Source organism: Lolium rigidum, chromosome 3, assembly GCF_022539505.1.
Source record: "Lolium rigidum isolate FL_2022 chromosome 3, APGP_CSIRO_Lrig_0.1, whole genome shotgun sequence".
Classification (NCBI taxonomy): Eukaryota; Viridiplantae; Streptophyta; class Magnoliopsida; order Poales; family Poaceae; genus Lolium; species Lolium rigidum.
The window spans coordinates 17,081,874-17,144,219 of record NC_061510.1 but is presented as its reverse complement, the minus strand read 5'-3'; the positions used below and the strand labels follow the sequence as shown (position 1 = coordinate 17,144,219).

Genomic DNA, 62,346 nt, shown 5'->3' with positions numbered 1-62,346 from the left:
AGGTTATCATGCATTTGGAAGATGACTTGCTGACACAACATGTCCTTTTTAGTGGTTCGTATTGCAGTATCTAGCGGTGATCCGGCCGGGGAGGCTGGACGTGCACATCCGGTTCACGCTCTGCGACTTCGAGGCCTTCAAGGCGCTGGCCAGCAGCTACCTGGGGCTCAAGGACCACAAGCTGTACCCGCAGGTGGAGGAGGGCTTCCACGCCGCCGGCGACCGCCGCTTCAGCCCCGCCGAGCTGGGCGAGATCATGCTCGCCAACCGCGGCTCCCCGAGCCGCGCGCTCCGCACCGTCATCACCAAGCTCCAGCGCGCGTCCGTGTCGGGCGTGCCGCCGCGGCTGCCGCACAGGCGGATGACCAGCTGGTCCGGGGCCGCGCAGTTGGATGTTCCTGCCGGAACGGAGGCCGAGGCGACGGAGGAGACGGGTGGGGGGCTGTTCGGGAAGGACGCGCCGATGAGGGAGTTCAAGAAGCTGTACGGGCTGATCAGGGTCAAGAGCCGGAGGGAGGGCGCCGGCGTCGTGCCCTTGGATGACGAGGCGCCAACGCCAACGGCGTTCAACGGGCGCGGATCGGGCAGCAACCACGACAAGGAGCGCTGATTTTGGTTAGGCGGTTGTAGGCAAGAACAGAACTGTAGTACCGGTGTTACCTTGCCTGCAGCCGGAAGAACAGCTCGTGGACAACGGCGACCCCAACAGTCTTCCGGACACGCAGCCATGGACGTCGACGGCGTCGATGACGCAGAATGACGGCCTCTTCTCCTCTCCTCGCCGTGGGCAGGGCCTCTTCTCCTCTCCTCAAGGACGACGACTCCAGCAGCCTTCCAGATGTAGGCATCTTCACCGTGGGCAGGGCCTCCTCTCCTCTCCTCTCGTCTCGCCGAGCAAGAGTCAAAGTCTAAGTCACAAAAGTCACGCGCAACCGACACGCGGTATGTGGCTAGAGGCTTGTACTTATAGGGGGGAAAGACTAAGGTCAGCAGGGCGGGAAGAAGGAAGATGAAATTTCGGTTCAATCCGTGAGGCCTCTCTAGTCTGTTCGTTGCCTGTGTTTAGGAGATAGAGGGAAAAAAGCAAGGCGGGAAGGAGGAGGAGGAAGATGAAATTTCGGTTCCATCCACGAGGCCTCGCTAATCTCTTCGTTACCGGTTAGGAGTACGATGAAACGTTTGCACTGCCTTATTTAATTACGTCCTGGCCGGTGGCATCCGTGCATGCGATGGTCTCTGAGTTATTGCCGTGTCTGTTCAGTTTTCAATGCGTATCCCTGTAGGTATGCTGTGTGGGAGGTTGGTTTAGCACCCATGGACCTATTCCCATGTGATTTCAGGTTTGTTGTCAGTTATTCCAAAATCAGCCACCCTCTCACAAAATAAAACTAGCATTTTCTAATCATCCATTGTGAATGTTTCCTCTAAAAAATCTGGAACGTGATAAATTCTATTCCTAAAATTTGATGGTTAATTTCCGCAGCACTAGTGACCCCGTAACTAGCTAGCGCAAATTTGGACGCACGGCACATAGTTCAATCTGATTTTGTAGGATGGAAAATTATGACTCCTTGCTTGTTTTCCAAGATGTATCGCATGCTTGAAGATGGAAAGACTGAGATACATGATCCCACGGATAGGTGACCCGTTCCCGAGAACCAACCTCAACCGGTGTGTATTTCATCGGATCTGAGTCTACCTTCTTTCTATTGTTTATTTTCTACTGATGCAGCTAGATTTGTTTTCTGCAGGTACTTTTCCTTATACGTTGAATTATACTCACCATCAGGTTCATACATACAAACCATCAACTCAAGATATTTTCGTTTCCAACAATAGACTGTAGAGAGAAGGAAGGGTAGGTTTGACTATAACGATTAATTGTCATCTACTTCAAACTCTTATGCATTTTTTTTTTGCTTCAAACCATTGAAATATCTATTGTTACATCACCCTTAGTGAACCAAATAAGCATTGCTGAAAGCTTTCAGCATAACAGAAGCATTTATTTGATTTTACACACGCACACACGCTATCTACATGTACGTAGTAGATCGCCACACACCAGCTACATGGTGGAAACCTAAGTAAGGCACTATGCATACATAGCCCCAGCCACAGCAAAAACACATAAATCATAACATTTTCGCAGTCAACTATATTACACAGGACACTAGCTAGTAGCAAGAACTCATGACCGGGAAGACAGACAAATGACTAAAACTCATCCTTCTCTTCAAACTCCAGCTAATCTTCTTCCTCCACGCCCTCATCCGAGCTCAGATACTTCACCGAATTGTATGACTATGCAGGGGGTGTAGTGCAGCCAACTGCTCATCATCTACGAGTCTATGCCCTCACTGTCCACCACTCCGTCAGTGCCTTCAAGGATTTCTGGAGGTCCTTGACGGAAAATTAAATTGGATAGATATACTCCAGCTGAACATCAAACTGCCTTTACCCATAACCTTCAACACCAATGAGAAACAAAGGGCACCTGGAAACATCACATGCCATCAGCGGTATCATTATTCAAGCAAGAAATACATTCCAATTTTTGTACCAAAACAGATCCAATCCATTCATATTCACGCAAAGGGAGCTATGAAAAATGCATATTTCCTTCCCCATCAAATAAGATAACATCAAATCGATTTGGCCAAAAGTCCAAGACACATGCATGCAGATGAAAAATAAAATTGAGCAAAACTTAATCTGCTCCCAGATATAGGGCCTCAGTTTTAAATAAGATATCATCAAGTTGGGTTTGATTGATCTTGGAGCTACCTCTACTAGTACACACTAGCAGCAACAGCTAGTAGGACAGGCAAGAAAATTAGCTCAGTTTTAGCAAAAGCGGAAGGCAATCTAACAGCTTGATTATGGAGCTACCTCTACGGTAACATCTGCTGCTAGCTCATAGCACTTTGGCAGGAGAGTTGCCAGCTAGTGGTAATTATAAGCTAAGCGTTTTTTAAGGCAAGGAGATTAATAAGATGCAGCTTGCTAGCCTAGCTTTGAGCTGGTCATTTCAGGCCCCCAAAACAACACGACAAGTCCAGACCCAAGATGTAAATACAGCCACAGTATCAAGATGTAAATACAGCCACATTATCACAGAGCTCGTAGAGGAAAAAAGAAGAGATACCCGAGATCTTACCTAAACCTCGAAGACAATGCAGAGGCCATTTAAAAAGTTTCCCATGCTTTGTATTCTTGAAGCCAAATAGTTGCCAAGATTCACCTGAGGAAAGACACTACTTAACTTCCAGATAATAAAAGAAAATCAGTAAGATGTCGAAGCAAAACTAGGCATGGTGACTGGTGAATTACTGTCTGCGAACGGCATAATTTCAGAAGGAAAACTTGTCATAGTAGTAATAATACTTAAAAATTGGTACATGTAGTGCTACTGCTGCCTATAAATGTAGTGCTACTAGTATTCATCATTTCAAAAGATAAATCTTGTAAAAGAACAAAAAATAGTAACCAAAATAAGAAAGGGGCAGCCGGTATATTTGAATGAATGAATTGATCACAGAACATGAACTGTGAAACATCATTACCAATAATTTTACAAGAAAAAATTCCAATAATTTTACATGAAAAATTTCCGATAATTTGGACAAAAATAATTGGCTAGAAAGAAGTCACAGAAAGGCATGTATGCATCAAGTATGCTTGATACTCCATCAATAAGAGACAGAAAAGCTAACTTGTGATCGTGTGTTGCCAACAAGTAATGGCAGTGTATCTACCTAAAGTGAACATTTCAAGCATGAAGAATTTTCAATGAAAGCAAGACGACCTAGAGCTTTTCAGCTGCCACATTGCTACAACATGCTTGTTGGCAGCCTTCCCAGAGTTGGGCTGCACCTAGATAATTTGTGGTGGGAAGATGTCAATCTCGCGCTGCTACTGCTGCTACAGCTGCATGCGTTGCTGCTGCAAGAAGTCCACGCTGAGTCCACGGGTCCCATCAATTGAAAATTAGTTGCAGGATAAAGCTTTTTTATGTTTGTGCAGCTCAAGGAATGAAACTAGGATGATAATTAGTTGGTACCCACTAAACAAAATGATAGTACTAGCAATAAATATAAATGGGTATGTGTAGCTTCCTATATACATAATGTTATTGCTGCCTATGAGTGTACTAACACTCAACAATTCAAAAAAAAGAAAGATCTTGCCAAACAAAACCAAGTTGTAAACCAATATAAGAAAGGCGCACTGACCGCCAAGCCCAGCTAGTGCAATAGTGCATCAAGGTAATAATGAGCCAGCTAGCGCCGCATTGCCCCAGAAAATAGCTATGAATTAACAATATATTCAACATACAAGGTCTGGTAGAAATAGGTCAGCAAAATGGCAACAACCATATTCCATCTGTCTGATTCAGTAACACACAACTAAGCAGTACCAACACTCTAAATAAAATAGCATGCTCAAACTACTGGTCGAATCTTCCCCCGCACTTACTGCAAATGAGCTAGCTAGTTGGCCCATGGAATTGTTTATTTTAGCTAGTGAAGTTCAACAATTCTCAATAAAAAACAAAAGTACTAGTTAGCCTAGATAACCAATTGAACTTCACTAAATTTTGGCATGAGCTTTTGGTGGTTTTTGGACATCCTGATGACACATCAAATATATATATTTTGAAAACTACCAAGGTGTAGAGAACACGCCATGCTATAAAACAGATCTTTCTGTCTAAGCATTTCAGCCAACATTCTCTTTCTGTCTAAACATTTCACTGAACATTCAGCAAACAGCCTAAGCAGGACAACATACCAGGTCGCATACCAACAATAAAAAGGATAATACTGCTGGCGCATTGTTATCATTGGGGACACCCAGTAGACATCCTTAGCCGTGTCAACACCAAGTTACAAACAAGTGACAGCAAGTAAATCAACACCTAGTAAATGAGATACAACATGTGTTCAAAGTGGCTTTCATAAGCTAGAGAAAACTTACCATTGTGCAACTGATCATTATCATCAAAAAGGGAGAAGCATCTGCCAGATGAGGAGACTAAGGCATGCCTCTGTTGACCCTAGGACCTCCAGTTCCAAGTAGTGTAGCTATTGGTCACAACTTGCTTGCTATTTAGTCCTCGTTTTTAGCACAACAACAAAGAAGAAAACACACATTCATCTATCTAAAACAGGATAGGAAAGAACTGGAAAAGACTTGTGTGTGGCAGAGGTTGTTGGTGAGGGACTGCAGCACATATCAACTCTGAATATTAAAAACTTTTGTAAGATTCAGAAGATCACGACAACTAATAAGTGAATATATCAACAAATATCAAATCAATAAATGGTACCAAAATAACTCGATGATGCATAAGTCGCTTTGTAAAAAAAACAGTAGCTACTATAAATTCAAAAAAGTAACTGATTCCTACAAATATGATGAAACCACTAAGTATCGTTTCAAGAAGTTCATTGTCAAAGAATATTTCTATGCCAATGTAAATATTATCACGAGAAACTGATAAGAACATGACCTGTAAGCTAGTGCCATACTCGATGAACACAGGGAGCAGCAGCATGCTGGGGTTACCAACTATGTCCAAGCAAGAGGACACCATCCAGCATCGACAACAACAAGAGGGCTGCTGCGGTCACCACAGGCCGGTGAGATGCAATGCCCCTGCTGCTCCAATCGGCCTAGCTGGCCAGTGTGCTACTTGCACATCCCACATCAGACGGTGGACGTAGCAATCAGAATCTGTAGTTGCAGAACTATGAATATTAAGAAAACCGGAGTATTTGTTAAGCATATATTATAGCAAACCAAGTTATCTACGGAAGCAAGAATTCTATGTGCAACAGGATAAAATACATTAAGTGCACAAGAAGAAAATAGACTGATTTTCCATGCAATAAAACTGACAAAAGAAAGCAGTACAAAATACAAACAATAGTTTGCAATCTTTTGTAGAAACTAGGAAGTTTATATGCTTTAAGAGATTACTTCATTGAAAGCTTATTTTTCTCACAATATCGAAAGATATAAGAACATTCCTAGATTAAAGCTAATAAGACATTGATTTTGTCTAGTAGCAGTTTTCAAAGATGCATGCAGACCATCTAGTACTAGTACCTTGCCGTGAAATTAGACAGACTAATATGTGAAATTAGAGTATCGGCTGACTATTGAGTGCTGACTAGATCTAATGTATCAAGCGTTAAAAAATCGAACACCCATCCATTGTCCAACCACGGATAGTGATTAGGTGCAGCACAACAATCATGTAACAAGCTCAAAAATAAACATATTCCTCAAAACCAACATAAATATATCCCTAACTACTAACTAGGTGACATTTGTGGATTAAAAAAATGAAATACCAGTCCATTGTTCGTGAGTATGTGCAGCAAGAAGAGACATATAGCAAACCCAAAACACAATGATAAGATAGTATTAGAAAGTACTAGAGAAGTGCAACACGGTCCAGTTACAAGGATAAGTAGATACATTCAGGAAGCTTGACATCATGGTGAGGAAAAAGCAACGGGTCATCACTCAGGAGCAAATGAACATTGTCCACCAAAAAGGCATGACATTGTGATCCCCTCTAGTCTGAAATAGTAAAAGGATACACGTAAAGTAAGTGGCTGAAGCGGAGCAATAATACAACTACTGTACCCACAATTGCAGAATTCAGTAGTTACAAAATATATATGGCACCCAGCCACTTAAGACAATTACTCCCTCCCTCCAAAAATTAGTGACTCAACTTTTTCTAGATACGGATGTATCTACACACTAACAACACGTCTATATATAACCACATATAGACATAGTTGAGTCGCTTACTTTTTTACGGAGGGAGTAGTCAACAAGAGAAAACAGATTTATGTCACCAGTACCAATTAAATACCACAAATATTTAATGTGTCAAGATGGTACAAAAAATTCTGAGGGTTGATAGTACAGATCTCGATATAACCGCTAGATTTATAAGACCTTGCACATAATCAACATCAAAACAAGCAGAGAGGTGGCAAGAAGGAAATCAAACAAACAAAGTGTTGTTCTAATGTATCGCTGTATGATGTTGTATGGTTCCAAACTTGCACATACACTGTCAATGTCATGCGGTTCCTCCAACTCAATAGACCCACGCAAAAAAATGAAGCAAATAAGACTCCCACTTGAGAATGGATTTCAGTAAATTCAACCTAGACGAATGAAGGACAAATTCCTCCTAAGTTTGTGGTGCCTAATGTTTTGCAATATGTAAGATGAATAAAACAATATAAATGCTGACCCGAGTCTGCTCATAGGTAAAAGGAGGTTGTTGCCAATTCGTTTAAATGCGTAACATTATTTTGCCACAAATGGTGTGAACATTTCTATTTCGTTTCAGAAAAAGTTTGAAACACAGATGGTGTGCATATACATCCCGAGGACAAGCAAACTGCAAGAACGACATTAGCTAATGTATATTGTTCATAACTATATACATGTAGCAGTCTTATGAATTCATCACAAACATTAAGTGAAAGGACTTATAATATAAACTAGATACAAGTAAAAAAAATCAACTCGGGTAAGGAACAACTTGCGTGTCTGCCTAGAAAGTACAAGTAGTCTATACCAGAACAGAGTTGAGATCACACATACAGTTGTGATACACAAACTGTATACTCTGTTATGCAGACTGCATCCTGCTTCCTTAACCAGCAGGACAAGATGAGGATGACAAATTCAAGATGAGCATACTACATAGACTAGCAGCAAAACAAAGTGTCGCGCCAGAAAACAGTACAAATCCACATCGCAGTGACTTAATCGAATCCAGCCTTGTCAGAAGAGAACGGGCTTACCGATGTGCCTTGGATGTTGCCTCGTTCTTACGTATCCAGCCTAGATATGCCCAACCACACTACCCCGATACTACAGCGGCCAGATATTTCTATAGAAGCATACGAACCAGATCAGGTTGATATGCAGTTACAAGGAACACAATTTGAAGAAACAAGAGAAAGAGATAGGTCTTATTACCGACAACCAAGGCATCGATCAGGAGAGTCGGGTCTTATCTTGGACGACCATCAACGGGGAAAAGGAAGAAGGGCTGGTTGATTCATACAGTGAACAATGGTCTTGATGTTCATGTTCATGCAGGGGCTTCTCCTTGGCACCAGTGTTGAGCAGGTAGATGGGGCCTGGTTCAACCTTGCTAGGGAGGAGATATACACATCATCCTCGCGTAGCCCGCTGCAATCAGGATAACAAACAGAGATCAAACCGAGTAAACAAACATAAACATTGGGAGAAACTAGAATTCATGAAAATGCATTACTGTTAGTCAATTATGAATCAAAAACATGGACCACCCACACACCTAAATGAATAGAACATAGACCAACTCAATGTGTAAGAAAACACATCTTTCGTAAATTTAAATACTGCACTACATATGCACTGTGGAATTTAAATCTCAAACAAGTATATATCCTTATCAGATTTAAATAAACATCACAAGAACACAACAATACCTACACATGCTATAGAAAAAATCCACCAACAAACCAGAGGTAATGAATAATCAACAACTAGACAACAAGACAGTACTGTCATTGTGGAATTCTAATTTCCCATAAAAATAACGATCATTTGCTTTTGAATTGACTCACCACAATTAATTATTGTGTTTATCTTGCACAACTAATATTATGATTCCAATACTTGGTATCATAACGTGAAACACAAAAACTAAATAGATACTATGCATGCTTGGTTCATAGGCATTGATTTCTATTTAGGTTAATAATAGCATCCACTAAGAGAAAGTACAACAATAAAACCTGTACATTTGGCTCAGTGTTAAACTAAAAAAGCACTTTCAGTTCCATCAAGTCTGCTATTATCAACACAAATCAGAAAGCACGAAGGACAAGGATGTGGCACTCTTCCTTGCCAAACTGTGACAGGGGAATCTTCCCTGACAATGTAAACCTGAAACTCATTTTAGCTTTGGCTATTTCAACGGTTTGAGCTGATACCTATGGTAATAATCTCTACAAATAAAAGAACCAAAGAAACTAACTAGATCACCTCTATATTTATCTTACAGTGCGAAGTAGTCATTTACTCTTCATTTAGTTAGATTAGATGAGATTAGAGCCAACTATGCTACACACGTACCAATGTACAGATTAGCACAACATATAAAATTATAATTGTTCACAGAATTTCAATATTTTCAAACGCCGGAGATAATAATTTCCACGTACATAAAACGCAGGAGAAAATGCACCTGAACCCAGGTCACTACCTCAACTCTTAACCTGATCCAAAACAGCACAAGTGCACACCACATTCTGAATCTTTCCAGGTTTCAGCATGCCGGAGCCAACAACAATGGATCAGCTTTGCACAAAATGGATGTATGACTCTTAACACTAGTAATCTTGATCGGCACATATTCACATCAGAGAAGCATCTCAGGTCATCAAAGACCAAGCACATGCTCAAAAAAAGCATGTTCGGCCTGATCTGGTGGACAAGCCACCCTCAATGCCATGTCACGGGCAAACTGCTCCAGTTCCACTACCTTAGACACATGCAGAATGCAGCCTCAGTAAGAGCTAAGGACTCATAATAGGACCATAAAAAAGATTACTTTTGACGCTTTTACTGTTTCTTGAAATACTCACATCTATTAGTTTTGCACACTTGACAAAAATCAACACCAGTAAAATATATGATAAGAAGCTAGACAAAATGATCAACTGCACAACTAATTAGCATGGTCAACAAGAGATATATAATTGGCAATGTGATCCAATAGAGTAGAGATAACTGACAACAAACATAATAAGCATTCTATGCTATAATGCAAATACGGAATCAACCATCACATCATACTGTACAATATCCTTCTTTTTCTCTCTTGTTCTGAGTGCTCTTGCAAAAATAATTGAGTGCTTTCCCCAGTAGGTTGGTTGACTAATCCACTTAATCATCAGACCATGCAAGCATTAGCACTAAGCCCTAACACTATCACAACATAGATACAACATACCAACATCCATAAAACTGCTGGAATTTTTTCTTGTTGTGAGAGTATAAGATCCAAAGCTATTTATCTGGACATGTCCGTAGTTAGAGAACTAAAATGGTAACCAAAATTAAAAACTAGGTGTTGCATAAGAGCTGAAGTGCATTTTATTCAATCAGGTTCATTCATTCAGTAGCAACCCCTTTCCATTTTCTATACAACAATCAGAAGCAAGCCATGATCATAAATTCATCGAAAATGGCCCGCAGCGAAGAAATGACATGCACAGCCATTGCACATCGTACTGCCTCGCAGCTAGCAATGGCCAGTTGAATGCATCAACATGACAAATAAAAAGAAACGGAATTTACAAGGAATGCATGGAGGGGGGAGGAGGAGGAGAAGGAGGAGGAGAGGGAGATCACCTAGCAGCTGCAAGTTCGGGATGTGGCCAACATCGGACGGAAGGAGTGGTCGCAAGGCAGCAGCAGGCCGCGGACGTCGCTGGCGGCCACAGCTCGGGGAGGTTTTTCAGACGTCCGCCGATGCCGTGAAGGAGGTCCTCCACATCCAGTGCCAGTCTCGACTACTGCTTATGTCGCTACTCACGACTGGTGCATTAGGGCAGGGAGGAAGGCAAAGGGGCACCGGCAGCCCAGGTCAACAGGAGCGCCCAGCCCAGGTCATTCCAGGACGGGGCGCCCAGCTTCAAGCGCTCTGTATGGCGAGGACCAACACCAAGTGAAGGTTCTTGACGCTGACATCTAGGCATGGCAGGCGCACAGGAATCATGGCGATTAGAGGATTGAGTGGGTGGGGTGTCCGGTGGCAAGGGAGTTGGGTCGGTGGGGTGGGGTGGCCGGCCGCAGAGCGGCAAGGTGAGGTGAGCAGCGGGGAGCAACAACGAGCGGTTGCTTCTTTGTTGGCAAATTGAGTGGAGAAAAGGGATTGAGGGAGAGATGCGGTGAGAGCGATCTGCAAAGGATGCAAAAACAAATTGTCAGAAAACAACAATCCAGAGTCAAGGAATTGCATGCTATTTGTTTACAGTAGTAATTTGCATCAAACGCATAGTGTAGAACTAAAAAAAAGGAGGAGCCATGCCTTACCTACGAGAAGGCCGTCGTCATATTGGTGGATACCATTTCAACTATCAGCGTGTCACTGAGGACACCGCTGCCTGCTGCTCTTTCAGCTGTGTTAACTAAACTGTTAGGAAGCTATAGTGCACAGATACACTCAATTCACACAGATCTACCAACAATGGTGTCTTCAATCTTGTACATGACAGCTCCAGCGGCTTGCAACTGCACTTCACATTCTCAAAGTCCTCATCCCGCCGTCGCCACTGTTGATGGCCGAGCTGGCCACATGTGCCGACCAACTCAGCGGCATCAGCAGCAACACCGTCTTGTACCGCCATTGGACTCTTGCTTCTCAGCAACCGGCATGCAAAGCTTTGTTCAGTTTGAACTTACAATAGGATCCTGCAACAAAACTATAAATTTTAGTACTCAAAACTTCAAAAATGTTGTAATAAAGGGAATAGAGAGAGCAGTAACTTCCATGGACATAGTGGACGATGATGCATCTAACAAATTAAGGTCCTCAATGTGTTCCTCCTCCAAGTCCTGCAATGGAAAGTATTAGTTAACAAAATTCAGACCTTCAAACTAGAAAGGCCTTCAGAAATTTGTAAACTTTACATTTTTTTATTATGGTATATTAAAATAGAAGAAAAAAGGTGTGAATGGATATATTTCAAAACAAAAGAAAATAAAGGTCATGGAACAGATTCAAACTTCCTAAGCCTTGTACTCGCACTCATTAACATTTTCTTTATCACGAATTAATTGTTCAACTGGGCACCTTGCAACTCTTGTCATTCAATGTTAACGAACAAGGAAAACACTCTAAACTTCCAATCCAATGTAAGATGCAAGAAAGATAGGAAGATGTACTACATGAATTCAGTCACTGTCTTTCTGTAAGGAAGTCTTCATGTATATTGCCAAATTTCCTCAATGTTCATAAGAAAGTGAGAAACGTAGCAGAAATGATGAACAGATACATGCGACTAAACATTACTCGGCAAAATAGCATGGGGTTTATGAATAGCAACTATACCTTTGTAGAAGCTGCTTCACTCCAAGAGTGAACGTGCGGAGAGGGCGGGTCTCAATGGCTTCCTTCTTAGATGGCCAATGGTGGTCGACTTGCCAGAGTCAACATGGCAAATGGCCACGTTGTTAATGTGAGTCTTCTCCTTGCACATGGCTGATATATTTAGTTGCGAGACTGCTGGAACAAAGTAAAGCTGTTAGAAAACAACAGATGAACATAATCAAAAAATGAGCACCTAAGAAAAGACATTCACTGTATACCAACCATACTCAAATTGAATCGGTTCCAAGATTTAAATTCTGAAATCTGGTCTAATCACACCTACACAGTACACCAATCATACATTTTTTGCAAGTTACTAGTTCATATACCCCAAGGTGCGCATCTATAGTGCGAGCACTCTCACGAGTTGATAACAATTGGTAAAGAAAAGTAACTGATGGGTCCACACTATCAGTCATGTAAAGGTTTCAGGTTTGAAATTATAATGTGGAGCTCTAGATATACCTATAGTGTTTGAAAAGTATCCAAAGCCACAAGAAGGAATATGGGGCAGTCGACCAAGGGTTAGAGAGAAAACTCATTATTTTACTGTTCCTTGAAATACTCAAGTTGATTAGTTTTGAACACTTGACAAAAATCAACAACAGTAAAATATATGCCAAGAAGCTAGACAAAATGATCAACTGCACTAATTAGCACGATAAAGATATATAATTGGCAATATGATCTGACGGAGTAGAGAGCAACTGACAACAAACACAATTTGCATTCTAAGCTGTAATGCAAATACAGAATCAGCCATCACATCATATTGTACAACATCCTTCATTTCCCTCTTGTTCCGAGCTCTTGCAAAAATAATTGAGTGGTTTCCCTGTACATTGGTGGACTAATCCACTTAATCATCAGAACGTGCAACCATTAGCACCAACTCCTAACACTATCACAACATAGATACAGCATACCGACATCCATACAACTACTGTAATGTTTTCTTCCGGTGGGAGTATAAGCTCCAAAACTATTTACCTAGACATGTCCGTAATTAGGGAACTGAAATGGTAACAAAATTAAAAACTAGGTATTGCATAAGAGCTGAAGTGCATTTTGTTCAATCAGGTTAATTCATATAGTAGAAACGCATTTTCATTTTCTATACAACAATCAGAAGCAAATAGTATCATAAATCCATCGACAATTGGACACATTCACTAGCCAGCAGGGAAGAAACGCCATGCACGACCATTGTACATCGCACTGCCTCGCAAGCTAGCAGTGGCCAGTTGATTGCATCAACTTGATAAATAAAAAGAAACAAAATTTACAAGGAATGCTTGGAGGGGTAGGGGGAGGAGGAGAGGGAGATCACCTAGCAGCTGCAAGTTTGGGATGTGGCCAATGGCAGCGGGAAGGAGTGGTATCAAGGCAGTAAAAGGGTGTGGACGTCGCTGGCGGCCGCAACTCGTGGAAGTTTTCTAGAAGGTCGCCAACAACGGCTGCAGCTACATGAAGGCAGGACGCGGACGGCGTAGAGGAGGTCCTCCACATGCAGTGCCGGTCTAGACTGCTGCTTGTGTTGTTGCCCGCGACTGGTGCATTGAGGCAGGGAGGGAGGCGAAGGGGCACTGGCAGCCCGGGTCAACAGGAGGCAACATGGCGGGCGTGACGGGGGCGCCCATCTCCAGGTGCTCCGGATGGCGAGGACCAACAACGGGCATAGGTATTTGATGCCGATGTCTAGGGCATGGCGGGCGCGTGTGACTCAGGGGGCTTAGAGGATTGGGTGGGTGTGGGTGTCTGGTGGCGAGGGAGTTGGGTGGGTGTGATGGGGTGGGGTGAGCTGCGGGGAGCAGCAACAAGCGGCTGCAGCCGTCTCAGCAAATTGAGTGGAGATAGGGGATTGAGGGAGAGATGCGGTGAGAGGGATCTGCAAAAGATGCAAAATTGTTTTGTGAGAAAACAACAATCCAAAGTCAAGGAAATTGCAAGCTATTTGTCTACAGTACTAAAAAAAGATGAGACATGCCTTACCTACGAGAAAGTCGTCGTCATATTGGTGGATACCATTTCAAATATCAGCGTGTCGCCGAGGACACCGCTGCCTGCTGCTCTTTCGGCTGCGTTAACTAAACTGCTAGGAAGCTACAGTGCAGAGATACACTCAACTCACACAGATCTACCAACAATGGTGTCTTGTATCTTGTACATGCCAGTGTTGATGGCCGAGCTGGCTGCGTATGTCGACCAACACGGCAGCAGCAGCAGCAGCAACCCCGTCTTGAACCGCCGTTGGACTCTTGCTTCTCAGCACCCGGCATGCAATGATTTGTTCAGTTTGAACTTTCAGTAAGATCTCCTGCAACAAAACTATAATATTTAGTACCTAGAACTTGAAAAATATTGCATGAGTGCTCACAACAGAATAAAGGGAATAGAGAGAGCAATTACTTCCATGGATGTATCCTCAATGTGTTCCTCCTCCAAGTCCTGCAATGGAAAGTGTTAGTTGACAATATTCTGAATTTCAAAACTACAAAGGCCTTCAGAATTTGTAAACATTACAAATTTTTCTATGATGGTATATTAAAACAGAAGCAAAAAAAGGAATTAGATGTAAATCATATGAGCCTAAACGGATATATTTCAAAACAAAAGAAAGTAAAGGTCGCAGATCAGATTCTGTTTTCCTAAGCCTTGTACTCGCACTCATTATCATGAGACCGTGAGTTATTTGTTTGCTTTGAAACAGCTGAGAGATAGTACATGTATATGCTTCAAATCAGAAGAAATGAAAGATAAGCAGATTTTTACAAGATGCAACGGTTCTGCATTTTCCGCACTCCTGTACTAGCACTGATTGTTTGCTTGCTTCAAACAAGTGAGAGATGGTAAAACTTGGTAAGCACATCGATTCAGCAACCTTAAACAGCGGAGAGACTTGTTTTCATTCAGAGGCGCTATTAAGTTAAGTGAGAAACAACACATGTAAAAAGTCAGTATTTAGCTAGACATGCCTGGGAGGGATTCAGGCCTTATTAGTATTTAACTAGAGTGAAGGAACTTGAAAAATGTTGCATGAGTGCTCATAACAAAATAAAGGGAATAGAAAGAGCAATTACTTCCATGGAGTTAGCGGACGATGATGGATCTAACAAAGCAAGGTCCACAATGTGTTCCTCCTCCAAGTCCTGCAATGGAAAGTGTTAGTTGACAACATTCAGAATCTCAATACTAGAAAGGCCTTTTGTGAACACTACAAAAAAAAATCTATTATGGTATATTAAAACAGAAGGAAAAAAGGCATTCGATGTAAATCATGTGAGCCCAAACAGATATATTTCAAAACAATAGAAAGTAAAGGTCGCATAACAGATTGCGGCTTCATAAGCCTTGTACTCGTGCTCATTATCATAAGACCATGAGTTCTTTTTTTGCATTGAAACAGGTGAGAGTTAGTACTAAAACTACGATCCTACAAAGATAGTATTGAATTGTGTTTAACTTTGTATTATACAAACTTACATGTATATATGCGGCAAGTCAGAAGGAAATAAAGATAAGCAGAATTTTACAAGATGCAACAGTTCTGCATTTCCGCACCCATGTATTAGCACTGCTTGTTTGCTTGCTTCGAAACAAGTGAGAGATGGTAAAATTTGGTAAGCACATCAATTCAGCAACCATGAAATGCACAGAGACTTATTTGCTTCAGAGATGCTATTAAGTGGGAAACAACACAATCGATGTAAAAGGTCAGTATTTAGCTTGACAAGCATAGGAGGGATTCGAGACTTATTATTATTTTCCTAAGACTGGAATGGAGCATCTATATGCGTATTATATAGAGGCTATGCTTCAAATCATAAGAAACTAAAGATAAGCAGATCTTTACAAGATGCAACAGTTTTGTATTTTCCGCACTCCTGTATTGCTTGTTTACTTGCTTGTTTCGAAACAAGTGAGAGATGGTAAAACTTGGTAAACCCATCGGTTCAGCAACCTTGAACAGCGCAGAGACTTATTTTCTTCAGAGACGCTATTAAGTGAGAAACAATACAGTCGATGTAAAAAAGTCAGTATTTAGCTTCACATCCATAGGAGGCATTTAGGCGTTATTATTATTTTCCTAATACTGCAATCGAGCATCATCTATATGCGTATTATATAGAGGCAACCCATCAAACTGCAAGATCACTACATATGTTGCCAACTTGGCTCCTCCTTAAAGAATCATTACCTAGAAAACATCTACAGACGAGTTATCCCTCGAATGCAAATGCACGCCTCTTTTGAAGATCAATACGCAAATATCTCCCCTGGCTATTCATATCATGTATACTACAAGTACGCATTGGAATGAAATTGCAACACCAGCTCTGAATTAATATTTTCCTATCATATTCACACGAAAGAACTACACATGGGACCATGCATACACATCAGCGCTTTCTAGACCACTGACATCTCACACATTTTCTAGAATCAGGACATGGTCGACTAATACTACAAACAAAACATGTTCAATCGATGGTTTCTGGCTGCAGTGCTAGTCAATCAGGATATGATCCATTGGGTGCTTTGCCAGAACAAACATCGAGACACGCATGACAACACTTGACACATGAGAGATTTATACCTCCCTCCCTATGGCAGAAACACCACAGCGAAGACAACGAACCAGCGTCATCCTTGGGCAATTGGCTAGTCGGCATGGGCAACCGGCAGGCTTGAGCAGGAGGGCTGCACACTGTTGGTGCCGGCAAGATCACGGAACAATTGCCCAAGGATGTTATCCAAAAAACGTTTGTCTACAAGTGTGCAGGGACAAAACAATGCTGTTACCATCACACACGCGCGCGGTACCCAAATCTGAAGGTAAAATGGCAAGTGAAGCAGGAAAAAATTGGTGATAGACCTTCAGTGGGCAGCTGCGAGCTGGGGAGGTGGCCGACGGCAGAGGGACGACGGAGTGGTCTCCGGCAGCAGGGGATCGGGGACGTCGCCGGCGGCCGCAGATCGGGGCGGTCGTACGGGAGGTCGCCGGCGGCCGCGCGCGTCTCCGGGAAGGTTACCGCCATCTCTGCGCCTCCTTGTGTCCCCGGGGCGAGCTGCGCGGTGGCTGGAGACGGACGCTATGGAGGAGGTCCTCCACCTCATGCGCCGGCCTCTGCTGCTTGGGCCGTCGCCCACGACTGCTGCGTCGAGGCAGGGAGTGAGGGCGGCGGAGAGGGACCGGAATACCAGGTCGACGGGAGGCGCCACGACATCAGGTTGTGGCTGGACGGGGGCGCGGCGCCCAGCTCCAGGCGCTCCGGATGGCGAGGAGCATCATTGGGCGGAGGTTCTTGATGCCGACGTCTACGGCACGGCGGCCGCGCGAGAATCTGGGGGCGGAGAGGATTGGGTGGGAGAGGGTTTCCGGCGGCGGAGAGGAGTTGGGTGGGTGAGGGTTTCCGGCAGCGAGGGAGTTGGGAGGGTGAGGGTTTCCGGCGGCGAGGGAGCTGGGAGGGTGAGGGTTGCCGGCGGCGTGGGAGCTGGGTGGTGTGGCCGGCAGGCGGCCGCAGAGCAGCGAGGTTGGGTGAGCGGCGGCAAATCGATGGCGTGCTATGCGTGAGTGCGTTTTGCCTTCTCAATGTTGCGATGAAGATGATTGGTTAGTAGCCAATCTGATACGTAATTGACTTTTAATTGCCTTCCCTCTTAAAATAATTATTACTCTTCCTTGTTTATAGAGACTATTATTACTCCGTAAAACTAGGAGCTGCCTCGGCATCATCACAAATTTAATAATTGGTGAGGTTTATTGCCGCGATTTTCGGGTACTACCTCCATACCGGATTAATGGGCAATTACGCACATCGAGAAACAAATTTGACTACTAATTTGATCAATAAAATATAATATATATATATCACAAAATTTATATTATGGAAGACATTTTTTCAATACGAATCCAACGGTATAATTTTTGTGGCATATATCTCATATTTTGTTGATCAAATTGATAGTTAAACTTGTTTCTTGAAATGTGTATTTGCCTATTAATCCGGTATAGAGGTAGTAGACAAAATGTCCAAAAAAACCACGCTTGGATCAATTTCAGGGTGGACCCGTGTGAGCATGCTGCTTGATCGTTCCCAAAGAACAGAAAATAATGATGATGATTAAAGGAACACCTCCCTATGTGATGCTTCAAATTCATGCTTGGTTGATTTTCCCCGGTTGCAAACTAAACTTCTTGCTCAACAACACTATCTATGAGAGCATCTCCAGCCGTACTCCATATATGGCGTCCGGTGAAGCCTCTTTGCCGACCGTATGGGGAGGGTCGGTTACAGCTAGAGAAGAAAAAAAAGGAGGAATATTGAACATATATAAACATTTCATGTTATTCAATAACATGGGAGCTAACTCTAAGCCTAGAATGGCAGCCACCACAGTCAAATCCCCTCGCCGCAGCCAGAAAAGGCCACCGGACGGCTACCATCGGTGGTGGGGCACTCTCTCTTCCCTCATTAACCTCCCCCCATGGTGAGGCCAGAGGGAGTGCGCGCATTCGAGAAGGGAGAAGTTTGACGTGCCTGGGAGGAGGCAGGGGTGACACATATGGGGAATGAGGTCGGGATAGTTTTTTCCATAGCGGAGAGATTGGGTCGGCGAGGGAGCTCAGGGTGGAGTGTGTTGATGCAAAGAGACACGGGCGACGATGAAGGGGAGAGGATATTTTCCATTTTGTTGCCCCCATGGTGTTCAAAGAGGAGAATTTGACTGAACGTGTTGAATCTATGTGGACATGTTTACTATTTTTTACTGAATTGTTGTTCGTATATAGCTGCAGAATTGCTTAATCTTGGTGGTGGACATGTACTACTACAGTACTACTGCATATACTAAATTATTATGCATTTTGTGGATATTATTAGTACTGAATTGCTTTGACCCATTTTTTATACTATCATATATAAGGACAACTCACAACTCATAGATGGACAACTAAAATGAGATCAACTCATGGTTGGAAAACTCCTCATTTATGCACATGTCGAACGTGGGATTCAGTGACATAAATTATCGGAGAACAAATGATGATGCCAACTCAGATGAAGGACGGTGAATTCATGAGAATACCCGAAGATTAAATGTTTCCACTCATTGTGTTGTGTGAGAGAGAACTGCATAATTTTGGATGAGAGGAGGCATAACCAATGCTAGATCAGAGGTGGGAGGGGGTGGTATATGTAGAACTGCAAACTAGCCGTTGGAAATGCATCTGTCGGGTGGTAGTTATAAGATATTGTTACATTGTAGTAGAGAGAATATAGATATCATGAATATATACCATCCACTTCTTTTTAAACCATTGTCTATATGGACATATAGACAACCAAATTTAGATCATCCACTAGATGCTCTAACAATCCGCTAGATATCCTCATAGCGCACAATAGTGGGTTGAGCCAGAAATAGACAAACCTCACTTGGAATAGAATTTCACATGGAATAACCAATTTAAACGGAAAAAGATAGGGGTAGACGTTGCAGGTCCCTTAGAATATATGATTTCTCTTAAAACTCCACAAGGAAGGGTAAACGAACCTCTCCCCCTCTTGCATGGTAAAGGGTGGTGTAAACAAAATATCACATGGATCACCTATTTTGACAAAAAGAAGTTGGGGCGCAAACATCGATGGGCACACTTCATATGGTTTATCTTTGAATGACGCGACGAAGGGTCGAAATCTCCCTACTTTTGCATGCGGTCCTAATCACTCGTGGGATGTTCGAAAACTTTCCTATTTGGCATGGGTCCTACAAGGGAGATTTACGTGCAATGCTGTTTTTTGAAGTTATGGATGCTACTTTATTATACTTATTATATTATGAGAAAATTGGTAATATACATTATTTTATGTCATTTTGTTGATAATAAATATACTATGGGGAAACATGCAAGCTAGTTGTTTGAATTGATTAGTAACCGATAGGAGGGTGTAATGGGCCACATGGTGCAAAAGTACATGCACTAGGCCGATCAAAATTGGCCCACCGAGCCTGCTATGGGAAAGGGTTTACCCCCAACCGCAGTCCCCTCCTTTCTCATGTGCCTCCCGCTCTCCAACGACACCATTCACCCTGATGCAAATCGAGCCGTTCCCACCTAGCCCCATTATCGTTGGCCACCCAAGCTCCTTCAGCATTGGCCACCCTAATCTCCCCAACCACTAAACTCCCATCCTCATCTCATGCTTCCAACATCCCCCTCTCCCTCGCTTCCCTCTCTTGTGTGACCCTCCTCCACTTCCAACGCTGCCTCTTGTCGGCATGTCACCTTAGCCGGCACCGCTTCGTCTCCACGACCTTGCATGACATGAGCTATGGTCTTCAGCAATCTCACGAGGGAAGTATACGGGTGCACGACACGGGCACACTGCATGGCGCGAGGCTGACGACAAAGACCGAAAGCCTGATGAATTTTATGGACGCAAGTATGCGCCTTGTAGCATGGTGCGGGTCTCATGTTACCCCGCTAGGGTTCCTGTCTACATGCACGAGTGAGTAGGGTGACGTGTCGTTTATGGGAGAAAAACACAGATGCATGCATGAAATCTAAGCGTGTGTGTTCGTATAGATACGTACATGCACAATCATTTGATTCGTTGGTCTACACACACATCACACACATCACATGTAGTTCCTCCGATTCGTAACAAGTGACACTTTAGTTTATTTTAGTTAAATCTAAACTAGAACCGCAACAATTATTGTATATTGGAGGGAGTACCTTTTTCAAACTCCAAATGAGCGGCAAATGCGTATTTCAACATGTACGATGAGCGGTAAACAAAAATTACGACATCAAGTTACTTTATTATTGAACTACATACACGTTAAGATGAATCTAGCTACGGAGTACTATATTAATTTTACGTTATAAATGCTGCGGTATTTTTAGGAATGTGATCAAATTTAATAAACGTCACTATTGTAGTAATTACACTGCGGGCGGCGCAATTTTCATGTTAACTCCCAAAGATTTTGAGTAGCCAAAATCGCTGCCCATTTTCCTCACGAGAAAAGGAAAAACAAAAAGGAAAAAAGAAAGGAGACCACCCAAACCCACCACGATCCACATCTAATCCCGCCGCCGGCCCGCCCCTGCCCAGCCTCGCCGGCCGCCCCAGTCCCTCCGGCACGGCCGCCTGTCCTCCCTGTTGCCGGACCGTCCTTCCCCGCGCCTCCGTTCGTGTATCGATGAAGCCCACCTACCTGCAACGCCTCGAGGTCGATGAGGCTCCGGCGGAACGGCTACGGCTCGGCCTCGCCGGCGCTGCCGAGGCTGTGCGGGTGTCTGCACGCCGGCGGGTGGCCGAGGCTGTGCGGGTGTCTGCACGCCGGCGACCCACCAGGACGCCGCTGCGAGCAACGGAGTTTGGCTGGGGCGTATCGACGATGCGGAGCTTCTCGCCCCCAAGCATAGCAACGTCGACGCCATAGTATATTGTTCTGCACCCAAAGGTTGCTTCTTGATCCCCCTCCATGAGCTGATTCGATTTTGAGGCAGCACATCAGCTAGAACCACACTTTAGTACAGTGCAGATACAGATGCCAATGCTGCAGATGTTTTTGCTGCTGCAAATCTTACTGTATAGCGGGATTACTACTGTGTACTAGGTGATTACTGCTGCTCACTTAGTGTGGTATAGCTTGGAGGTGTGCACAGATTTCACACGATTTGGTCCATGATAGAAATTCTCTTTTGTGTTGCCAAATTAAGACTCCATGACAGCAGCGATTCAATTACTTGTAGTCTGCCACCGGTAGTAATCTGGTTATGTTGCCAGGTTCAAATTTGGTGGTGTTGTTCAGCGAAGCAAAGCTAGTTTATGTGGTTTGTGTGATTTAGAGCAGATCTTGTTTAGATAAAGTAGGTCTTATCTTTGTTGTTGTGCTAATCGTGGTTATTGAATAGATAGACAAGAACAGAATTCGTTGTACTGACCATGAATTGTTGTTTCTTCAAAGGCAAAGGAGGAGGACTACATGACAGACAAGCTGGAGTACCCAGAGACAACTGAGACATGTCTCGGAGCATAAGTTGCGCAGTGGTAAACGTCCTTTAGCTTCTGAAACGGCCTTTACTTTCTTCTAGAGCATGCCAATTTCTTGTGCTGAACACCTAGGAGTCTATAACTGTTGTTGATTGTGTTGTATTATATGTATCTCTTGCAGGATTTCCTATCACTGGACTATTGAAAACAAGTTTGAGAGCGTCTTTTGTAGCTGTTAAGTGTGCTGTATGGTGCGGTGGCGGCGATGCTTGGGACCTCTCCGGTGAGCTCCTGGTTCTCCTTTCGATCTCTGCTCCCTTGTGATCTGCTGATACTAGGACATCTAGCCGCCATGGTTGTTACGTGCTTCCTTGAATGAGCCGATGACCTGATTATATTGGGAGCATGAAGTTGCTTCTTTGGTTTGCGTTTGTTCAATATCAAGTGCAATTTTTTTTTTAAAAAAAATCTTGACTAGCAATCTTCTTACCTCTTAAAGATCCTTGCATTCTTTTGTTTCTATTATACATGCTGAATTGGCTGTCTAATGACTGGAGTCGAGAAAATTGTGGCTTTCTTTTACTGCCCAGGTAGGTTTGTTAGTTGGGACGATTTTCATAACTGAACAATGTGTAGCCTCTGCCTACATTTTTTTTTGTGTTCCTGCACATGGGTGTCAAAGCTGACGCAGTAGAATCCAAGTATTGCCGCCTTGTGTAAATAAATTATGATTCCAGTTGCTAATGTATACACCTTGATGTGTGTGTGCAGTCCGATGGAGGATGCCAAGCGGCTTGTCATCAGAAACCCATCATCACACGATAGACGGCCATGAGGAGGGCCAGGCGGCGGTGCCGGCGAGGAGAGGACGAGCTGGCGTTCCAGCTTGTTAATTTTGCTGTGTAAGGAAGGGTGGGGTGGCGAAGGTCGTGGAAAGATTTGAACTGCTACTGGTAAATAGTAGAGTAGCTTGACAATATATTGACTACTAGTCCCACCGCAAAAAGAAAAGAAAAGAAACGAAATCCAATAGTAGAGCATTATTAGTAATACAAAAAGGAGTAGGACTAAATGATAGACAAGCTGGAGTACCCAGAGACAACCGAGACATGCCTCGGAGCATAAGTTGCGCAGTGGTAAATGTCCTTTTCTTTCTTCTGGAGCATGTCAATTTCTTGTGTTAAACACCTAGGAGAGGTCTATAACTGTTGTTCATTGTGTTGTATTATATGTATCTCTTTGCAGGATTTCCTATCACTGGACTGTTGAAAACAGTTTGAGAGCGTCTTTTGTAGCTGTTAAGAGGTGCTGTATGGTGCGGTGGCGGCAATGCTCGGGATCTCTCCGGTGAGCTCCTGATCCTCCCTTTGATCTCTGGCTCCCTTGTGATCTGCTGATAGTAGGACATCTAGGCGCTGTGGTTGTTATGTGCTTGGGTGAATAAGCTGATGATGTAATTATATTGTGAGCATGAAGTTGCTTCTTTGGTTTGCGTTTGTTAAGTATAGATTGCACTTTTTATCTCGTGTATGCATCTTAAAGATCCTTGCATTCTTTTGTTTGTATTATTATACATGGTGAATTGGCTGTCTGATGACTCTGGAGTCGAGAAAAATGAGGCTTTCTTTCTTATAGTGCCCAAGTAGTATGTTTGTTGTGACAGGCTAGTATGTATGATGATGCCTGTTAGGTGGTTGCATGTTACTCCACTGATAAGCAATTTCAGAAGTGAATAATGTGTAGGCCTCTGCCTGCACTTTGGTATACGTGCACATATAGGTGTCAAAGCTGCTGACGCAGTAGAATCCGAGTGTATTGCCGCCTTGTGTGATTGCAGTTGCTTATATGTGCATGTTGTGTGTGCAGGCTGCTGGAGGACGCGAAGCGGGTTGCCACCAGAAACCCAGCATCAGACGATGCATGGCCAGGAGGAGGGCTAGGCGGCGGCGGTGGCGCCGAGCAGGAGCTGGCGTTGCAGCCTGGAGATGGTATGCAGCTTGTCGCTGGGGCTGTCTGTTGGTGGCCACTTGAGGCGACTTTGTTTTTTGACAAGAGGAAGTGCGCGTGCGTGCGAGACTTGATTTGGCTGCGTTGGCGACGTTTTTGTTGTCATGGTTTCAAGTTGAGAACATAGCAGCCTGGGTGTATGTTGTGGTATTGCTTTTTTTTTTTTTTTTTTTTTTTTGAGAATTTGTTGTGGTATTGCTGTGTGATGTGAATGTGTAAGGAAGGAAGGGCAAAGGTCATGGCGAAATTTCAAATCTATTAAATGTAGGTTGAGAATATATATATATATTGACAAGTTGTATTTTGGTAAACATTGGATAGCTAGGAAGATTGGTGCGATGGAGAAATCCATGTATCTAGGTTGAGGCAGATGGAGATGGAAACGGATGTGGAGCTGCGTGCCGTGGTGTCAGGACTGGGAAGAGACCCCGGTGTGGCTGTTGGTTGCCTGCGAAAGAAAAAGAAATCCACAGCTACAACAAGCTACAGCAGGGAGTCATATAATATTGGAATCAGCGCCCAGAGGCGACCCCCTTGAACTGAACTGGGAAACGAAAATGATTCAATCGAAAAAGGAAGCACGCAGTCTCATAATAATTGCATAATTGGTGCCGACCTCCTTGAACCGCTCATTTATTATGGAGCGTGCGGAGTTAACTCCCGGACGTCTCCTCGTTTTTTTAAAAAAAATTCACAGAGAACGGACGCCTCCTTCACCCACCCATGCGCGCGGGCGCGGCGTCCACGTCACCAGCCATTTGATCGATCGATGGGGTCCGCCCGCCCGCCCGCCCGTTCCTTGACGTTGACGTGCCAGCGGAATTGCGTGCGTCTCCCCAAATCCGTCAAAGGAGCCAGGACCACTCTGAAGGGGTCAAACACAGCGATCTCGCGCTGCTTCCAGCTGAAGATGAGTACGCCAGATATCCCACGCGCTGTCGTCGCTCGGAGAAGCTGCGATCTTTAGATTTTATTTTGACCAAGTAGTATTTGTTACCGTAAAAACAAAACAAAATGGGAACATACACGGGCTATGGGCTGTTGGACTTTGAAGCCCAGCAACTTTCGTCACGTGACCTTCATGTACCTCACGCGACCTTCTCATTTTCTCCACGCCGCCGTGTTCCCCTCTTGCGCTGCTCGCCCTAGGCTACTATTTCGAACCGCACCAGCAAACAACGGCAAGCTGCTGCTACTTATCTACCGAGCCAACCTTCGGAATGGCAGATCAATGCAGAGTTTCCGCTGCTGCCCTTATAGCTGCATCCGAGGAGTGTTCGTACGTGTTCAACTTCAAGATACAAGGATACTCAAGAGCCAAGGAGCTATTCAAGAACGGCGAGTGCGTCGCTTCTCCCCCTTTCAGTTTTGGAGGTTACAGTTGGGTTCTGAGGTACCGCCCGAACCGCCGCCTTGCAGGTCAGGTCAGTTACACCCAACTGGTTCTTGATTCTGATGATGCCAAGTACGTGAAGGCGCAACCCAGGTTCAGCGTACTCGACAAGGATGGGGTACCAGTGAAGCAACTCAGTGGTTTCATCCAGGAAAGGATCTTCCCGTTCCAAGGTGCAAGTTTGGGCCTCCTTATGGACCAGGCTAGTTCGGGCCAATCAGAACACTTGGTGGATGACTGTTTGAGCATCAGGTGCGATCTCACTCTCATCAAAGATGTCTGCGGTGAAGAAACAGTGGGCGATCAGTTTGTTGTGGTTCCCCCAAGTGACTTGCATCGGCATTTCGGCAACCTCCTTGAGAGCATGGTCGGAGCGGACGTCACCTTTCATGTTGCTGGGAAGGAGTTCTTGGCTCATAGGTTCGTGCTCGCTGCGAGGTCATCTGTATTCGAGGCCGAGCTCCTCGGTGCCATGAAGGAGAATGTTGGCAGTCCGATTGTCATCCATGAGATGGAACCCGATGTGTTCAAGTTCTTGCTCCATTTCATATACACCGACTCGTTGCCGGTTCTTGAGTTTGCTACCGACCAAGGTGAAGCGAGTGGTGATGGCTGGCCATCCGCTGTGGCAGCAGACAGGTACAACGTTCGGAGGTCGAAGCCGATATGCGAACACAAGTTATGCAGCCACATTCATGCCAACATGGTGGCCACCGGTTTGGCTTTAGCCGAGCAAGCATAGCTGCCATGGACTCAAGGAAGCTTGTCTACGGTTCCTTTCCTCTCCCTCCAATCGAAGGCGATGATGGCAAGTGATGGCTATGAGCATACGAAAGCAGTTGCCCCTCTGCCCTTAAGGACCTCATTGTTAGGCTCCTGCCGGTTGAAATGGAAGTGGCCAAGGATATTGTCATGGCAATATAATAGTGTGGCTCATGATAAAATGTAAGTTAATTATGTATTACATGTTACAGCTTAGTTCTCTATGTATGGTTGCATGTCTGCCTCAGCAAAATAAGCCTGCTATCAATGTTTGTTGTTGGCACTGAAGTTTACTGTTATGTTCAGTGTGTATCAAACTCTAATTTCTTTTTAGGGCTTAAATGCGATTGGGTGTCATCTCGTTCTGTTGGGTCGAAAAAGAACTCCCGTCTGTTTATACCTATATTGCAAGTAGAATGAGATGATTGGGTGGCGCCTATATTTTCTATTTTCTGAGAGACACGGATGCCAAACCGGGTTTCTCATTGCTTCTGTTTTGTTATGAGTTTAAGGACTTCAACTACTCTCTGGTGTCCAGGTCAAAAAAAACTACTCTCTGGTGTTCTTGTTTACCCGATGTCTTACGTTGAGATTACAATCCTCTAGTTCTTCTTCCCTTGTTTTTTTTTTTCAATACTTTATTTTATTTTTTGTCGTGAGGATGTTCTTCCCTAGTTAAAAGTTGTATCCTCTTACCAGCCATTGTTTGCTATTTCGTTTGGATTCATAAGCTTCTGGCAGCTCCTCATTGTAGAAGACAGCAAGTACATTATAATTCCTTATATATCACTTTCTTTCTGTCTTCTTTTTTTCATTCAGCGTGACTGTGCCAAGTTGGTTAATTAAGGTATTGTTATGAATTTGAATCAGTTTGCTTGCCTATGCTGCTTGGGTGTGATTCCAAGCATAGAGTTCTGAACATTATTACTGCAAGCATGCCTGGCATGCTATATTGTACTGAACATGTTAGTATGAGCAAAACTTTTATGAGGAACTTTAGAAATAGTAGCAGGTTTTTCCTAAGATTTTAGTCTGATGGCTCATATGGTCATATACAGATTATGATAAGTCTTGCCAAGAAAATTTATATGGTGGCGGTTGCGGCGAGTACACCTTTCCTGAAGCCGGCCGCTGGCCTGCGATTTCTTGTTCAGAATTGGGTTTATTATGCATTTGGAAGATGACTTGCTGACACAGCATGTCCTTTTTAGTGGTTCGTATTGCAGTACCTAGCGATCAAAACTTCTGAAGCATATCTTGTTATCTTTTTTTGACGCCTTTACCGTAGGGGAAGCCCCTACGGTGTAATTTTTATAGTATAACTCGAGCACAGAGCAGAGAAAGGAGGGAGTTACATATCTTGTTATCTTTTGCCCTCCCCTTTTATGGCTTGTCTAATTAGAATGAATTATGTCAGGGCAGTCTTTTGTAATTTCTCTTTTTTTTGCATGTTTCGGCCTGAATAATGCAAGAACCGCATTCCAGATCGATGGAAGTTCAGTCAAAATCCAGCCAGGGCTTATGGTCGAAAGGTATGGAATTGTCTTTTTTAACAGCAAGTTATGAACTTTGTTTGTCTAGATTCTAATCAATTAATCGGTGAACACATTATACATATCACCTCATCTTTAGAGTTTGCTGCTGCTATATACGCGCGTGACCCAACTTTTGTTTGCAGCCAACGAATATGGTTTAGAAATCGGTAGAGTTTGCTGCTATGTCTCCCTAAAATACCAGTTGATCTATACATCCCGGAATGCTACATACCCGCGTGGCTACAAACCCGTTGATCTATACGTCCTGGAATCCTACCTCTGTTAGGATGATCGAAACTATTCCGTTGAATTTAGAAATCGAGTCGGGGAAAGCTCAAGCTTCTAACCTGTGGGCCCGTATTGTACTGAATGGGTTATGCCAAGTCTTGACAAGAAATTCACACGGTGCCACCTATAGCAGAACATCTTTCAGAATTCAGAGTTCCGTCTTGTGTAACTAGTACTTGGATGATAATTTATCAGGATGTGGTGTCGGAACTCGGGACACTGGCGGCTGCTGCTCTCACGCGCAGTTGGTCTGGCCAGTGCCTTTGGCCGTGGTGATCTGCAATGCAAAGCTGGCTAGATTGTGTGTTGGATCGGTAAGTCGGGAACCGACCGCACAGTCAGAGCTCAGCACGCTGGAATCCAATACTATGTTTTTTTACTCACACATTTGGTACATACAGCTAGAGCACATACTCAGTATTCGATTAGTATGGTACTCAGCACTGATTATATATATTTTTTTAAAATCCAACCGTTAGTTCAGCTGACACTTTCATAATCAGTGGACCACGTCCGTTAGAAAATACTTACAAATCCTTTCCAATCACTAGGCATCTGCTCGTTTCAAACAGAGTTTTTTTTAATCATAAATAATGTTTATGTTATCTTGAAACTTCAGAACTTTTTATCGCATTTTGATACTTCCCGATTGACTACGTGGAGCATGGATATTGGCATGCCAATATAGTAGCGTGGCTCATGATAACTGAACGTAAGTTAATTATGTATCTATGCATGTTATAGCTTAGTTCTCTATGTATGGTTGCATGTGTGCCTCAGCAAAATAAGCCTGCTATCAATGTTTGTTGTTCGCTCTGAAGCTTACTCGTTCGTTCAGTGTGTATTGAACTATAATTTCTCATTTAGGGCTTAAATGCAATTGGGTGTCATGAGTTCCCTTGGATCGAAAAAGAACTCCCGTCTAATTATACCTATATTGCAAGTAGAATGAGATGATTGGGTGATGCCTATATTTTCTATTTCGTGAGAGGCATGAATGTCAAAACAGGTTTCTGCTTGCTTCTGTTTTTTTTGTTATGACTGCAAGGACTTCTCAACTACTCTCTCGTTTTCTAGTTTACCTGATATCTTATGTTGAGATTACAATCCTCTAGTTCTTCTTCCCTTGTTTTTTTATCAATACTTTATTTATTTCTATTTTTGTAAGGGTGTTCTTCCCGAGTTAAAAGTTGTATCCTCTAACAAAGCCATTGTTTGCCTTTACGTTTGGACTGCATAAGCTCGTGGCAGCTCCTCATCGTAGAACATCGCAAGTACATTATATTTCCTTATATATCATTCTTCTTTCTGTCTTTTTTTTTCATTCAGCGTGACTGAGCCAAGTTGGTTAATTAAGGTATTGTTATGAATTTGAATCTGTTGCTCACCTATGCTTGGGTGTGATTCCAAGCATAGAGTTACGAACATTATTGATGGAAGCATGTCTGGCGTGCTATTGTACTGAACCTGTTAGTATAAGCACAACTTTTATCTGAAACTTTAGAAATCATAGCAGGTTTTGCCTAAGATTTTAATCTGATGGCTCATATTGTTATGCACAGATTATGATAAATCTTTTCAAGAAAAATATACGGTGGCAGTTGTAGCAGTACACCTTTCCGAAGCGGGCAGCTGGCCTACGATGTCTTGTTCGGAATTGGGTTTATCATGACATTTGAAAGATGGCTTGCTGACACGGCATGTCCTTTTTAGTGGTTTCATATTGCGGTATCTAGCGATCAAAGCTTTTGCCCTCCCTTTTGTGGCTGGTCCAATTAGAATGAATTATGCCAGGGCATATTTCTCTCTTTTCTTTCTGCCTGTTTCGGCCTGGATAATGCAAGAATCACATTCCACATCGATGGAAGTTCAGTGAAACTGCCAGATATGTGAACCCACTCCAGCCAGGGCTTATGACTGAAAGGTATGGAATTGTCTTTTTTAACAGCAAGTTATCAACTTTGTTCGTCTAGACTTCTAATCAAGTAATCGAGGAACACATAGCAGCCCTCGTCTTCAGAGTTTTCTGTTGCTACGTACCCGTGTGACACAACTTTTTTTTGCCATCAACGAATACGGTTTACAAATATGAAGAGTTTTCTGCTAAGTCTCCCTAAAATACCAGTTGATCTATACATCCTGGAATGCTACATACCCGCCAGGCTACAAACCTGTTGATCTATACATCCTGGAATGCTGTCAAACTGAATTTGCTAGCATGATCGCAACTAATCTGTTGAAATTAGATATCGTGACGGGAAAACTCAAGCTTCTAACCTGTGGGATCGTATTGTTTTGAACGGATTATGCTATTGACAAGAAAATTCACACTTCATACCATGCCAGCTATAGCAGTACAACTTTCCGAATGCAGAGTCCCGTCTTTTGAAACTAGTACTTACTGGACAGTGAAGGACAGCGAAGGAGGTGGAGGATACCGGTTTCAAGTTGTGGTACACGGAGACAACTTCAAACAAAAATGGAGTAGGCATCTTGGTCAATAAGAGCCTCAGGGATGGAGTTGTGGACGTCAAGAGGCAAGGGGACCGGATGATCCTTGTCAAGCTGGTTGTTGGGGACTTAGTCCTCAATGTTATCAACGCGTATGCTCCACAAAAGTAGGCCACAATGAGAGCACCAAGAGGGAGTTCTGGGAAGGCCTGGAGGACTTGGTTAGGAGGGTACCTAATGGTGAGAAGCTCTTCATAGGAGGAGACCTCAATGGCCATGTGGGTACATCTAACACAGGTTTTGAAAGGGTGCATGGGGCCTTTGGATACGACATCAGGAACCAAGAAGGAGAAGACGTCCTGAGCTTCGCTCTAGCTTATGACATGGTCGTAGCTAACACCCTGTTTAGGAAGACAGAATCCCATCTAGTGACGTTCAGTAGTGGTCTACACTCTAGCCAGATTGATTTTGTCCTCTCTAGAAGAGAAGACAGACGCGCCTGCATTGATTGTAAGGTGATACCTGGAGAGAGTGTTGTCCCTCAACATAAGCTGGTGGTTGCTGACTTTCGCTTTAGGATCCGTGTCCAGCAGGGTAAGTGCGCCAAAGTTGCTAGAACAAAGTGGTGGAAGCTCAAGGGTGAGGCATCCCAGGCTTTCAGGGAGAGGGTTATCAAGGAGGGCCCTTTGGAGGTAGGAGGCGATGCAAACATGATGTGGATGAGTATGGCGACCTGCTTGCGGAAGGTCGATGTAGAGTAGTTTGGGGTGACTAAGGGAAGTAGAAGGGAAGCTAAGGATACCTGGTGGTGGAACGATGAGATCCAGAAGGTTATTAGGGAGAAGAAGGACTGTTTTAGATGCCTATATCTGGACATGAGTGCAGCTAACATGGAGAAGTACAAGGTGGCGAAGAAGGCTACAAAGCGGGCGGTGAGTGAAGCAAGGGGTCGGGCGTATGAGGACCTCTACCAACATTTAAACACGAAGGAAAGGCGAAAGGGACATATGTAAGATGACCAAGTTTAGGGAGAGGAAGACAAGGGATGTCAACGAAGTCAAATGCATCAAGGACGAAGAGGATCAGCTTCTTGTGAAGGATGAGACGATCGAGCGTAGATGGCGGGAGTACTTTGACAACCTTTACAATGGAGAGGTTGAGAGCTCTACTATTGAGCTAGACGACTCCTTTGATGATACCAGCATGTGCTTTGTGCAATGTATCCAGGAGTCTGAGGTTAAGGAGGCGTTAAGGAGGATGAAAGGAGGCAAGGAGATGGGTCCTGATGGTATCCCCATCGAGGCGTGGAGAGGCCTTGGAGACGTAGCGATAGTATGAGTAACTAAGCTTTTCAACCTCATTTTTCGGTCAAACAAGATGCCCGAAGAATGGAGGCAGAGTATTTTAGTACCAATCTTCAAGAACAAGGGGATGTTCAAAGTTGTACTAATTACAGTGGAATCAAGCTGATGAGCCATACTATGAAGCTATGCGAGAGAGTCATTGAGGACCGCTTAAGAAGGTTGACAAGCGTGACCAAAAACCAATTTGGTTTCATGCCTGGGAGGTCTACCATGGAAGCCATCTTCTTGGTACGACAGCTGATGGAGAGATACATGGAGCAAAAGAAGGACCTTCATATGGTGTTCATTGATTTGGAGAAGGCCTATGATAAGATACCTCGGAATGTCATGTGGTGGGCCTTGGAGAAACACAAAGTCCCAATAAAGTACATTACCCTCATCAAGGATATGTATGATAATGACAAGTGTTCGAACGAGTGATGGCGACACTGATGACTTTCCAATTAGAATAGGGCTACACCAAGGGTCAGCTTTGAGCCCTTATCTTTTTGATTTGGTGATGGATGAGGTCAGAAGGGATATACAAGGAGATATCACATGGTGTATGCTCTTTGCGGATGATGTGGTGCTAGTCGATGATAGCCGAACGGGGTTTAATAGAAAGTTAGAGTTGTGGAGGCAAACTCTAGAATCGAAAGGTTTTAGGCTTAGTAGAACTAAAACTGAATACATGAGGTGCAATTTCAGTTCTACTAGGCACGAGGAGGGAGAGGTTAGCCTTGTTGGGCAGGTGGTACCGGAGAGAGAGACACTTTTGATATTTGGGGTCCATGTTGCAGAAGGATGACGATATCGATGAAGATGTGGGCCACCGAATCAAGGCTGGTTGGATGAAGTGGCGCCAAGCTTCTGGCGTACTCTGTGACAAGAGAGTGCCACAAAAGCTAAAAGGCAGGTTTTATAGGACAACTATCCGACCTGCGATATTGTATGTCGTGGAGTGTTGGTCAACGAAGAGACGACATATCCAACAGTTAAGTGTAGCAAATGTGCGCATGTTGAGATGGATATGTGGCCACACAATAAAGGATCGGGTACGGAATGACGATATGCGGGAGAGAATTGGGGTAGCACCGATTGAAGAGAAGCTGGTCCAACATCGTTTCAGATGGTTTGGACATATCCAACAGAGGCCTCCGGAAGCGCCAGTGCATAGCGGACGGATAAAACGTGTTGAGAATGTTAAGAGGGATCGTGGTAGACCAAACTTGACATGGGAGGAGTCTGTTAAGAGAGACATGAAGGTTTGGAATATCGACAAAGATTTAGCCATAGATAGGGTGCGTGGAAGTTAGCTATCCATGTTCCAAAACCATGATTTGGCTTCGAGATTTTATGGGTTTCAACTCTAGCCTATCCCAACTTATTTGGGACTGAAAGGCTTGGTTGTTGTTGTTGGTGTTGAAAGGTACTGGTATCATGGTACCAATCTCGAATGAATTGCTTGGCTTCTCTTTAGTGTGATTCCAAGCATAGAGACATGCTGTTATGTTGTTGAAGTGAATCTATTACTATGAGCGCAGTTTCTCCGTCGACCATAGTAGGTGCAGTTCAAGTTTCTAATCTTTAGGCTCATATAAATATAACCATATATTCTGCACACGGTATGTTAAATCCCTACAACAAGAAGATTTACACGGTGCCAACCGTGCCAAAACACCTTTCAGTATTCAAAGTTCTGTTTTGTGAAACCAAACCAGTACTATAGATGGTTTGCATAGCAGTACTCCTTTCGATCACGTCGTCAAGTACTAGCGATATTCTTCAAGTTAAACCAGCCAAGGCAAAGTGGCCACGCCAGTCAAGTAGTGGGGTTAACCCGGTCTCATGTGTTTTTTATTATTTCAGGCAAAGGGATTTGGAGAGTCTCTGGCCAGAAAGATGAAGCCATTTGGGTGTTACGAGCCAGGTGGGGCTGAAGTTTACCATTGATCGTTGAGCATGTGGCATATCTGATGGTGCGCCAAAGACTGAAGTTTCTGTTCCGGTAGAATCTGGATGCAACCCTTTATATGGTATTCGTGGTGCTCTATTTCTTGTGAATTCATAAAATAGATTTGGATCTTTTCGCACACAAAAAACATGCCGCCGTGACAAGACCACAGGCGCCCGAATGAGTTCTGTTTGTTTAGCACTTTTTTTTTGGACGTTCTAGGCATCTCCTTCTGAGGTCTTCCGTTTAACTATGCATCTCCATGATTTTCGACAGAAAGCTTTCTTCAAATCAAACATAACACTTCTGGTTTCTTCAAACTTTACAATTTTATAGTGCATTTCGAAATGTCCCAACCTTTATTTTAGGGGATCGGAACTGACCAACTGAGTATGAGAGTGTCGAAGTAGGCGATTTACACAAAAATAACCCAAAACTGAAAGAAAAGCACAGACTGACCCTCCGGCGAAACTATTTCACGAATCTAACCCTTTTGTGTGGCGCCCCTCTCGAGGGCGCCACACATGCCCATGTGGCGCCTCTGCTCGGCGCCACACACCCATCCGACGTGGCCCGTCGACGCCGAGCTGGTGACCCCGATCCGACGTGGCGGCACGAGTGGCGCCTCTCGGCCGGCGCCACACTTTGAAAGTGTGGCGCCCACGGAGGGGCGCCACACATTCACTTAAGTTTGGGCGCCGCGCGCGCCCAGCCCGACCCTCTTCTTTCTTTCTTTCTCTGTTCTTCTTCTCTCCTCCAAAGGCGCCCGGTTTTCTCTCTCCCCCTCTCTCCCCCCCACCAAATCAACCACCAAATCATCAGATCTGTCCGTGGAGATCGTTCCCAACTCGTTGCTTGAGGTAATCTCCTCCGTTTCCCCTCTTTTCATCCATTGATTTTGTGTATTTGCTCCAATCTATATGTGAAACCCTAGATGTGGATTTGGTTGATTTGAGGGTGGAGATGGATTTGGTTGGATGTTAGGGTTGTTGAAGTAGAAGAAATGGTAGTGTGCTAGTTTGTATGGGTAGATTATGTTGATTAGGGTATCTAATGAACACATGTGTGTATGTGTTGTTCCCATTATGCTAGGGGATGGAAAGAATTGTTCATGTTCATCATGTGGACAAGGATGCTTACTTGAAGGGAAACATAGAGCCGGACCCGGAAGAGGTTGACTTGGTGTTTGACGTTAGCCCTAGCTTTGCGGAGGTGGTAGCACAAGTTAGGGTTGAGTTGAATTGGAATGAGCCAAATGATGGTATTGAGCTAGAGGGAAGGCATAATGTGGGGTTTGGAATGCACACCCGTTGGAAGATAATGCGTATCAACTCCGAGCAACGTTGGTCCATTTACAAGGAGACGGTGGCCGGGTCACAAGATAAGGCTTTGGAGTTGTTTGCAACCAAGACGGTTGAGGCTCGTATCGAGCTTGACCTTAACCGGCCCTCCTCCCCGTTCGAGAGAGGACTCCTCCACCCATGAGCCAAGAAGAGGCCACCCAATCTCCCATTGTCCAATCTCCCATTGCCCAACAACCTCCGTTGGATAATGAGTATGATGAGCATGACGATGGTGATGATTGTTTCGAGATGAATGGCAACAATGTCGGTGATTTGGATAAATATTGGACGCAAGAGGAGATGGACCACTCCATTCCTTATTCCCGATGCTATGCGTCGGACTCGGATGATGATGGACCCGAAGAGGAGGTTGACGAGGATGGCTTCACGGCTAAGGAAGCCGAAAGAGCCGAGATCTTCAAGAAGGTAACCGGACGGGATATCCGGGTACCATTGTTCCGTGATGTTAGTCTTGCGGATGGAGCCGTGGTTGATGGTGGCAAAAGTTTACTTCTTGGAGCTAGGCCACTATCCAAGAGAGATGTGGATGGTAGGACGGCTATGATCTCTAAAGGGCTAACGTTTGATACATTCTTGGAATTGAAGATATGGTTGAAGGAGTTCTCCATTAAGCATCATCGCCCGTACATCGTTGTTCACTCGGACTTGAAGAAGCGGTACACGCTAAAATGTGTGGATAAAAGGTGCCCATGGGTTGTCCGTGCACGACCTTTCAAAAAGGGCCCTCTTGGCACATAACAAGTTGTGTAGCCACTCACATGTGCCGGGGACCGAAGCTTGATGGCAAGGATGCACAGCCGGACCACCGTCAACTCACATCCGAGTTCATTGCATACAAGCTCTCGGCGGAGATATCATCACTTCCTATCATGAGCATTAGGTCCGTGCAAGATACGGTCAAATCCCGGTTTGCCTACGACGTCAAGTACGGGAAGGCATGGAAGGCCAAACAAGCCGCATTCAAGATGTTGTACGGTGATTGGGAGGAAGCATACAACCGTATCCCTAGGTTGTTGTTAGCGATGGCCGCAACTAACCCGGGCATGGTGCATGTGGTCGAGCCTTCCGCAACCAAAATGACATTGCATGATGGTAAAAGAGTGAGGGTATTTCACCGTGCATTTTGGTCATTCCAGCAATGCACGAGGGCATTCGAACATTGTAGGCCCGTCATAGCCGTGGATGGTACCTTCTTGACCGGTCAGTACAAGGGCACACTATTGGTGGCAATAGCAAGTGATGCAAGCAACCGTTTAGTACCATTGGATTTTGCATTGGTAGAGTTGAGAACAATGATAACTGGCAATGGTTTTTCCATATATTGAGGACGAGGGTCATACCACCCTCAAAGGAAGTGTGTGTCATCTCCGATCGTCATCAAGGAATTCTCAATGCGGTGGAGGTTCCAATTCCCGGGCATGCTCCCTTGCATCACCGATGGTGCATGAGGCATTTTTGTGCAAACTTGTACCGGGCATGCAAGAGCAAAGAGTTGTCTGACCTTCTTCAAGATTGTTGCCTCGCTTATTCGGAGCGCCGCTTCGCAAACCTATACAACGGCTTGCTGAAGCACAAAGACCTCAACGCGGGTGGTCAAGAGTTTCTTCATAGACACCTCGTATTTAACTCAAAGTGGGCGAGAGCTTATGATGAGGATGGGAGGAGATATGGCCAAATGACAAGCAACATGGCCGAGTGCTTCAACAATGTTTTGAAGGGTGTCCGTGCATTGCCCGTGACGGCAATCATTCAATACACATTCGAGAAGTTGAATGTCTATTTCCAGAACTACACCGATGAAACGGAGAAGGAAATTGCTTTGAATGCCGAGTTCCCAAAGAAGGTTCAAGAGTTCATGGATTTTCCGGCGAGGAAGGCCGACTCCCAAACGGCTACATGTTATGATAATGTTGATCTGGGTTTACCAAGTGAATGAGCCGGGAGGCACCACACAAGGTGGTGTCCAACATGGAGGCCGGGCTTTCCGTGTGTCCCTAAAGACATGTGAATGCACATGTAGGAGGCCCTCTTTGCTTCATTTGGCTTGCTCCCACTTGCTAACGGTGGCACGCACTAGACGTGTCGACTACAATAACCCGCTCACCGTTCGGGAGTCCGAGTTCTCAATCGAAGCCACAAAGAGGACATGGGCTCCAAGGTTTTGTCCTTACTTGGATCAATCACAATGGCCGGAGTATCATGGAGTGCAAGTTTGGCCAGATCCGGAATGGAAGGTTGTGAAACGTGGAAGAAGAAAGACAAAGAGGTATCACGGAGATATGGATAGATGGGGTCATTCCGGAAACGAGGTTATTCCAAGAAGCTCGCGAGCCAACTAATTGTGGATCCTGCAATAGTAAGGGCCACAATAAAAGGAAGTGCACATCCGGCAAAAAATCAAAGGGCAATGATGCTAGCACAAGTCAAGCATCAAGTAGCCAACAAGCTTCAAATCAACCTCCAAGCCAACAAACCCCAAGCCAACAAGCTCCAAGCCAACAAGCTCCAAGCCAACCGCGTCAAACTCCTCCAAGCCAAACGCGTCAACCTCCTCCAACCCAAATGCGTCAACCTCCTCCAAGCCAAACGCGTCAACCTCCTCCAAGCCAAACGCGTCAACCTCCTCCAACCCAAACGCGTCAACAAGCTCCAAGCACACAAGCCCAACGGCAACAAGCTCCTACGCAACAAGCTCCAAGGCAACAAGCCTCAAGGCATCAACCACAATGGCGACAAGCTCCAAGGCAACAAAGGATTCACGTAGGGCTTAGTAGAGGTGGCCGTCGCGGTGCTAGTATGCTACGATACCTAGCGGGGCCTTATCCGTATGTGTCTCGAAGTTACTACTTGCATTGTACTTTCTATTTTCATATTCCATGACTAACTTTGGTTTTTCAATTTGGTTTACAGGTATGGCAACTCAACCCACCAAGGGGAAGGGAGCATGGGAGGGCAATGAGAAGGAGGAGTCCGTTTGGGAGGAGGCGGTAAGGACGGTGCGGAAGAAGGAGAAGGAAGAACTAGAGAGGAAGAAGAAGGAGGAGGAAGACAAGAAGATGGCGGAGAGTGCCCGTATGCAAAAACGAGTATGAGGAATACATATTGTTCCACAAGAGGAGGAATGCCAAGTCGAAGGCCGAACGGGACCGCGAGGCACGGATAAAATTCCCGAGGAGCTGCCAACTTGAGCAAATTGCGAGGGAGAGGGCCAATAGGATGCACCTAGAGGAGGTGGCTAGGGAGGCTGAACGCATCAAGGAGGAGAGAGCTCAAGCGGAAGCTGCAAAGACGGAGGAGCGCCACCACTTCTTCGATTCGGTCGTTCAGTTGGCTTGTGACTTAAGGGAAGGAAGAATTGGCTGAAGAAGCTAAGAAGAAGAAGGCAAGGGGGGAGGGAGCCTTTGCGACGCAGTGATGTCCCTTTGGCTATGTTCTTGTTGTCAAACCATTATGTTGTCTGAACCTTGATCTTCTCGAACCTTCGTGTCGTTGAACCTTATTGTAATTGAAACCTTGATGTCGTCGAACCTTATTTGTCATTTGAACCATTATGCTGTGTCAATGTATGGTACATATTCAGTGCAATGTTCTTGTTGTCAAAACTGTTGGAATATTGTAGGATTTTCATGGTTTTATCACAAGTCCATGTGTGGCGCCCTTCTCACTGGCGCCACAAGTGCAAGTGTGGTGCCCGTGGCATTGGCGCCACACATGCCAACTTATATGAGCTATTTGGTCGAAAACATCCAGGGGCTCCGGACGATAAGTCCTTAGCCGTTTTGGCGACCCTCTTTGTGTGGCGCCCGTGCCATCGGCGCCACACAAGCTTGTGTGGCGCCCGTGGCCTCGGCGCCACACAAAGAGCCTCGCCAAAACGGCTAAGTCCCAGACTATTTGTCTTACAGTATGTTTTGTGCAATTAGACATGCATGTGTGGCGCCGATGCCACGGGCGCCACACTGTGCAATGTGGCGCCAGTGGGAAGGGCGCCACTCATTGACATGTGTTAAAACCATCGAAAATCCTACCATATTCCAACAAAACTGCCATCATGTCAAAAGCTATGTCATACACACATCATATCAACAGCCATTTTGTACACACATCATGGACATAACATCATCAAACCTAACATCGTAGCACATAGTTTCATACAATTTAAGAAAGCATTCAAACAACACGAAGCAACGAAGATAGAGTTGACAACACTCGACGATCTAAATATCGGTGTCGGAGCCGGATTCGCCGGTGTGGGGGTAGTGCACACGGCGGGCGGTGTCGTCGAACACCTTGACGATCATGTCGCCGTCCCCCTTGTACGGAGAAGGTGAGCTGGCAGCCGGGCTCGAGGTGGAGGTCACGGGCGAACTTGTCCCACCCCGTGTGCGGGTACATCTTGCCCTGCCCGTCGAACGGGACCTCCACGGACCAGCGGCGAAGTTGCGGCTAGCCTCCCGTAGGCGCAAGTGCGCCGGCTCGTGGCCGTCGACGAACTCGGCGAACTTGTCCGGTAGCCGCTTGATGCCGAGTGGGTCGTCGTCGATGCGGAGGAGGAACTCGAAGCGGCGTTCGTCATGCGAAGACGAGGAGGATGCGGGTGACGGTGATCGTGGGGCCCTTGCTGCTCCACCGCGGCGGCCCCTTCCCCGGCCCGGGGCGCCCGGGACCGCGGCGGCCGCCCTTCCCCGTCCACCGGCACCGGCCATCCTACATGTTTACATTTTTGAACCATATTACGATCCATTCAACTAACAAATATGAGTTACTCCATCACAAATACTAGGCATACATGTGGGTTCATACACATACATACACATACATACATAGAGTTCATACACATACATGTGAAATTTCATATGTAGATTTCTACAAATCTATGGTTCAAACACATGCATACATGAGGCTACCATCTCCAACACAAACAATACAATATAGAGTGCACAAAAGAAAAAAAAACATGTCTAGGGTTCATGTCCAAATCTAGCCCGATCTATGAAATTAGTGGATGAATGGAGAAGATTTGAAGGAGATTACCTTGACAAATGGATGGGGAACGATCTCCACGGACAGATCTGACGATTTGGTGGTGGATTTGGTGGGGGGGAGAGGGAGGAGAGAGAGAACCGGGTTGGGGAGGAGGGAGAGAAGAAGAGAAAGAAAGAAGAAGGGTCGGGTTGGGCGCGCGCGGCGCCCAAACTTAAGTGAATGTGTGGCGCCCCTGCCAGGGGCGCCACACTTTCAAAGTGTGGCGTCGGCCAGAGAGGCGCCACTCGTGCTGCCACGTCGGATCGGGGTCACCAGCTCAGCGTCGACGGGCCACGTCGGATGGGTGTGTGGCGCCAGAGCCAGAGGCGCCACATGGGCATGTGTGGCGCCCTTGAGAGGGGCGCCACACAAAAGGGTTAGATTCGTGAAATAGTTTCGCCAGAGGGTCAGTCTGTGCTTTTCTTTCAGTTTTGGGTTATTTTTGTGTAAATCGCGGTCGAAGTAAACAAGCTATTCTGTTATCTGCTAACTAAAACCAGTATTGCTTCAGGAAAAAATAGGAATATACACGGGCTGCTGTGTTGTTGGTCTCTAAAGCCCATCTAAGCCCAACAAAGTTCGTGTCGTCTACCTCAGGCGAGCACTTCTTCACGCCGCCGCGTTCCCCTGTTCCGCTGCTGCCCTGCTCTAACTCCACCTAGCTCCTACTCGCCTGCTGCCTAGAGCCGCACCGGCAGCCGGCGGCAAGCAGAGGCGGCGGTGAACTCCCTCCTCCATCTTCCTTCTTCCGCATATCGCCCCCACCTCCCAGTCCATCTCCTCACCGTGGTCCGGTCACCTCCGTGGCGCCCGGGGTCACGCCTCATCCGGTGATACACTTCGTTCCGGACTCGTTCCAGTCCTTGGTCTTGGGGGACGGGGCACTGACCGACGATCTCGAGGCTGCCATTATCCATCCTAGAAACTAGATCCTACCCTAGCTGCCTAGCCAACCTTCGGAATGGCACATCAGCCCAAGGTTTCTACCGCCATTGTAGCTGAATCCGAGGAAAGGTCTTACGTGTTCAAGATACATGGATACTCAAGACTGAAGAAGCTGTTCAAGAACGGCGAGTGCGTGTCTTCTCCCACTTTCAACGTTGGGGGTGACAACTGGGTTCTGAAGTATTACCCGAACGGCCGCTCGGCACTTCGGGGTGCTTACATATTCCTGCTTCTTCATTCGGTTGATGGCAAGGATTTGAATGTGGAAGCTAGATCTATTCGTGTACTCGACAAGGATGGTCTACCGGCGCCACAGTTCATTGGTAACATTTCTGAATCGACCTTTTTAGCTGATATGGAGTTTCATCTTCAATGGAAATGGATGTCCCGGCCCAACGGTTCATATTTGTGTGACCATATTGATTGGGAGAAACTGGAGCAATCAGGGTATATAATAGATGACTGCTTAAGCATCAAGTGTGATATCACTGTCAAGAAGGATATAATAGATTCCCCGCAAAAAATGAAGAAGGATATAATAGATGACTGCTTAAGCATCAAGTGTGATCTGAATGTCAAGAAGGATATCCTCACTGAAGAAACATTTGGTAATCAGTTTGATGTGCTTCCTCCAACCGACTTGCATCTGCATTTCAGAAACCTCCTAGACAGCATGGATGGAGCAGATGTGATCTTTCATGTCGGTGGGGAGAAGTTCTTGGCTCATAGGATCGTGCTGGCTGCCAGGTCATCCGTATTCAAGAAGGAGCTCCTCGGCACCATGAAGGAGAACACTGGCAGTCCTATTGAAATCAGTGACATGAAAGCTGATGTGTTCAAGTCCTTCCTTCATTTCATATACACCGATTCGCTGCCTGTTCTTGAGTTGGCTAGCAACCAAGGTAAAGCAACCGTTTCGCTGTCTGTTCTTGAGTTGGCTACCAACCAAGGTAAAGCATGTCGAGATGTGGTGATGACTGGCCATCTGCTCGTGGCAGCAGATAGGTACAGCGTCAAGAGGCTGAAACTGATATGCGAATACAAGTTATCCAGCTGCATTGATGCCAACATGGTGGCGACCAGTTTGGCTTTAGCTGAGCAGCATAACTGCAGTGGGCTCAAGGAAGCTTGTTTACAGTTCCTCACTTCTCCTTCCAATTTGGAGGCGATGAAGGCAAGTGATGGCTACAAGCATCTGAAAATCAGTTGTCCGTCTGCCCTTAAGGAGCTGATTGCTAGGCTCCTGCCAGTTGAAATGAAAGCGGCCAAGGAAATTATCATGGAGATTTAGTATTGTGCCTCATAATGACGAAATCTGAATTAATTATGTATGTATGCATGTTTCAGCTTAGTTCTTATGTATGCTTAGATGTGCTCTCGGGGAGAAACCTGCTATCTATGTATGCTGTAAGTTTGTTGGGTTGTGCAATGTGAATCGAACTCTAACTTCTCTTTCTAGGGCCTAAATGTAATTGGGCATCATGTTGTCTCCTTTCATTGAAAGCTAACTCCTATCTATTTATACAGTACCTATATTGCAACTAGAACGAGAATGATTGGGTGACACATATATTTTATACTTGCTGGGATGCGTGAATGTCAAATCAGGGTTTTTGCTTGCTTCAGTTTTTTGTTATAACTGTTTGGACTTCAAACTACTCTTATGTGGTATTATATTTTACCTTATTCTTATGTTGAGATTGCACTCCTCTAGTTTCTATTCCCTTGTTTTCATTAGTACTACCTCCGTTCCAAATTAATTGACCCAGATTTGGCTAGATACAAGCCAAATATGAGTAATTTATTTTGGAACTGAGGGAGTATTTGCTAAGGGACTTCTTCTTACCTAGTTAAAAGTTGTTTCCTTGAATCAGGCATTGTTTGTGCTCTTTCATTTGGACTGTTTAGATCGAGGGAGTTCCTAATTGCTGTCTTGTTTCCAGCTTGCAATCCTCCTTCGTCCCTAGTTAAAAGGTATATCCCTATATCTGCCATTATTTCTCTGTAGCTTTTGGACTGCATAAGTTCGGATGAGCTCCTCGTTGTAGAAGACAACAAGTGCATGGTATATAACTCCTCTTTTTTCTGACTGGGAAAGCGGGTACATGACTCCTATGCCCTGTCATTTTTCTCTCTCTAGTGCATGATATATAAATAGTTGAAGCTTAGAGTTCTGTCCAATGTGTATGATACTTGAATTTCTCTTACTAGGGCTTAAATGAATTTGGGTGACATGTGCCCCTTTGATCAAAAAGAACTATCTATTTATGTGTATGCTGCAAGTAGAATGGGATTGATTGTGTGACACCTATAGTTTCAATTTCCTGAGATGCATAAATTTCAAAAGAGGGGTATCTGCTTGCTAAGTTTGATATAGTCCGCAAGGGACTTAACTGCTCTATGTGGAGTTCTATTTACCTGATGCCATAGGTTGAGATTGCAATCCTCTAATTCTTCCCTATGTTATTTCTCGAGTGAGTTCTCGCCTAGTTCTTGTTTATGCTGTTTCTTTTGGGCTGCTGAGGGGCCTCCTCATTGTAGAAGACAACATGTCCATGCTATATAATTCCTGTTTGTTTTGACTTATTTGGAGTAACTATCTGTTCAGGCTTCTGACAGTCGAAGTGAAGGTATCACCATTCTTTCTTTCTCGCTTTTGTTTTTGTCTCCTTCATTGAAACTTGGCCAAGTTTAGGATGGGCTTATGTGTATTGGTATCATGGTATGATTCTCGAACCAATTGCTTGGCTTCGGTTTTGTGTGATTCTAAGCATAGAGACATGCTACTATGCTGTTGAACTAAATCTGTTGTTACTGTTTAATAAAAAACTGTTACTATGAGCACATTTTTTCTGTCGCCCTTAATAAACCACAGCAGGTTGTAATCTTTAGGCTCATATAAATATACAGGTTATGTTAAATCCCTCCAACAAGAAGATTTAAACTGTGCCAATACACCTTTCACTATTCAGATTTCTGTGTCGTGAAACCAGTACTGGGGGAGAGGAGGGATGGTTTCAGTAGTGATATTCTCTAAGAGGTCGTTTGGTATCCATCATTTAAGCCTGGAATCCTGGAATTCATTTTAAAATTCCATAGGTGGGCTGTTTGGTTGCCACAGAATTGGGCCATCATTTTATTTGGGAAATCCAGCAAAATGATGCCATGTGTAATCACAATTCCGAGCTGAAACCTGTCTTTCACAATTCCTGTGGCAACCAAACAAATTCAATATTGAATTCTACTGTCATTTACAATTCCTGTGGCAACCAAACAAGTGTCCATTTCTGAAATTACAATGTAAATGAAATGAATACATGTATTCATTTCAAAATGCTACAAATGAAATGAAAACCTGGCTTCCAAACGACTTCTAAGTTAATCAGAGTCTAGCATTGCTCGTTGAGCATATGCCGTATCTGAGATTTTGTCTCAAGTTTCTGATCCGGAGGACAATGCGTTTGAATGAATTCTAGTTGTTTGCCTTTTTTATATACTCCTACGATTCATACTAATATAGATGTATTTAGACATACTCCGTATTTTAGTTCGATGTACATCCATATTTTAGTCACTAGGCATCACCATGTTTCCAATACAAAGCATTCTTTTAATCCAACAGAACACTTTTGTTTTCTTACAACTTCTTAGTGCATTTCGAAAGCACCAACTGAGATTTTTTTCCTTTGGGAGGAACCAGCTGAGTATCTGATCATATGCGCTGCTAGTCTGTTACCTTTTTTTTTGAGAAGTTGCTAGTCTGTTACCTGTTAGCCTTATTAGGAAAAAAAAGGAATATACAGTGAAGCCCATCCGAGCCCAACAACGTTCGTCACATGACCTAAGCCCACTTGACGCCGCCGAGTTCCCCAGTTTTGCTGCTGCCCTGCTCTCGCACTCCTCTTCTACTGCTCCGCCGACCGAACCGCACCAGCAGCCGACGGCAAGCAAAGGCGGCGGTCCATTTCTTCCTGGATCTGCCCACTTCCGCATCTCACCTCCAGCTCCTCACCGCGCTCTGGTCGCTTCCTAGCCGGCCAGTTTCCTACCGTGGGTCGTGGGACGGGGCACCGACCCACGATTCCGGCTGCCTCCTACACATCCATTCTACCTTAGCTACAGAGCCAACATCGGGAATGGCAGATCAGCACAAGGTTTCTGCTGAATCCGAGGAAAGGTCCTTCGTGTTCAAGGTACATGGATACTCAAGACTGAAGGAGCTGCTCAAGAACGGCCAGTGCGTGGCTTCTCCCCCTTTCAGCGTTGGAGGTGACAACTGGGTTCTCAGGTATTACCCCAACGGTTGCGACTTGGCAAAAGGTAATGCTAGTCGGATATCCCTGGTTCATGATTCTGCCAAGGGTAAGGTGGTGAATGGGAAGCCCAAATCTATCAGTGTACTTGGCAAAGATGGTCTACCGGTGCCACCATGCGTCGGTGGCATGATTGAAACGGAATTAGATTTTGAAACGATTTACCGAGGCAATTTGGTTGTCCTTCTCAATCGGGAGAAATTGGAGCGATCAGGGTATGTAATAGATGACTGTTTCAGAATCAAGTGTGATCTGACTCTCAAGAAGGATATCCACAGTGAAGAAACAATTGGGAATCAGTTTGTTGTTGTCCCTCCAACCGACTTGCATCTGCATTACCGAGACCTCCTAGACAGCATGGATGGAGCGGACGTGACCTTTCATGTCGGTGGGGAGAAGTTCTTGGCTCATAGGATCGTGCTCGCTGCTAGGTCATCTGTATTCAAGGCGGAGCTCCTCGGCACCATGAAGGAGAAAACCGACAGTCCTATTGAAATCGGTGACATGGAAGCTGATGTGTTCAAGTCCTTGCTTCACTTCATATACACCGACTCGCTGCCTGTTCTTGAGTTGGCTAGCAAGCATGGTGAAGCACCTCGAGATGTGGTGATGGCTGGTCATCTGCTCGTGGCAGCAGACAGGTACAACATCGGCAGGCTTAAATTGATGTGCGAGCACAAGTTATGTAGCCATATTGATGCCAACATGGTGGCGACCAGTTTGGCTTTAGCTGAGCAGCATAACTGCACTGGACTCAAGGAAGCTTGTTTACAGTTCCTCACTTCTCCTTCCAATTTGGAGGCGATGAAGGCAAGTGAAGGCTACAAGCATCTGAAAATTAGTTGCCCGTCTGCTCTTAAGGAGCTGATTGCTAGGCTCCTGCCGGTTGAAATGAAAGCGGCCAAGGAAATCATCATGGAGATTTAGTAGTGTGGCTCATAATGACAAAATCTGAATTAATTAGGCATGCTTCAGCTTAGTTCTTATGTATGCTTACATGTGTCCTCAGCTATCTATGTCTGTTGTGAGTTCGTTGGGTTGCGGTGTGAATCGAATTCTAACTTCGGCTTAAGTGAAATTGGGCATCATGTTGTCTCCTTTGATTGAAAAACTCCTATCTATTTATACCTATATTACAACTAGAACGAGATTGATTGGGTGACAACTTTTATATTTGCTGGGATGCATGAATGTCAAAATTGGTTTCTGCTTGCTTCAGTTTTTGTTACTGTATATCCGTATTGGGCTTCAACTACTCCATGTGGTATTTTATTTTACCTGATTCTTATGTTGAGATTGCAGTCCCCTAGTTTTTATTCCCTTTGTTTTTTAAAGGGACTTCCTCTTCCCTAGTTAAAAGTTGTATCCCTGAATCAGGCATTGTTTATGCTGCTTCTTTTATAAGCTCAAGGGAGCTACTCATTGTAGAAGATAGCAAGATGCCGATTCTGATTTTTGTTCCTTTTTTTCCTTCTTCATTGTGTTGGCCAAGTTTTTGATGGGCTGTAATAATCTTGCTTGGTCCATGAAGGTATTGGTAATTTCGTATCAATTGACTGCCTTCGTTTGGGTGTGATCCCGTGCATGGAGTTTTGAAATTTTTGCTGCAAGCGTCTTTCCTAGACATGCATGCTGGAATGCTATCGAACTGAATCTGTAACTATGACTGCAATTTGAACTTTATAAATCATAGCGGTTGCAGCTCAAGATTTTCATCCACGGGCTCATATTTTTATGTACTGATTATGTTAATTCCTGTCAAGAGAAGTTACATGGAGCCAACTGTAGCAGTATACCTTTGATGAAGCAGGCTTACGATGTCTTGTTCAGAGCTAGATTAATCGGGCCATTTGGATGTCAAGGACCAGCAAGATAGCTCTGCTTGTCAATGAAAGTATTCGTATGAATTTGCCTGCTTTTGCTTGGGTGTGTTTCCAAGCATACTTTTCAAGATGCTATCGAATTGGATCTGTTAGTACAAGTCGTACTGTACTTTCTGTGGGACTTTAAAAGTCATACTGGGTGCTGCTGAAGCTTTTAATCCCGGGGCTTATATTATTATGTACTGATAATGATAGGTCATTACAAAAAAGTTACAACTGCAGCAGTAAACCTTTCATGAATCCGGCTTACAAAGGCTTGTCCGAGTTAGAGAGGCTATTTCTATTTCACGGCCTGCCAGAGAACAGAACTACGGAACACTGCAGTCGTGAAATTTCTAGAGGCTCCTATACACCGACCATGTCGGTGTCTATCAAGCACCGCATACTTCTGGTCGGGTATTGATCTAGCCCACTTTTTTCTTCTTTCTGATTTTGTTTTTACTTTTTGAAAGTGGATTTTGTACTTACACTCATGGGTGTGGGTGTTTCCGTTGCCGTCCATTTATTTCTCGAGATTCGTGCTCACTATTGTAGATGAAAAGATTACTTTCTCTTACCTCTTTTATCCGAATCTCAAAGCACGATGGACGGTGACAGAAACATCCACACACATGCGTGTAAGTATAAAAGTATTTCCTTTACTTTCTTTTTGATCGTTTTTCTGTTTTTTTGTTTTCCTTTTTTTTTGTTTTTCTCTTTTTTGTTTAAATTTAAAATTTTAAAATATTTCAGATTTTAAAAAGTTCAAATTTGGGAAATTATACAAAACTTTCAAATTTTCAAATTTTTAAATTTTTAAATTGTACGTATTCGAATAATATTCATATTCAAAAAAATATTAATTTTGAAAAAGAACTTAAAATAGAAAAACAAAAAATGTTCAAGTTCAAAAATGTTTAAATTTAGAAAGTACTTATGATAAAAAATCGAATTTTTGAAAAAAGTAAGTTTTTTTTAAAAAAGTCAATTCTTTTAAATAAATTTGTTGAAAAATCAAAGTTTCAAAACTTCTGGATTTAAAAAATTCGGATTTAAAAATATTTCACTTTTTGAAAAACAAAAAAAGAAGAAACAAAAAAGAAACAAAAAACGAATTTTTTTTTTTGGAAGGACATCTTCTAGCGCATTGTGCTATCTTTTAATAAATAGTTAGACTAATTGAGATTAAAATTCATCTATATATGTGACCAAACTAATATGAAACCAGAAGAAGAAGAAGAAGAAGAAAAGGTGTCGGTAAAATCATCCAAAGATGAAGCTAGATCTCACTACGCCCATTGATGGAACCGGACGAGATCGAATAATAACGAGAGATCCTACATATGTGAGAACTAGGGTTACCTTGCATGCAGGCGGAAGGATCAATATGAACAAGAGCTCGCCCATGGACAACAACGACCCCAACAGCCTGTCGGATGCAGCCATGGACGGCGAGGGCATCGATGATGAAAATTGGTGGCCTCCTCGCCGAGAAAGATTAAAGATCTCATAGCATCATATCATAGAATAAAGATCCACCACATAGGTATTACAAAAATTACCATAATCATGTTGGTAGCTCATATGGTACTAAGATCTATGAAGAATATGAGAGAAATAAATCAAACAACTGCCACAAACCCCGTAGTCTAGATGTGGCCCCCCTTGATCATGGTGATGATGATGAAGACGTTGGAGAAGGTGGAGATCCCTTCGGTGGCGGCTCCGGTGGAGTTTCCCCATCCAATCTTCGCTGTTGCAGCCTCGAGTTTTTCGTGTTTCGGTGTTTATGCGGCGCTCCCTTCCCGAGAACCCTTGGGGGGCATCTATATAGTGGTTTTTAGGTCAAAATACGTCGGTGGGAGAAAAGATCAAGCGATTTGGATGATCGATGACCAAAATAGGTTGGGTGGCGCGCCCAACTTGCCTGGGTGCGCCACCTGTGCTCTTTTGGGCCTCGGGCCTCTCCAGGTGTGCTTCCAGGGCCAAGGTTACTTCTCCTGATGAAAAAACGACCCTCCAAAAATGATAGCTCAATCTGACTCCGTATAGGTCTCTGAATCATTGGTAAATCCCCATAAATCAATATAAAACATGGTAGTATCATCATATATGTTGCAAATATGCGGGAATTCATGCATTCTAATAAAGGACAATTTTCATGTATGCATTTCACATGCATCATGTAATCATCAAGCCAAATGCATGCATTAGGCTAGATTATGAAAATAGCAAATGTCAACCCTAATTCCCAAATTGGAGAAAAAACCAAAAAATTGAGGAAAATTAAACGAAATTGGGAGAGGGGAAACTAAGATCTCACCTTCCCCACCTCTAGTTTGCTCTCGCATTTCACAAATTCACGCCCGGGATTGCCATTCTTGTCGATCGAGGTGACCAGCCTCTTCAGGGGCGCCGTCCGTGGGCAATCATGGCACCTTGCCATCGGCACTGGACCATATCGCGGCCATGGACAGTGGGAGGCGTAGAGCTTGACATCTACCATCGACATTGCCACGCTTCGAGGTCCACATGAGAAGACGAAGGGACCGGAGGATGCATGGGAGGATCCAACGGTGGATAAGAAGTGGGCCCCACGTGGTGATGTGGACAAAATATGGCTCATGTGCTGACGTGAATAAGTTGTGGGTCCCGCCATGCTCACATAATTCCAGTTGCTAACCTACTTCCCGAGTTTAAGCCCTACCATCGTATCTTGATCTACAGCAACTGGGCTGTCCGATGGGCCGTATGCCACCATCACCGTCTATGGGCTACCCGGGTTTGCCGGATCCAGACCATGCTGTTGATATACCCATAAAGTATACCCACAACATAAGGTATTTGAGTCATGATAATCCTCGCACACGAGCTATTTCAGCCAACAACGTAGCGTTTTCTCCAATTTGCCTCAACAACGTCACATATGAGCTATTTACCCTCAAAGAAGTGGAGTCTTCGCGAGGACTGTGGGCATGTCGTCTACGTCTAGACAATCGGTGGCAGCAGCGACGTTATCCAGGTATCCACGGAATGGTGTGGAACGACGAGAGTCGACGCTCGGAGCGGATAGCGCCGACGAGTTTCACAGCGTGCGTCCAAGTCAAGGCACTACGCGTCGGAGGGCGTGTGCGGTGGTTCGGCGCGGGGTGTGAGCAACATGTTCCTCGCCTCGGTAGCTGCCCAGGCAGTGAAGACAGTAGTCGGAGGCGACGAAGGCGGCAGTCCGCGGGTCATCGGCTTCACATGAGAGCCGGAGGAAATCTGCAGTTAAGAACCTGATTTTTAAGGCTATGTGATCGATGCAGGGACCGGGTACCCCATTTCGAAAGAAAGAACATGATTTGATTTGGTTTCATTTCCAGGTCGTGCGGGGTTTGTGCTAGCGGCGGTTTCTCCGGGGCTACATTTGGCGTGTCTCATCATACATCATTGAAGAAACCTTGTTTTTTTTATTTCTATGCATGTACGGTCAAGATCGCTGGGATCTGACACTCTGGTTCTTTTAGTGTTGAGGAGATGTATATTTCTTTCCTTATGGCCCCTCTTTTTTTTATAGTTGAGAACGTGGTGGCCCACATTGTACCTATATATATGTGTATATGCAGCGGAGTAATACATTATACATTACAACCTTTCTACATGGTATCAGACACACCCACAATCCTAACCTAATCCTAGCCGGCCGACCCTTCTCCCCTCCCGGCCGTCTCACCTCTCCAACCCTAGCCGGCCGCACCTCTCCCCTCCCGGCCGCCGCTCCTCCCCTACCCCTAGCCGGCCGCCGCCCCTCCTCTTGCGCCGCCGCCCCTCCTATCCTCCCTCCAACCCCTCCTCGTCCACCCTACCGGCCACCCCACCACCACCACCATGTCCTCCATCTCGGACGCCTCCAACCCCTTCACCTTTTCACCATCCTCCGCATCCACTGCCCCCACCCCCACCCTCATCTGCGACGTTCCTATCGCCGCTCACGTGCCATCACGCTCTCCCGCTCCAACAACAATTTTCATCCATGGAAGACGTACTTCTACCTACTCTTCCGCGAGTACAATCTTCGCGACCACATCGACGGCACCACCGACCTCCTCTCCATGCAGCGTGACAACGACAGGATGGCGATCGACGCCACCATCACCCGCTGGCTCTTCCTCACCATCGCGCCGGACATCTTCAAGACCGTCGTCCGCGGCGGCGATGATGCTCGCACGGTTTGGATGAAGATACACGGGCTCTTCACCGACAACAAGCTCCAGCATGTCGTCTTCCTGCAGCAGGAGTTCTTCGGCACTCCCCAGGGAGCCCTCTCCCTGGACGCCTACTTCCTACGCCTCAAGGCCATCGCCGACAAGCTTCAGGACCTCGGATGCACGATGGGGGACGAGATCCTCCTCTCCACGCTCACCGCCGGTCTCAGCGAGGATCTCGGTAACGCCACCGCTAATCTCACACTCATGACTAACCCTACATTCTAGCGCGCAGTCTCGTACCTTCGTCTCGAGGAACACCGCCTGAAGAACCAGCGCGCTCGCGCTCCTCACACCGCCCTCGCCGCTGGGCTGGGCCACGGCGTCCCGGCCCCTTCCCCACCGGCCTCCTTCCCGCCTCGACCCGCGGCGCCCTTTGCTGCTCCCCCACCGCAGCAGCCTCAGCAACAGGGGAAGCCGGGATGCCGCCGTCGTGGTCGCGGCAATGGCCGCAACACTGGTGGCTACGGGGGTGGCGGCCCCCGCCCCGCCTGGCAGTTGGCCCCGCCGCCATGGAGCAGCAGCTTCAACCCATGGACCGGGGTCGTGCACACCTACACCATGCCCGTGCCGCACCCACCGGCTCCAGGCTTGCTCGGCCCCCGTCCGTAGGCTCACCAGGCGCACTTCGCCGCGCCTTCGGCCCCCGCGCTGGCCTACGGAGGCCTGCCACCCTACGCGCCTCCCCAGCATGCGTGTTGGGACCCTGCGCTGGTCGCGACTCTCCAATAGGCACCTCCCACCGGTCCCTACGTCAGCGGGGGCGATTGGATCATGGACACGGGCGCCTCCTCACACATGGCCACTTACCCGGGTAACCTATCTCGTTTCTTTCGGACTTCCACCATGATACGTCTCAAACGTATCTATAATTTCTTATGTTCCATGCTAGTTTTATGACAATACTCACATGTTTTACATACACTTTATATCATTTTGATGCATTTCCGGCACTAACCTATTAACAAGATGCCGAAGCGCCAGTTCCTGTTTTCTGCTGTTTTTGGTTTCAGAAATCCTACACAGGAAATATTATCGGAATTGGACGAAACAAAAGCCCACGGTCTTATTTTCCACGGAGGCTTCCAGAACACCGAAGAGGAGACGGAGAGGAGCCACGAGGCGGCCACACCCTAGGGGGTCGCGGCCCCACCCCTGGCCGCACCGCCATGTGGTGTGGGCCCCTCGGGACTCCACCGACATCGCCCCTTCGCCTATATATTCTCTCCATCGCGAAAACCCTAAAACAACAAGTCATATTCCACGAAGAGTTCCGTAGCCGCCGCCATCGCGAAGACAAGTTTCGGGGGACAGAAGTCTCTGTTCCGGCACGCCGCCGGGACGGGGAATTGCCCCCGGAGTCATGTCCATCAACACCACCGCCATCTTCATCGCCGTTCGTCGTCTCCCATGATGAGGAGGGAGTAGTTCTCCCCGAGGCTGAGGGCTCTACCGGTAGATATGTGGTTCATCTCTCTCTCCCATGGTGTGATCTTTATGTGATCATGAGCTTTGTAATCTAGTTGAATATGTAGATGTTACTCTTGTCTATTATGCACTCTAGAGGTTACTTTAATATGAACTCCGGAATTACTCTCCACGGTGTGACAGTGATAGTGTGCGCATCGTGTGTGATTCCTTTATGACATTGTGGATCTTGTTTACTCTGGCTTGAGGGTGCTCTTGTAGCCCTATGATGTTTACGGGTGCTTCTATTCTTGTAGACAGTGTTGGGCCTCCAAGAGCAGAGGTTTGTAGAACAGCAGCAAGTTTCCCTTAAGTGGATCACCCAAGGTTTATCGAACTCAGGGAGGAAGAGGTCAAAGATATCCCTCTCATGCAACCCTGCAACCACAAAGCAAGAAGTCTCTTGTGTCCCCAACACACCTAATAGGTGCACTAGTTCAGCGAAGAGATAGTGAAATACAAGTGGTATGAATGAATATGAGCAGTAGTAACGGCGCCAGAAAAGTGCTTGCTGGCGTGCAGTTGATGGTAGTAATATTGCAGGAAGTATAGATGCAGTAAAACAGTAAACAAGTAGCGATAGCAGTATTTGTAAACAAGGCCTAGGGATTATACTTTCACTAGTGGACACTTTCAACATTGATCACATAACAGAATAAATAGATAAATGCTAGACTCTACACCCTCTTGTTGGATGATGAACACCACTAACTGTGTAGGATTACACGAACCCTCAATGCCGGAGTTAACAAGCTCCACAATATTCAATGTTCATGTTTAAATAACCTTAGAGTGCATGACCAAACCAAGTACTAACATAGCATGCACACTGTCACCTTCACACTACGAAAGGAGGAATAGATCACATCAATACTATCATAGCAATAGTTAACTTCATAATCTACAAGAGATCACAATCATAGCCTACGCCAAGTACTACACGATGCACACACTATCACCATTACACCGTGCGGGAGGAATAAACTACTTTAATAACATCACTAGAGTAGCACACGAGATATATTGTGATACAAAACACACTCGCAATCATAGAGAGATATAAATAAGCACTTCCCTATGCCATTCATAACGGTGAATAAGTATTCCGTGAAATATAGCCTAAGAGACCCACACGGTGCACACACTTGTCACCTTTACACACGTGGGACAAGGAGTCTCCGGAGATCACATAAGTAAAACCCACTTGACTAGCATAATGACATCTAGATTACAAGCATCATCATATGAATCTCAATCATGTAAGGCAGCTCATGAGATTATTGTATTGAAGCACATAGGAGAGAGATTAACCACATAGCTACCGGTACAGCCCCGAGCCTCGATGGAGAACTACTCCCTCCTCATGGGAGACAGCATCGTTGATGGAGATGGCGGTGGTGTCGATGGAGGAGCCTTCCGGGGGCACTTCCCCGTCCCGGCGGCGTGCCGGAACAGAGACTCCTGTCCCCCAGATCTTGGCTTCGCGATGGCGGCGGCTCTGGAAGGTTTTCTCTAGTTTCGTCGAACGTGTCAGGGTTTTCGCGACGGAGGCTATAAATAGGCGGAAGGGCAAGGTCAGAAGGGGTCTGGGGCCACCAGACACTAGGGCGGCGCGCCCCCCTCCTGGGCCGCGCCGCCACCATGTGTGGGCCCCCTGTGGCCCCTCTGCGGCGGTTCTCGGGTGTTCGGAAGCTCCCGGGGATTCTAAGATCTTCGGTGTTGATTTCGTCCGATTCCGAGAATATTTCCTTACTATGATTTCGAAACCAAAAACGAGAGAAAACGAGAACGCGCACTTCGGCATCTCGTCAATAGGTTAGTTCCGGAAAACACATAAATATGACATAAAGTATGCATAAAACATGTAGATATCATCAATAATGTGGCATGGAACATAAGAAATTATCGATACGTCGGAGACGTATCGACATCCCCAAGCTTAGTTTCTGCTCGTCCCGAGCGAGTAAACGATAACAAAGATAATTTACGGAGTGACATGCCATCATAACCTTGATCATACTATTGTAAACACATGTAATGAATGCAGCGATCAAAACAATGGTAATGACATGAGTAAACAAATGAATCATAAAGCAAAGACTTTTCATGAATAGTACTTTCAAGACAAGCATCAATAAGTCTTGCATAAGAGTTAACTCATACAGCAATAAATCAAAGTAAAGGTATTGAAGCAACACAAAAGAAGATTAAGTTTCAGCGGTTGCTTTCAACTTATAACATGTATATCTCATGGATATTGTCAATGTAAAGTAATATAACAAGTGCAATATGCAAGTATGTAGGAATCAATGCACAGTTCACACAAGTGTTTGCTTCTTGAGGTGGAGAGAAATAGGTGAACTGACTCAACATAAAAGTAAAAGAATGGTCCTTCAAAGAGGAAATCATCGATTGCTATATTTGTGCTAGAGCTTTGGTTTTGAAAACATGAAGCAATTCTGTCAAGCTAGTAATAAAGCATATGTATCATGTAAATTATATCTTACAAGTTGCAAGCCTCATGCATAGTATACTAATAGTGCCCGCACATTGTCCTAATTAGCTTGGATTACCAGGATTATCATCACAATACACATGTTTTAACCAAGTGTCACAAAGGGGTACCTCTATGCCGCCTGTACAAAGGTCTAAGGAGAAAGCTCGCATTTGGATTTCCCGCTTTTGATTATTCTCAACTTAGACATCCATACCGGGACAACATAGACAACGAGATAATGGACTCCTCTTTAATGCATAAGCATGTAGCAACAATTAATGTTCTCATATGAGATTGAGGATATATGTCCAAAACTGAAACTTCCACCATGATTCATGGCTTTAGTTAGCGGCCCAATGTTCTTCTCTAACAAATGCATGCTCTAACCATTAAATGAGTGGTAAATCTCCCTTACTTCAGACAAGACGGACATGCATAGCAACTCACATGATATTCAACAAAGAGTAGTTGATGGCGTCCCCAAGAACATGGTTATCACACAACAAGCAACTTAATAAGAGATAAAGTGCATAAGTACATATTCAATACCACAATAGTTTTTAAGGCTATTTTGTCCCATGAGCTATATATTGCAAAGGTAAAGAATGGAAATTTTAAAGGTAGCACTCAAGCAGTTTACTTTGGAATGGCGGAGAAATACCATGTAGTAGTTGGTATGGTGGACACAAATGGCATAGTGGTTGGCTCAAGGATTTTGGATGCATGAGAAGTAATCCCTCTCGATACAAGGCTAGGCTAGCAAGGTTATTTGAAACAAACACAAGGATGAACCGGTGCAGCAAAACTCACATAAAAGACATATTGAAAACATTATAAGACTCTACACCGTCTTCCTTGTTGTTCAAACTCTTTACTAGAAATTATCTAGACCTTAGAGAGACCAATTATGCAAACCAAATTTTAGCAAGCTCTATGTATTTCTTCATTAATGGGTGCAAAGTATATGATGCAAGAGCTTAAACATGAGCACAACAATTGCCAAGTATCAAATTATCCAAGACATTTTATCAATTACTACATGTAGCATTTCCCGTTTCCAACCATATAACAATTAACGAAGCAGTTTCAACCTTCACCATGAACATTAAAAGCTAAGAACACATGTGTTCATATGAACCAGCGGAGCGTGTCTCTCTCCCACACAAGCATTTATTCAAACAAAAACAAAAACAAAAACAAACAGACGCTCCAAGCAAAGCACATAAGATGTGACCGAATAAAAATATAGTTTCAAGAGAAGGAACCTAATAATTTGTCGATGAAGAAGGGGATGCCTTGGGCATCCCCAAGCTTAGATGCTTGAGTCTTCTTGAAATATGCAGGGATGAACCACCGGGGCATCCCCAAGCTTAGACTCTTCACTCTTCTTGATCATAGTATATCATCCTCCTCTCTTGACCCTTGAAAACTTCCTCCAGACCAAACTCGAAACAAACTCATTAGAGGGTTAGTGCATAATAAAAAATTCACATGTTCAGAGGTGACACAATCATTCTTAACACTTCGGACATTGCCCAAAGCTACTGGAAGGTAATGGAACAAAGAAATCCACCCAACACAACGAAAGAAGCAATGCGAAATAAAAGGCAGAATCTGTCAAAACAGAACAGTCCGTAAAGACGAATTTTATTGAGGCACCAGACTTGCTCAGATGAAAATGCTCAAATTGAATGAAAGTTGCGTACATATCTGAGAATCACTCACGTAAATTGGCATAATTTTCTGAGTTACCTACAGCGAATTAGGCCCAGATTCGTGACAGCAAGAAATCTGTTTCTGCGCAGTAATCCAAATCTAGTATGAACCTTACTATCAAAGACTTTACTTGGCACAAAAATGCAACAAAATTAAGATAAGGAGAGGTTGCTACAGTAGTAACAACTTCCAAGACTCAAATACAAAATAAAAATACTGTAGCAAAATAAACACATGGGTTATCTCCCAAGAAGTTCTTTCTTTATAGCCATTAAGATGGGCTCAGCAGTTTTAATGATGCACTTGCAAGAAATAGTAGTTGAAGCAAAAGAGAGCATCAAGAGGCAAATTCAAAACAAATTTAAGTCTAACATGCTTCCTATGCATAGGAGTTTTGTAAGTAAACAAGTTCATGAAGAGCAAAGTAACAAGCATAGGAAGATAAAACAAGTGTAGCTTCAAAAATTTCAGCACATAGAGAGGTGTTTTAGTAACATGAAAATTTCTACAACCATATTTTCCTCTCTCATAATAACTTTCAGTAGCATCATGAGCAAACTCAACAATATAACTATCAAATGAAACATTCTTATCATGAGTATCATGCATAAAAGTATTACTCTCCACATAAGCATAATCAATTTTATTAGTTGTAGTGGGAGCAAATTCAACAAAGTAGCTATCATTATTATTCTCATCAAGTGTAGGAGGCATAGTATTATCATCATAAAAATTACTCTCCATAGTAGGTGGCACCAAAAGACCACTATCATTATAATCATCATAAATAGGAGGCAAAGTATGATCAAAGAAAATTTTCTCCTCAATACTTGGGGGACTAAAAATATCATGCTCATCAAAGCCAGCTTCCCCAAGCTTAGAATTTTCCATATCATTAGCAACAATGGTGTTCAAAGCGTTCATACTAATATGTTCCGTAGGTTTTTTAATTTTCGCATCAAACCATCCATGTCTTAAATCAGGAAATAGAATAAGAAGCTCATTGTTATCTGATGACCCACAAGTATAGGGGGTGTATCGCAGTATCTTCGATAAGTAAGAATGTCGATCCCAACGAGGAGCAGAAGGTGTTGACAGGCAGTTTTGATGAAGGATTCACTGTAAATGCTCACAGACAAGTATTCAGGGGGTTTTGATATAGCAGATGAAATAAGTACAAGTAAGTAAAGTGCGAGAGAAATAATTGCAGCGAGTGGCCCAATCCTTTTTAGAACAAATGACAAGCCGGTTTGTTTACTTATAATGACCAAACGTTCTCGAGGACACACGGGATTTTAGTCTAGTGCTTTCGCTACATACAGCTGATTAATCTTCATTGTTTTGATAAGTGTTGTGTGGGTGAACCTATGCTAATGTACCGCCCTTCCTAGGACTAATACATACTTGTGATTATACCCCTTGCAAGCATCCGCAACTACAAGAAAGTAATTAAGATAAATCTAACCACGGCCTTAAACTGCGAGATCCTGCGATCCCTCCTGCATCGATATACCAACGGGGTTTAGGTTTCTGTCACTCCGGCAACCCCGCAATTGGCAAACGAGTACAAGATGCATTCCCCTAGGCCCATAAATGGTGAAGTGTCGTGTAGTCGACGTTCACACGACACCACTAGAAGAATGACACCACAATTTAAATATCATAACATTGAATATTACTCAACCATAATTCACTACTAACATTTAGACTTCACCCATGTCCTCAAGAACTAAACGAACTACTCACGAGACATCATATGGAACATGATCGGAGGTGATATGATGATGAATAACAATCTGAACATAAACCTTGGTTCAATGGTTTCACTCAATAGCATCAATAACAAATAGAAATCGATGCGGGAGAGTTTCCCCTATCAAACAATCAAGATCAAACCCAAATTGCTACAGCGGTGACGAGGTGCAGCGGTGGAGATGGCGGTGATGATGATGAAGATGATGGTGATGGTGATGGAGACGATGTCCAGCTCGATGGCGGTGACGATGGCGTCGATTTCCCCCTCCGGGAGGGAGTTTCCCGGCGGATTCCTGCCCGCCGGAGAGCTCTTTTCTCTCTGGTGTTCTCCGCCCCGCAGAGGCGGCTGTAACCCTTCGTGAGGATTCCTCTGTGGCTTAGGTCTTCGGGACGAAGGGTTTCGCGAAGAAAAGGAGGCAAAAGGGGCTGTGGGGGCCCCACACCACATGGTGACGCGGCCAGGCCATGGGCCGCGTCGCCCTATGGTGTGGGCCCACCTTGGGTCCAGCTGGCTCCCCCTTCTGGCTTCCTTCGTCATCTGGAAAAATAGGATTTTTGGTAAAATTTCCTTCCACAGTTGATCTTCCGAAATATTGCATCCTGATGGTGCTTTTTCCAGCAGAATCCACGGCTCCGGTGCGCGATCTCCAAATAATCATGAAACATGCAAAATAGATGAAATAACATAAGTATTGTGTCCCAATATGAAATATATCAATGAATAACAGCAAATTATGATATAAAATAGTGATGCAAATTGGACGTATCAACTCCCCCAAGCTTAGACTTCGCTTGTCCCCAAGCGGAACTGAACTCGGTAAACAGGACGACATGTTTATGGAGTGAAGAGTCGATAAACAAAATACGGACAAGAAGCATCATATTCATTCACACAAAACATTATAGTAAACAACTTCCTCATATAACTCAACTTGAAACAAGTATAAGGTAATCACAAATAAAGGTGCATAAGAAATCATAATTGGTGATGGCAAACTTTGTTCTTGGTCGGAGAACGAGTTAACAGATTATACTTTATCTATTGAGCAGCGCTCTCATATTAAAACTTATGGTAAACTTGCATACTCAATCATATTAATCATTGATGACTTTCAAAGCTATATTCATTCAGGTAATACTTGTACTAAACAAGAAAGAGTAAAGACATGATGAAGCAAATAACAATATAATAGTTTGATCACAACAACTCAAATGCTTGCTTGAGATGGAGGGAAATAGGTTTACTGACTCAACATAAAGTAAAAGACAGGCCCTTCGCAGAGGGAAGCAGGGATTAAATCATGTGCTAGAGCTTTTTCAGTTTTGAAATCATATAAAGAGAATAAAAGTAAAGTTTTGAGAGGTGTTTGTCGTTGTCAACGTATGGTAGCGGGTACTCTAACCCCCTTGCCAAACAGACCTCTAAAGAGCGGCTCCCATGAAGGACGTTATCTCTACCAGCAAGGTAGATCATCCCTCTTCTCTTTTGTTTACACATGTACTTTAGTTTATTTAAGGATGACACTCCCCCCAACCTTTGCTTACACAAGCCATGGCTAACCGAATCCTCGGGTGCCTTCCAACAATCTCATACCATGGAGGAGTGTCTATTGCAAAATTAAGTTGCTTACTTGATGAATCGGGGCAAAACATGTGAAGAGAATTATTAATGAAAGTTGATTAATTGGGGCTGGGAACCCCGTTGCCGGCTCTTATTGCAAAATTATAGGATAAGTGGATGAAGCCACTAGTCCATTAGTGGAGGCTGCCTAACAAGACTGAAAGATAAAACACCACATACTTCCTCATGAGCTATAAAACATTGACACAAATAAAGAGTAATAAGTTTTGAATTGTTTAAAGGTAGCACATGAAGTATTTACTTGAAATGGCAGAAAGTACCATGCAGTAGGTAGGTATGGTGGACACAAATGGCACAGGTTTGGGTTCAGGTTTGGATGCACGAGAAGTATTCCCTCTCAGTACAGGTCTTTGGCTAGCAAGGTTAATTAGAAAGCATAGGAGTTGAGGGAAACAAACAAATATACATGTGATAGAAACAATCATGCATCTTACTTGTAAGCACAAACAGTTTTAACTTTAGAATACTAAGCTAAGAACTAATAAGAAAGATAATAATATCTTCTACATGTATTTCCTCTATTCTTCTTAATCTCAAAGTGTTGTTGCTATTGACCATTGCTAAGTTTGCCAAAACCAAATAGATTTACTTAATGCTCCCAAAGTGGTACCAATACTAAAATCAAGATCAATCATATAGTAGAAATTGCAAACTAAAATAAGGTGTGCAATATGTAAATGATAAGACTTCTCATTAATATTCCATAACGATAACTCACACCAAGGGATACATAGACAAACTAAAGGAGAGATACTTCCACACTGCAACCCATCTTATACGATAACTTCCCTACTCATGATATGACACTACTTGATAGTAAAAAGTAAAAGGTAGTGATAATGTGATACCGCGGCACTCCCCAAGCTTGGAACAAACCAAGGGGATGCCAATACCGATGATGGATTACTCCTTTGGCGATGGTGGTGATGAATTCCCGACTTCAGACTTCCAAGATAGAGGTTCTCCATCAACAAATGACATCTTGGTCTCGGGAATCCTGAAACTAGCAGCATGGCTTATGTGTTTAAACCTGTTTTCATACTCACAGTTCTGATTCTGAACATCATAGAGTTGAGCTTGGAGTTTGTTGGTGGTGTCGTGAAGTGAGAGGATGTCGCCCCATAGCTTTGCAGTTTCCTTCTCGTGTTCAGCAATGAGTTCAGACACAATCTTGTGAAAGATATCCACTTCACGCTCGGCCATCTTCTTGTAATTGAAGACCTCTTGTTCTAGCTTCTCCATCCTGTCTTCCAAGCTTCCTTCTCCTTTGGGACCCTGAACATGTTTGATCTGCAGTTTTCCCTCGACGAGCATCAACTCCTTTGGGTGCATCCTCAGCTCCTCTATGTACAAGTTGCCAACATCCTTGCAGGAGCTGTCCTTCGGAGTTCCCGACGAAGACATGATGGTTCTAGATCCGAAACTAACCCGGGCAGAAATAGCTTGAAACAAAACACGTCGAGAAAACGATATACGGACCTCCAGGGGTCCGGGGGATTATATAATAAAAAATTTCAGAACAAACGGAAAGCACCAGGTCGAACCAGAGTCGGAAAGGGGCGACGAGGCGGTGCCCTCAT

At 44.5% G+C, this 62,346-nt stretch overlaps 2 long non-coding RNA genes and 2 pseudogenes across 13 annotated transcripts; 3 read left to right on the top strand and 1 right to left on the bottom strand.

Moving 5' to 3' along the window:
- Nucleotides 1-1,901: 1,901 nt before the first annotated feature.
- On the bottom strand, nt 1,902-17,138 carry LOC124701227. Of its 12 annotated transcripts, none has more exons than XR_007001957.1 (16): nt 16,788-17,028; nt 15,271-15,339; nt 14,600-14,638; nt 14,183-14,507; nt 13,521-14,078; nt 12,152-12,322; nt 11,587-11,655; nt 11,134-11,511; nt 10,450-10,999; nt 8,023-8,238; nt 7,845-7,933; nt 6,490-6,594; nt 4,981-5,739; nt 3,759-3,961; nt 3,161-3,244; nt 1,902-2,497 (listed from the first exon to the last, which is right to left on the bottom strand). It is a non-coding gene; the product is annotated as an uncharacterized LOC124701227 (long non-coding RNA). The 12 variants fall into 12 exon arrangements; XR_007001955.1 differs by having other exon boundaries at nt 3,809-3,961; XR_007001956.1 differs by having other exon boundaries at nt 3,877-3,961; nt 16,788-17,027.
- Nucleotides 17,139-21,458: 4,320 nt separating this feature from the next.
- LOC124701229 lies at nt 21,459-23,777 on the top strand. Its single transcript, XR_007001959.1, has 5 exons — nt 21,459-21,667; nt 22,175-22,257; nt 22,382-22,483; nt 22,972-23,336; nt 23,446-23,777. It is a non-coding gene; the product is annotated as an uncharacterized LOC124701229 (long non-coding RNA).
- Nucleotides 23,778-25,427: 1,650 nt separating this feature from the next.
- Nucleotides 25,428-29,800, top strand: LOC124701226 (annotated as a pseudogene).
- Nucleotides 29,801-41,283: 11,483 nt separating this feature from the next.
- On the top strand, nt 41,284-46,507 carry LOC124694421 (annotated as a pseudogene).
- Nucleotides 46,508-62,346: the final 15,839 nt, after the last annotated feature.